Below are 72,089 nucleotides of genomic sequence, written 5' to 3'. Positions count from 1 at the left end.
GCCAGGGGCGATGGGTAGGGAGAGTTGTGGGAAATCAATTTAATAAATATGTTGTGGCCCACCAGTGGAGCTGGTGGCAGACTCGGACGGTGAGGAGGTTGGGGAGGAACACGGGCCAGTCCTGGAGTCTGGGGAAGGCTCTGATGAGGGATGGGGTCAGGGCTGTCTGGCAGTTATCAGCTGCCTTCGGAGTCGGAGATCAGTGGGGCAGAAGAACAGCTGGAGCCTGTTCCCAGTGTGTGCATGCGCAGAGCTGCCAGGAGAAGGGAACAGCTAAGGAACAAGGGTCAACTTGGGAGTAAAGCCACAGGTGGCTCCTCCCATAGGGAATAAAGAGGAGTGAAGGCGGAGGGGAGTTTGCAGGAGAGAATTAGTTCAATTCATTAGGGTGAACATCTGTTCCTTATTTCTTGCCAAGTAATTGCTGCTACAGCATGGCGTTTGGAAGATATCGGCCTGGCAACTCTCCAAGCCTGATAAAGGTCCGTAGTTGTGAAATCTCAGGAAAGACTGTTTGCCGGGACTTTGCCTAAATAAAAGAGGTTTTATCGGGATGAGGAGTCTGCTTCATGATCTTGGAAGGCCTTACGGTCAGAACAAAATAAATAAAGTAATTTCCGGGTGCGCATTAGCTCTTGAGTCATTTCTATTTCCCATTTATGTATTCTGATGTGCGATTTAATGATTAGCAAACCAGAAGTTTCAGAACATTCGGTTTCAGCATATTTTGCTCAGTGCAGGAGTAAAAGACCAAATGTTCTCACCAGGGTCTATCAGGAGAGCCAAGAGGACTGTAGGCCGTGACGGAGATCCCTTTGGACTGACAGTACTCAATCAGTTTTTCCTGAGTAAGGTACGGGTGGCATTCAACCTACAACACATACAAAAATGGATGTCGGCTTATGTTTATTACCCTGAAACAGACTGAAATTCAAAATGTTTCCCATTATTATTATTATTATTTAAAAAATACGATTTGCACTTGGGTCAAATTCAACTGTGGACACAGCCAGCTAGTTTCTTTTCACTGTGGGAGAGAAAAGCCAGGTCCTGTTTCAAACAGCTTCAAAAAACATGATTGCCTTTTTTAAAAGCTACATTCCCATCCATGTTAAATTTCAGCTTCCCTATATAATTGCATCACACTGAAGCCCTTACATAAGGGTTAGCAGGATTTTAATGATGAATTTCCTTACTGCTGCTTAAGAAAAATTAACAAGTAAGCCCAATGTTTTCTCTTTAAAAAAACCCCCAACTTTATTTGTTGGCTTGTTATACTATGTAATTTGTTTGATTTATAACTAAGCAGGTTGTGTGACATCAACTATGTCTTGTTTAATCAATAAATCATGATTAAATGTCAGGTTAATGTGATGCTTAAATGAAGTTGAAATGAGAACCTGGATTGTTGTTGGGGGCAATATGCTGACTCTGTAAACCGCTTAGAGAGGGCTGAAAGCCCTATGAAGCGGTATATAAGTCTAACTACTACTAAGTTACACTCTAGCCAAGAGAAATTACACAATCATACTACCGTATTTTTCAGAGTATAAGACACCTTTTCCCTCAAAAAAGAGGCTGAAAATATGGGTGCATCTTATGCACTGAATACAGCATTTTTTGCCTCTTTCACCAAAATGGCCATGCATAGCCTTTAGGAGGCTTCCAGAGTACTCCTGGGAGCTGGGGAGGGCAGAAATGACCGAAAAATGGGCTGTTTTTTGCTCAATTCCCCCCCCCCACACACAGGAGCACTCTATAAGCCTCTTGGGAGGTCTCCAGGTTGCAATTTTATTTTTTAATTTGCCTCTTCAAAATCATGGTGTGTCTTATACTCTGGTGCATCCTATACTTCAAAAAATACGGTAAGATAGCAAGTAGAGAGAGGATTTTTGTGTCACAAAGGAAAAAATAAATTTGGGAATCCTAACACGAAAGACAAAAGAATACGTAACTTAACTGATAAAGTTATGCCATTCATGCGCTTACACCAAGACTCTGAAAAAAGCAATTGTTCTTGCAGTTTTCATGTGTTGAGTTCTTCACTTGCTTGCAAGCATACAACAGGGCTACTGTTACTGTAGTGTATAGGGTTACATAAGAATTTATTTCTATTTCTGGCTGAAATGCTCATTAAAGAGACACCGTTAAAACTTCCCAAAAATTCCTTGTATGAATTCTGATTATTAATCAGGAGGTGCTGACTGGATGGAGTTTGCAAGATTCCTTATTTCAGAAACGTCTAGAAATTCAAATTTTATTTGCAAAAAAGATACAGGAGAAGACGGTGCACAAGCAGAATCCGACCGAACAGGCAAACTATATTTAGAATGCCATTTTACTCTAAACGTCCTTCTCTGTCATCCAATACCTCCTTTCAGAATATATCATAGACTGCAGAAATGCAAGAAGACAACTGTTACAGTTTCTAATCAATTTGAATTAGCGACTGCATATTTGTAGAGAATTTTGATATTTCAATAGATGTGGATGATGTGCCTTCAAGTCTGTTTGATTCCTAATGTTCTCAAATATATTTTTAAAGCAGATATCATAAGAATCTTGAGCTCCTCCAGAGATTCTCTTGTTCCAATGATTTTAATTTATCGAGCTGTAAACATATTTTTAGGTTACTGTAAAATATCTAATTCCAGTGTCTGTAAGATAGTATCTTTTCCTAATGCCGTACAAACTGGTAGATTCCATTTTTTACAAGTTCAATGATGATAAACCAATAATAAAAAATAAATAATAAACTAACTTGCACTTAGTGTATATATCATGTTAAATTTCAGTTTACGATTTCAATCGACAAGCTTGCTCTGAAATTCAAATTGGAATGTAAAATCACTTTAAAATGTTGAGATCAGCTGTCAGAATGGTGGATTAAAGGTGTGTGTGTGTGTGTGACAATTGTACATTCAGAAATTTCCTCAAATTCCTGGTATCTATCCAATGAACATTGCTTTATAGGGTCTTGGAACCCTCTGAACTTGGTGGTTTTCTTGCAGACATTTTATTTCCAAACTAGCCGATAACCCGGTGTTGCCCGGGTATTTATTTACAGGGGGGAAATGTCCCAAACAAAAGTAATTTCTAATATTGGATTTTCCCCCTTACCAGAGGGAACCCCCTTGTGTGGAGTTCTGTGAAGCCCTTACCATGGCAACTCCACAATGCTGCAAAGTGGAAGCCATTTTACGGCAGTACAGTAGAAGCCATTTTAGGACACAACAGGCTGTATCTTAACAGAACACACAACCCCGAAGAATTTTAGGGATGTAGTACCCTCACAATATTTTTCTTCAGAGAGCAAGTCATCTGTGTACCAGTTCGGTTGCAATTGCTCAAAGTGTTCCAGAGTTATGCTGACTGACACACACACACATAGCCATTTTATATATATATAGACTAGGTAACATCATCTGATAATGATGATGTTACCTAGTTTGGTAATGAAATGTCTGCAAGGAAATCATCAAGCTTAGAGAGCACCAAGGACCCCAGAGCTCAACTCTGAGTTAAAAAAATTCTATCGGTACATTATTTTTACCTTTATCCTTCTTCATAATTCTTTATAATCCCCAGTCCACTTCCTATGAATTTACCTGGTTATTTGCAGGTTTGTACTTCAATTTGGGCTTCTTCAAGATTCTCTCCAACTGTTCATGGTTGAAGTTGGAAACACCAATTGCCTTCACCAATCCAACATCTACTAGTTCCTCCATTGCCTAAGGACATATCAAAGACCAAATAGGAGATAAAGCAGTTGCATATTATCAACACAAAAATCTGCTTGATGTTAAGTCTTTTTAGGACTTCACAAGACCAGCAAGAGATGAACCATTATAAAGAGGTTCGTGTGCAGAAACATCACTTAGTGCAACCTTCCTGGAATTCTACCACTTCACAACATGCAAACTTCTTAACACATCAGGCTGTGAAAGGCAGTCAATGATTATTTTCATTCTTTTTGTATAATAATAATAATGAACTGATTATTACGGCATGTACTGAGAGAGTTGATATTTTCCAAGGCCCTCTCTTAAAGTGTCTGGGTCACAATTGCTATAAAGCACATTTTGTCATAAATGTCCCAATCACAGGGATTGGCTACAAGAGATTCAGAGGAAGAGATGAGGAAGATAAGCAGTTCAATTTCTGAAGTTATAAGATTGGGTTATAACTCTGCCAGCAGTTAAGAGTATAAATAAATACCCACTAGGTGAATAGGTCAGCCAATTCCAGTTATGACATCCTATAGGTAGTCCTTAACTTATGACCAAAATTGAGTACAAAATCTATGTTAAGTGAGAAATATGTTAAGTGAGCTTCGCCCCATTTTACAACTTTTCTTGCCACATTTGTTAAGTGAATCACTCTAGTTGTTAACTTAGTATAACAGATTTTAAGTGAATCTGGCTTCCCCACTTTTTTGTTTGTCAGGTCGCAAAAGGAGATCACATGATCCCAGGACACTGCAACTGTCATAAAAATTAACCAGTTGCCAAACATCTGAATGTTGCTTGGGAATGCTACAATGGTCATAAGTGTGAAAAATAGTCGTAAGTTTTCAAAATACATTTTAAAAACTTTTTAAAATATAACAGTGGCATAATCAAAAATTAGAAAGGGGAACAATGGAAGATTATAATTCAATATAAATCAGTGTATTACTATTAGTATCATAACAAATATTGGTATTTTATATGTAGTAAAAAGAGTGATATCAAGAATATGGAGATTTGCAAAAAAGCAATATTTTTGAAATGAATAATTAAGGAAAGATTATAATTCAACAAAATATGTGTATTACTACTAAAAGTCTATAAGATTATTAATTGTGTTGAATAGGAAGGGTATTGTTTTATTTGTACTAAAATGTAATTCTGGTTCCACACTCTTCACATAACGATGTGTTTGTAGAAGAATAAAAAAAATAGTCATAAGTCACTATTTTCAGTGCCATTGTAACTTTACCCAGTCAGTAAACGTAAGTCAAGGACTATCTGCATGCTATTTAGATATTAAAACTATGCTAGATCAGAAGGTGTGCAGCTAAAACAAATTGAATTGTACATATGTGACTTTTCGGGATGCTTTCTCTCTCTCAAAAAAGGAATAAACTAATTGTAAGATGCACCTTTATTGATTTCTATTTTACATATTCATATGCTTAATGCATTTCATATTGAAATAAGTTGAAGATTAGATTATGTTAATATCAAACATTCCTGGCAAAGACATTATTAAGCAAAGTCTGTCTAATATAAATATACATATAAAATTCCAGCTCTTTTGTTTTCTATGGGTTCTTTTGCTTATCCTAAATAGGAGGGAGAACAGTAAGATTTAAATATCTTAATCTCTTCCTCTTGAGAATTTGCAATAGCCAAGGAAATCTTAGTCTGCATTTCTAATCAAGCATATTTTTCATTTTGGTAAATATCCTCAAAAAAATCAAGAGGGACCCATAATTAAGCAAGTGTTGTATTAAAATAAACCACAAATAGAAAAATCTCGAGGACATAAAATTTATGTCATAATTTCAACAAATGCCAAGTTATAATATTTGCAATATAAAAGTGCAAGGTATAAAATATTCAACCCACTGCATATAGGGAAGAAACATCTTTAATTGAAACTGAACATACCTCCCATGTGTCTAAAATACTTGTGTTACTGGATATCATCATGCCTTTATCATCCGTAGGAAACAGATCATCTCCTGCCTGTCAATAAATAACAAGAGTCCAAGTCAGTTTACTTCTAAACTACCAGTAGACAATATTGAAAGGGTTACATGTCAGGTGCAAAGGATCAGGACCATACATTAAGTTGCAATGCAAAAGGATTTATTGCTCAGCCTATAGATAAGAATCTAATCAACTAACAGTTAATTCTAAATTGGTGCTACATAAGAATTTACAGAATTCAAGGGGGGGGGGGCTGGACTTGGACCATTTGTGATAATGTAAAGACTCTAGACTAATTTACTCACTTAACTCTATCCCCTAGCTCTGCTTCTTATATTTCCTACATCGTGTCCCTGATCAGCTGAAGGACCATGCACATCATCAGCCAAAAGAGTGGTGATAATAAAAGGCATGTATAAATCATATGAAATAATGGTAATGAAAGGTAATATTTAGGAATAATAAGACTATGTTTATGTGTACTGAAATGTATGTTACCCAGTTACCACACCATTCATGCATTGATATGTGTTGTGGCCCAGCAGGTGCCGTTGGAGCTGCCACCAGACTCCGACAGCGAGGGGCCCTCTGAGTCGGCTCTGGAGGACCCTGGACAGGGTTCCGACTCCGAGCAAGGCGCAGAGAGGCTGGTTGGCCACCAGGAGGCACCTGAGCCTTGGACCAGCGAGGAGGAGACAAGGGAGAGTGAGCCGGAGGCCAGTAGTGAGTTGTTCCTGGATGCACGCCATCGAAGAGCTACTAGGCGTCAGGAACAATTACATAATTACAGGAGGTAATTGCGCTCAGCTGGTGGTCATTAGGTTCCTCTCCAGACTATAAAAAGCTACTTGTGCACATGCCCCTCTTTGCAGAAGTCAACACAGAATCGAATGTCGGAGAACTTTGTATGAGCTTGGCAGGCTGGATTGCTGCCAAGCGTTATCTGTGTTGATTGCTGCCCAAGCTTGTCTGTGCTGGGTTGCTGCCAAGGACCTGTTTGTCTGTTAATTAAATGCCGTAATTTATGTCTGGCTTGGAGTGTGCTTTGGTGTGGAACAAGGGAGGTCAGAACAGATATGTATAAAGAATTTTAAAAAATTGATTGGAAAAAAAAGAGGGGTGACATCAGAGTGAACATCATTTCATTTTTTTTGAAGGTCATGGCCAAACTGCTTCCATTTATACAATAGCAATAGTAGTTAGACTTATATACCGTTTCATAGGGCTTTCAGCCCTCTCTAAGCGGTTTACAGAGTCAGCATATTGCCCCCACAGTCTGGGTCCTCGGAAGGATGGAAGGCTGAGTCAACCTTGAGCCGGTGAGATTAGAACCGCTGAACTGCAGATAACAGTCAGCTGAAGTGGCCTGCAGTACTGCACCCCAACCACTGCGCCACCTCGGCTCAATGAACTCAACGATTCAAAAATCTTTCACCCTTCTCAGAAATGGTCTCAAACTGCCCCACTGCGTCTCAGCAATGAAATAGCTGAATTTAGGGTCCTTTACGAGATCTAGGTGAGTCCTATCCCCCAGAGGTTTCCTGCTCCTATTTCAACACTTTTAGGAAAAGTCAGAAAAAAGCCATTTCTAGGGACTCATCTCAGGGTATCAAGGAACTATAGGTGGTCCACAAACTGCTCAACTTGTCCTTGTTTAATGACTGCAATTGGATCTGGCAAATGGAAAGGATAAGCTTACCTCATTATTTCCCATTTGGTTGTTAAGCAAGACATCACATGACTGTGACTTGCAATTTTACCTCCACATCTCTAAAACTCTTCTTGTCAGTAGCAAGTTGGGAAGCACAAAGAGTGATGGTGTAACTCAGTGTTGATCATAAATGTGTGCCTGCTATAACTGCCCAAATAGTGATTTGTGTGATTGTGGGACGCTGCAATGGCTGTAAATGTGGATTGGCTACTTTATTTTTTCATTTTTATAACTTTGAGTGATTGCTAAATGAGGTGGTAGGTAAGCAAGGGTTTCCTGCAATAGGATGTGCTTGGATGTGTTCTGAATTTGGGAAGATGCTTTTAAAAAAAATCAAAGCAGTATCCAGTTAATTAAATAATTATTTTCTAAATTCTTGGCAGTAATTTTTCATAGCTTTACCTTGAGATACTGTAGGCTAAACACGGAATGTACCGATTGTAAAACAGATACTATAATCTATGTTCCCCAAATAACAGCACATTGTTGTACATTCCTTTCACAAACTAAAAACAGCACTTTCTTGCATTCATAAGAAACTATTCAGCCACTTACTTAAATGAAGCTAAAAATGAACTTGAAAATATAAAAAGTCCTGGGGGGACATCAGAAACAGGTTTTAGAAGGCAGATTCCATGGTTCAGCCTCTTGAGATGCTACCGGCACCCCAAAATGAAAACATATTATAGTTACCACCACCACACCTTACTAGCTTTTGAATATTTCACCCTGAAATTCTCAAAAGAGCCATTTTAATTTTTTCAAATAATTAAAAAAATAATTTGTGGCTGTGCAGATGCCATCTATGTTGTGGTCCGCCAGTGGCCAGCAGAGCTGGCAGCAGATTTGGATAGTGAGGAGGTTGGGGAGGAACATGGGCCAGTCCTGGAGTCTGGGGAAGGCTCTGCATCAGAGACAGAGATGGGGCCAAGGCCGCCTGACAGTTATCAGCTGCCTTCAGAGGTAGACATCAGTGAGGCAGACAAACAGCTGGAGCCTGTTCCCAGTGTGTGCATGTGCAGAGTTGCCAGACGAAGGGAACATCAAAAGAACAGGGGTCACTTGTGAGTAAGGCCACAGGTGGACGATGAATGGCCCCTCCCATGGGGAATAAAAGAGGAGCTAAAGGGGAGTGGATTTTGCAGGAGACTATTAGTTCCCGTAATTGCATCGTGACTCTCCAAGACTCCTTGCCAAGTTTTGCAGGTATCGGCCTGTCAACTCTCCAAGCCAGATAAGGTCTGTGGACTGTAAATCCTCCCTTGAAATACTTTGCTGATGTGAATGAGCAGAATTCACAGTAAATTTAAAAAAGGGTTTTTTTGTTGGGACCTGGAGTTTGCTTCATGCTCTTGGGAAGCCTAGGTCAGAACAATCTAGATGTTTCATAGGTTTTACCTTGCTAACCCCAGGTTTATACCACCGTCCTTTCAGGACTGCAGGGTTAACTGTGTTGTAGTTTCCATTAAAAGTACCTTGATAGGATCCTTACGAGCTTGGTGTTCTAAATACTGAGTGCCAAATTTATGGCCAGAATTAAATCACAGGAATAAAAAACCTGTTCAAGCACAGATTCACCCGAACTACAGAAAAATCCACCCCGCAAAAAGTCTTTGATTAGAGCTTCTTGTGGAGCTGGGTTTTCTCCCCCCTGGCTATATTCTGTACATGCCTTTCCTTATTACACTCTTACATACTCAGCCTTCTTCACATCCACTCGTCTGAACGCGTGGGAATGGAGGATCTTAGGGTTGGCTTTTCATTGCATGTTCCCCCTTCAGCTTTCTGATGCCAATCAGATAGCAATGGGAAAAGTGTGGGATGGAACGTCAATGATCTTCCTGTGGGCCTCGTGTTCCCAACTGATTGACTAGGAGAAAATCTGGACATCTGAGAGCTGTAATCTAAACATACTGAAAGGATGGGGGAAGCCTACAGTACCTTTGCGTCAGTTTTCCTCCCACCAAAAGAAAGGAGAAGCAATATGGAGTACCTTGCATCCTATCGGCCAGTGGATAATGTAGAGGTCAAGGTAGTTCAACTTCAAGGCCTTCAGGGTTGCCTGACAGGCACCCTTGACCAAAGACTTCTCATGGAACGTGCACCAAAGCTGTAAGAAAAACACCATATGGAGACTTCCCTGAATTAAACACATGGAGGCCAACGTGGCCATAACAACTCCCCTGGATTATAAGGAATTGTTTAAAAATCAGACTATAAATCAGACTTACATAAGAAAAATGAAAAATCTGGAGGGTGGAAACTTTCAAGAAAAAGACCTTAAATTTCCTTAAATTACCAGTCCATTTTTCAACTCAAGAACAGACTGGATAGGGGCACTAAATCTAAGATCAATCCCATCAGGAAACTGCCTAGCTGCAGTTGCTGCCACAATCCACATTACAAAAAACTGGCCTTGAAAGGAGTTCAAAAACTGTGACCAGTAGGGAAACCCCCCCCCACAAGGTTATTAATTGGGTGGATGGAAAATTTATCAAGTGTGATTTATATAACCATTTGTAATTTTTATTTTATTTATGTATTTGTATCATGCCTTTATTGTTTTTACAAATAACTCAAGGGGACAAACATAGCCGACACATCTTCCTCCTCCTATTCCCCCCACAACTATAACCCTGTGAGGTGAGTTGGGTTGAGAGAGAATGATTGGCCCAAAGTCATCCAGTTGGCTTTCACGAATAAGCCAGAACTAGAACTCAGTCTTCCACTTTCTAGCACTGTGATGGCGAACCTATGGCACACGTGCCAGAGGTGGCATGCAGTGCCCTCTCCAATGGCATGTGAGCCGTCATCCCACTTCAGCTCCGATGTGCATGTGCGTGTGCCTCCCGCAGCCCAGCTGGCCTTCGAATCTCTGCTGCACATGCACGGGGGCAACGAACATGTGCAAGGGGGTTGTGTGTGCATGCTCAGGGTGTGTGCAAGGGGGGGGCTGCACGTGCATGTGGCCGGGGCACAAGTGTGGGGTGCATGCATATGTATGGGAGCAGGGTGTATGCGTGGGGGCGTGCATTCCATTTGGGGGGTTCGGGCGTGCACACCTGCATTTGTTCGTGCACACCCGCGCTTTGGGCACTCAGTCCTGAAAATATTAGCCAACACTGTTCTAGCAGGACATTCCAGTTTTAATCTTGCATTCTTTATGTAACTTCATCTCTGGAACTAATAAGCATGATCTGAAATAGGTAATTTTTAATGTCTACCACATTTATTTTATTTATTTGTTTGTCTAATTTGTATGCTGCTGAATCTTCCTAAGCTCTAGGGAGATTACAAATATCCAGGCTATTTAAAAACATTGAGAATGAAAGGGTTCCCCCCCCCCCCTTTAAGATGTACCGTATTTTCACCCATATAACCCGCGGGTTATATGCGGTTTTTACATGCACAGCGCCCCCCTGCGGGTTATATGCGTGGGCGGGGTATACGGAAAATATTTTGCACGACGGAGGCTTGCACAGGCTTCTTTCTCCGTTTCTTCCCCCACCCCGATCTCAGCTGTTTCCTTCTCCTCCGTTCCTTTCCTCTTCCCCAGCTTGCGCAGGCTTCTTTCTCCGTTTCTTCCCCCCCCCCGATCTCAGCTGTTTCCTTCTCCGTTCCTTTCCTCTTCCCCAGCTTGCGCAGGCTTCTTTCTCCGTTTCTTCCCCCCCCCCCATCTCAGCTGTTTCCCTTCTCTCTTACTCGTCGCGGGTTATATGCGTGGGCGGGGTATACGGAAAATATTTTACACGATCCCGAAAACCCGCGGGTTATTCGCGTGGGCGGGTTATTTGCGTGGGCGGGTTATATGGGTGAAAATACGGTAAATATATATACCTTGCTGACAATAAAAAGGTCCTCACGCTTTACAATCCCAGCCTGGATTGCATCCTGAATACCGTTGCCAACTTCTTCTTCATTCTGGTACACGTAGGCACAGTCTATATGGCGATAGCCTACATCAATGGCCTTCTTCACCGCATCTTTTACTTTTCCTGGTGGAGACTGGACAACAGAAGAATCCTAGTCAAGAACCTGATTTGGCTAATTTGTCACATAGCAAGCAACCTACCTATGAAAAGTAAGATGATGTTAGTTTAATATTTAACCACAGATGGTTGTCTTGGGCAAGGTCCAAAAATGATATAATATACAAGTTGGCAACCTTTGGTCTGTACCTAAAGCGAAGCCATAAAGAAAATCATTTTACAGTATACTATAGGATGATATGTGATTCCACCTAATGCATTCCAGATTATCTATCATGCTAACAAAGATAATGCAAAAACACACATCAACCATGCCTGTTGTCAATTTGGAAACAAAAGTTTATTAAGAATAAAAAGTACTTTATACTTAACCATGGCTAACGAAGACCAAAATACAAAATACAAAGTAGGGTTTCCTAATCTTTCTAACCATGGCTTCCCATCTTGATTTGCAGCCAACATTTAATCACAATTTTTACAGTGAAGTCTCTAGGCATATCTCTAGGCAGGGAAAATGAAAACTGCCACATAGGCCAACTTTGCAAGCTTCATTGAGAAACTATATTATAAACATGAGTGCCAATAAACAAGTTCACGGCAGATATCTTAAGGAGGGGTGCTAGTTTTTTCAAAGAAATAGAGTGAAAAGTCAGGGTGCTGCATTTTAGCTCTTGATTGCTTATACTATCTTGGATGGGAGAGTTGTTAACACTTAACCTCTCCTTTGGTAAACTGGGAATGACTGTCATTGCTAAGTCCCACTTATGACATAATTTATTTGAAATTTTTGATGGAAATACTGGTACAATTCAATACTCTGCAATAGCAAACTTGGGAAGAGAGCAGAAAAAAAGCTAAGCATCAAGGTTTATGGAACTCCTTATGTTAGCCTTGTTGTATGGGGATAATGGGACATGTAATTCAATATATTTATTAGTTTTTAATTGTTTTAGTCCCACCTTTATTTTTATAAATAACTCAAGGTGATGAACATACCTAACACTCCTTCCTCTCCCTATTTCCCCCACAACAACCCTGTGAGGTGAATTGGGCCACTAAGCTGATTTTCATGTCTAAGGCGAGACTAGAACTCAGTTTCTAATTTCTAGACTGGTGTCTTTACCATTAGACTAAACTTTTATTTTTATATACATTTATTAGTTTATTTATTTATTTTTACATACATTTTTATTTATTTGTACATATTTTTTACATACATTTATTAGTTATTATCGGTAGCTAAAACAGTATTTCTCAACCCTGGCAACTTCCTGATATGTGGATTCAAGGCTATTTCTTGACAGGATGAAAGATTTTTGATTGTACAAATGGGAACAATTTGTCTCCCAACTCCTATTCTGACCTTCTAAAAAAAACAACCCTGAAATACTGCTAACTTTGATGTCACTACCCTTTTGCTTATGATGTGCATGGTCCTTCAGTTGATCAGTTCTTTGCGAATGTACTGTTCTGGCTGGGCTACTGTGATATCAGTCCAATGCACCTGGGTTGATTCTGTGTTGCTCATTACTGATATAGACATTCGTGGTAGTGGGAGGTACAAAAGGTTCAAAAACATGCAGCTTGTTCCCAATTAATTAGGATACCAGAAATTAATTACTTCTCTGTGCAAATCAGGCCACTGATGAAACATAGTGTGCCATAATACCTTCAATGTTTCTCCACTGTGGCAACTTTCAGAAGTATTCAGCATGTAGAAGTTGTAACCCAAAACACCTTAGTTAAAGCAGAAATTGTTTAGGATATTATTTACACTAAGGATTTATTTATTTCACATGGGAAGATGCTGATGTATTCACCCCAAACCAAAAATACTGGAGGATCCCTTGCTGCCTGATATGTTACATAGAATGGGAGGTTCTAATGCTATTTATTTGTTTATTTATAAGTAGAAATTTAATAGCCTGGGTAAACCAGTATGCAGCTGATGTTCCAGAATCCTGATTCCCATTCTGTATATGTGCAGCTGGCACTTCCAATGAAAGCTGAAATCAAAACATATAGTTATCTTAATTAGGTCTTCATGTACCATAAGCATTTTTCAAGTGATGCACTGGTAGTTCTCTTGTAAAGACAACAAAATGTCAAGGACATTAAAGAAAGCAAATTATCCGAGGCATCCTGGAACAAATTCTTCTGCGCCTAGGGGCAAACAGTGCATAGTTGATTTAGGTTTCAAAGATAAAGCTACAGGCTGCTGTTTTATTAGAAAATAGAATTAACAGAAGAAAACCTTGTTTGGAACAGATGATTTTTATAGCAAAAGCTCCTGCTGAAATGACTCTGTCACTGCTAATTATTGAAAGTATTTGACCAATGCTATTAACTCTCTTTGCATGGTGTTTTGAGATTACAGATAATCCTCAACTTAAGTCTACAATTGGGATTGGAACCTCAGTCACTAAGCGATGCAGTTGTTAAAATGCCTGATTTTATGACTTTTGCCATAGTCATTAAAATGAATCCTGCTCCTCTGCTGACTTTGTCAGAATCCCTCTGTGGAAGTCAAAAATTGCAATTATGTCATCTTGGGACACTGCAACTCTCACATGCCAGTTGCCAAGCACTCAAATTTTGATCACATGACAGTGGGATGTTGTCATGGTCGTAAGTGCAAGGACCAGTTGCAAGTCACCTGTTTCAGCACTATTGTAACTTCAAACAGTTGTTAAACAAATAGTCATAAAGTGTATGAAAGGCCAGCCAAGAAAAATGAAAGACCCATTTTCTTCAAGGCATTCACCTGACAGAACACCTGTAGTGCCTAGATCAGTGATGGGCAACCTTTTTGGCGTGGTGTGTCAAAAATCGGCAAAAAATCGAGCATAACTCGCGTTGTGTGTCACTTCGCCAAAACCTAATTTTGCGCAATTTATAGTTGCTGCTAATGGCGCTCACAGTTCCCGTTGGCACTCCGCTGTTCCCTGCTGTGGTGCGGTCGTAACCGACAGTCTCAGGAGTAGACTCTCTGTGCCGGCCTGACTGGAGAGAGGCGCGCACTGTTCCCGCGCTCCTCTCCTGCGGGTCCTCCCTCGCCGCGCTGATGACGTGTGTGCGCACGGCACGCACGCCTTACCAGCAGCCCCTGCGCTCAGAAAGGGGCGGCGGCGATACAGTAAGTGAGTGTGGGTGGGGGAGATCACACGTCCCGCCCCCCCCGTTCCTCCAGCACAGATTCTTTCATCCTCGGCGGCCGTGCAGGAGCCGAGGATGAATCGCATGAAATCCTGTGCGTGTCACCCCAAATGGCTACGCGTGTCAGCACTGACACGCGTGTCATAGGTTCGCCATCACTGGCCTAGATGATGATGATGATTTGGTTTTGTATGCCGCCCACTCTCAGAAGACTCCGGGCGGCTTACAGTAAAAAGGGAAGGGAGATATAAAAATAAAAACAACAATTTAAAATTACAACAACATTCATAACTTAGAATGGGGCTGGATAATTCAACAGCCCCAGGCCTGCCGGAACAGCCAGGTCTTGGTCACTTTACGGAAGGCCGGAAGGGTAGTAAGGGTCCGGATCTCGACGGGGAGATCGTTCCAGAGGGCCGGAGCAGCTACAGAGAAGGCCCTCCCCCGGGGGGTCACCAGCTGACATTGACCGGCAGATGGAATGGGGGGGGGAGGCCTAATCTGTGCGATCTAATAGGTCTCTGGGAGGTAATTGGCAGGAGGCGGTCTCTCAGATGAGGTCAGAAACCTGCTGCAAACATAGAATAAACAGCACAAATTATTTAGAGCATTTTTATTCAATCTTGGTAACTTTTCAGATGGGTGGATTGCAACTCCCAGAATTCTCTAGCCAGGTGCCATCATTTTGGGTATATAGAGAAAGGGCACTTGAATGGAAACTTCTAATGTGAAAAATGCATTTTTTTAAAAAAAAGAACGGGGATATTCCATTAAATATTTTAACTACAGTAAAAAGAACCTCTAAATCCTGTAATGGTTGAAAATAGTCATAGAAACACAGCTCATGGGATTTTAAAAAGACAATATAACAAAGTCAATTAAGGAACTGGCTTGACAAGTAATTATTTTCACAAAAGGAAACCAAATCACGTTAACCAGATTAATTTATGAATACATTATGCAGCAGGAAAATATAAAGGGCCCCCTATTGCAACAAAAATATACACATCAGAAAATCACAATGTTCACTTCTCTTCATATCAGTTTAAAGTGTGCAAAGATGGAAGCAGGGAGAAATATATTCTTACTCTTTATTTTAGCCACTTGACCATGGTGGCCTTTATCCAGCTCAAAAGAACTTACTACCAACAGAGTAAGAATATTTCCCAAGACAGAAGAAGCCTCAAATTCTGGACTTTAAGACTGTGAAAAATTAGAATTTGAATAATAGAGTTGGACGGGACCTTGGAGGTCTTCTAGTCCAACCCCCTGCTCAGACAGGAAACCCTATACCATTTCAAACAAATTGTTGTCTGAACATCTTAAATGCTTCCAATGCTTTCATAGCTTCTGGAGGCAAGTTGTTCCACTGATTAATTGTTCTGTCAGGAAATTTCTTCTTAGTTCTAGGTTGCATCTCTCCTTGATTAGTTTTCATCCATTGCTTCTTGTCCTGCCCTCAGGTGCCTTGGAAAATAGCTTGACTCCCTCTTCTTTGTGGCAACCCCTGAGATATTGGAACACTGCTATCATGTCATCCCTATTCCTTCTTTTCATCAGGCTAGGCATACCCAGTTCCTACAACCGTTCTTCATATGTTTTAGTCTCCAGTCCCCTAATCATCTTTGTTGCACTTCTCTGTACTCTAGAGTCTCCACATCTTTTTTACATCGTGGGGACGAAAATTGTATGCAGTATTCCAAGTGTGGTTTTACCAAAGCATTACAAAGTGATATTAAATGCTAGTGGTAAGACAAGAATACTGGCTCCCAACAGTGATACCCAAGGAAGCATCTATATATAATGCAGGAGTGAGCAACCAAGCCTTCACAGGATACCAAACTACAATTCCCAGCATCCTTAGCCACAAGCAGCCACGTTTAGCTCAGACTCCTGGGAGAGATTTCAGCATCGAAAAAGGGGGGAAAAAAAGAAAAAGCCCGAGCAACTTCAATCCATTCTATTTAATTCCCGTCTGGGGTCAGAGTGTCTCCGGAGTCTGACGTTTTATTTCAACATCGGGGAATGAAAAGAGAGGCCTCCTTCCAGATGCAGAAACTGATATATTAGCTAACCGCCGCTTGCCATTTGGAAGAGCCAGGAACCTCTTCCTCCCCCACAAAAGCTTTCTGTGCAAAACGTAGGCGGGAAACACACTCACACACGTACAAAAAAAACCCCGCCTCACGTTTTTTTTACGAGAAAGAAACGGGAAAGCGAGCAAGGCCAGCAATTCAGTTGCAAGCCTGCAAGACACGTGTCTCGTTTTGCACGCTTGCAACGTGTTTGCAAGGCTTGTGCAAAAATCAAAAGGAAAGCAACCTCCCCCAAATCCTCCGCTTTGGGTACCCTTGGAGCAAAAGCCCGCGGGGTGGAGCGGGGGTGGGGGAACACGGGAAGGAACAATGGAAGAAGACGCGGCAACCGATGGGTAAAAACAAGCGCCTCCGGGCTGCGGCCGCTTACCTTCCACGTGCCCAGTCCCAAAATGGGCATCTTCGCTTTGGTGTACAGCTCCACATACTTGGCCATGGCAGACGTCCCGCGAAGCCCAAACCCGAGGCGCGGAGAAAGGCACAGGCAGGCACGGCCGGGGAAAAGCAGCTTTTTATACGCGCCAGACCCGCCTCGCCAGGGGCGTGAAAAGGAGGCGTTTTTCTCCCCCCTCAAAGCGGGATCTTTTAATGCCTCCTGGCCGGGACGGTTACCCGCTGCCAGATTTTTATCTAGCGGGGAGAGTCAGCGCAAGCAGGAAATGATGGGCTGTGGTTCCCCGCCGAGATTTATGTGAGTTGACAGAAATGGCACTTAATGGGTATTTATAATGTGCCTCCCTTTTGAAAGACTTCGGTACTGATGCACTGATGGCTCCTGGCTTGGTAACGAAACTTCTGCAAGGAAACCACCACCTTCAGAGAGCATCAAGGAACCCCCCCACCCAATTTCGTTACAGAGTTAGGGGCGACGATGCTGTAAACCCCAAAGGGAGCCAGTCCTCTCTTCCCCCCCCTTTTTTTTAGTTTAGCGCCAGGGATGTGCCAAATGGTGCGACCGTTGAGAAAAGTGGATAAATTTCGCAATGCTCAGCACTCCGCTTCGCAAGTTTTCAGTTGCTATTGGAGCAAACACCACAGGAAGTTTTTTTTTCCCCTTTTAAACTTTGTTTTCTTTATTCGTTTGATTTAATCACCCATGTCGTGTAAGGGATTCTGGGCTATTCACAAAAATCAAGCCGTTTCAGATTAGAAACCGAGATATTTTAGGGACGGACAGGGCTGGGCTCCGGAGTTGTACAGGCCAACCCAACAATTTATTATTACAGCCTTAGACCAGCAACCAGAACAAATAAAAGCACTCAGTATATATACACTTAAAACTTCCAGTATAAAATAATAAATAACAACTCAAGTCTATAATAAAATCCAGTGTCAATTATACATGGTCTGACTAGAAGACAGTTGCAATCCCTAAACTGTGTGGCCAACTGTAGGTTCAATTCTAAAAGGGGAGCGGCTAAGTGGTGCAAAGGGTTTTACCACAATTGTTATATAACATCGCTATGGTGGAGAAGACACGAGTTTGCGATGAATCCCCAGTACTGCTGTGCAAGATCTGGCCACCTGTGCTGAAGTTACAGACTGTTCATCCTTAAGCAACCACTGGAGATAGGTAGTGTCGGAACGGCCAGGCCGCCAGGAGTACTTGTGACCACAATTGAGCTCAAAATTTCGGTTGCTAAGCGAGGCGTTTGTTACAAGCTGCATCACATTTTGTGACTGAATCTTGAGCACAGGACCCCAAGGATGCTGGCAATGGTCATGTAGGAAGTTATCACCCAGCCCTCTCCCAGAAAAATAAAATATCCTAGGAAATATTGAAAAGGCAGAATATTTCTCTGGATGTGAAAAGGAAGAAACGTGTTTTAAAAGACAGAATAGTTCCCTGTAGCTTCCTGCCCATCCCCACTTTGTCAATGGGCCGTTAAGAAGGCCAAGCTAGTCTACTTTACATAATAAAGAGTTCCCCCCTTCAGCTCCAGGGGGGGATGGGATTAAGGCATGATAATATTGGCCCTTTACCCAACTCGCCACATGGCACCTGAGAACTCAACCAAACCTGGATTCAAAACGCAGCCTAGAGAGTTGCTCCTGCATGGGCCCATGGGAGTCTGACAACCAATCAGAATACAAGATCAAGATCAAAGGCCAGAGGGGGATAAAACCAGGGTCTCAGCATCTCAGTCCGCCCTTCTCTTCTTCTCCACCAACATTGAAGCATGTGATCACCTTTTCTGTTCAGGAGCTCAAGCCATGTGATCCTGTCCACCAATAAACCATCTTTCCAAGCAGCCTCCATGTCTCCAGTGTCTTTTTCCCCACTTGGAGCCGAACCCAGAAGGACATTTCTTTCAACAGTCATAATTGTGAAACCTAATCATAAATCACGTTTTTTTCAGTGCTGTTGTAACTTTGAACAGTCACTACATGAATGCCTGAGGATTACCAGTACTGTAGCTAAAATTGTGGTTGGATAGTGGGGTGATTTGCAGTGTCATCTGAACTCTGCATACAACTGTGTTGATCCATGGTTTTACATACATGGGATTTAAAAGCATAGCTAGGAAGTCCATAGATAGTCCTCTATTTACAACCATTCACCTTGTTGGGCTGACAAACAGTGACTGGCCCAAAGTCTCCCAGGCAGCATTCATGCATAAGGCAGGATTAGAACTCAAGAGTCTCCTGGTTTCTAGGCCAGCACCTTAACTGCTAAACCAAGTTCACAAATACATTTTTGTATTTGAATAGCATCATAGGTAATCTCAAAGTCTTTCCCAGTTACACTCCCATAATATGATACTGATGTACTATGGAGAGCCTATGAATTAAAAAGGGATCTGAGATCACACACACACACACACACCCTTGCAGAATTCCCTACCCAACTTCTTAGAGCTGTTGAGAAATACTGATTTAAAGGATCACGACTGAAGCAGACTTTCTTCTGAGATTAATTCTCTCCCACTCCTTTCTTTCACGAATGAAATATAGCCCTCATTTATTCACAAATAATCCCTAAGGTTGACTTGCCATTTAGCCAAGGCAGTTAATAGAGCAGCGATCTCAGAGCTCTTAACCGCAATTCTGTCTCGGGGAGGAAAATCACATTTTTTTTCTCGTGCTCCATGGAGGATATTCTCTTTCATTTTATCTTAGAAATTCAAAACTAAATCAACTGGATCTGACGTATGATTTGGACAGACAGTACAAGTAGTCCTCAACTTACAGTCATATATTTAGTGACTGTTGAAACTACAACAGTACTGAAAAAGTGACTTTCAACCAGTACTCTCACTTACAACGTATTGATGAAAGAAATGTCCTTCTGGGTTCAGCTCCAACTGGGGAAAAAGACACTGGAGACATGGAGGCTGCTTGGAAAGATGGTTTATTGGTGGACAGGACCAGATGGCTTGAGCCCTGAACAGAAAAGGTGATCACATGCTTCAATGTTGGTGAAGAAGAAGAGAAGGGCTGAGGGAGGGGCTTGCTAGGCTTTTTATAACCTGTTCAGTCCCACCTCTCTGTTTCCTGTTCCTGTGTAAGAAATGTATTCTGATTGGTTGTCAGACTCCCATAGGGCCATGCAGGGGCAACTCTCTGGGCTGTGTTTTGAATCCAGGTTTGGTTGAGTTCTCAGATGCCATGTGGTCAGTTGGGGTCAATATTATCATGCTTTCCTGTAGCTGAAGTGGAGAAGTCTTTATTATGTAAAGTGGACTAGCTTGGCCTTCTTAATGACCCATTAACAAAGTGGGGATGGGCAGGAAACTACAGGCAGCTATTCTGTTTTTAAAACATGTTTCTTTCTTCTCACATCCAGAGAAATATTCTGCCTTTTCAATATTTCCTAGGATATTTCATTTTTCTGGGAGAGGGCTGGGTGATAACTTCCTAGAGTATCACAGTATCCCTACGGTCACAAAAGTTTAGGTGCTTGGCGATAAGGATGTATTTACAATGATTGCAGCGTCCCAGGGTCACTGATCACTATTCACGGCTTTCCCAGTCAGCTTCTGACAAGCAAAATCGATGGGGGAAGCCAGATTTGTTTAATGACTGCATGATTGACTTAAGTGATTCGCTTAACAACTGTGCCAAAAAAAAAAAGATTACAAAATTGGGCAAGAATCACTTAACCACCACTTCCCTTACCAAAGGGAATTCTGATCCCATTTATGGTCACAAATGGAGGATTACTGGCATGACATATTGACTATATTTCTTTTCAGTCTACAGTACCATTTTCAAAATATACAGTACAAGCTGAAAAAGCTAAATTTGGAGAACTTTGTTGCCCTGGTGAACTTTCACGGCTGAAAACGTAACTGTTCAATTAGCAAAAGCAGTGTTGTTCTGCGCCCACCCTCAACCCCCTTCGCTACCACTTGTAGGAAATGGAATACTATAGCCATAGAGTTGGAAAGGCTCTTAGAGATCATCTAGTTTAACCCCTTTCTGGGTATAAGATCTATTACAGCATCTCTTTTTAGAGTAATTTTATTAAATGTTACAATTAAAATGATAAAAACTAATGCAAAGGAAAAAAACAGCAGAAAAGGAAAAAGAAAAAAAATTAAGAGTAAAGAAAAAGAAATAAAGAAATAACTTCTTCTTTCATCAACTCTATACTTCAAAAATATCAACAATTTTAGTAAATTACGTTTTCTTAAAATTATCTCTTCTTCCCATACCCCATCTCTTATCTATAAAAAAAAATCCTTAAAACCTCATCATTTCAATCCTGATTGGCAAAAGTTCATTAAGGATTGGAAGATATAGCAATGTATCTACATTATTTTAATCTTGATAAATAAAGCAACTTTTATTTCTAACGATCCTGGTCTTTAATGTCTTAGATTAGATCTTAGTTTTTCATTTGTTCTTTGTCCGTTTTCACAATTTTTTTCAAACCTTTAACCAGTCTTTTTTGTAAATGCAATATAGGAAAGTTATCCCGATGACTCTTTAAATCTGTCACTTGTATATCCCTTCTAATTCTTAAGACATCAACTGGTTTCACTTGTATATTTTTTTATTTAATTTAAGATTATTTATTAAATTTGTTTGCTGCCCACTTCACCCTGGACTATATTCAGTGCTGCATCTTTTTCTGTATCATTCTTGAACCTTCTCGTTTTAAAATCCTCTTTCACGCAAGACCTCTTTCTCACTCTTAATGTGAGAACTGCCATCTTCCACCTGCGCTTTGCATTTGCTTAATGCCAACCTGCCATGAACTTTGGGGGTGGTGGTAGCTGAATGGGAGTGGGGAAAGTTCACCACTCATCCTACCTTCTGGAGCCACAAAACTTCAAGGTCAGACAGCTGAGAATGGCATGCAGCTGCATACCAGCCAGCCCACAGTTGAAGAGACTGTTCCCAAAACATTTCATTAGAATAAGATTGGACAATGGGAGACCAACAGTGAGAGGTGACTAGTGGGAGAAAGGACGGTATTTAAACTTAGGGGTTTTGGTGCGTGAATTTCAGTTCTGTCTTTGTTTTATTGTATTTTGCTTGACCTTTAGTAAACTATACCTTTCTCACCAAATAGAGTCAAGGATTGTTCTTACTTAAAGGCTCAAGTTGAGGCAGGACTGACACTTATCCAGGTTCTCTCCTATAACATCTTTTAAACACTATCTATAAAGGCAGATACTCTTACATTTATCTTCTGGGTTCACTGTATACAAATATTTTTCAATATATCCAATGTTAAAATGTTTTGCTCCATTTTCTATTAGCAAGTCAAATTTAAATGTTATTTTCCTTTAATTGTAATTATTCCCTCTGGCTTCCAACCTTTTCCATCTGTATTATCTGCATTCCATTGTCCACTATACTTTCAAAGGGTTGGGCAACATATATATTTAATAAATAAAAATAAAAAATGGGCCATAATAGGCTATGATTCCCTTTGTAATTAAGCAGCATGACACACACACACACACACACACACACAGAGAGAGAGAGAGAGAGAGAGAGAGAGAGAGGAGAGAGAGAGAGAGAGAGAGAGGGAACATGAAGGCAGAGCTCTTATGAGATACTGGTAGTCCTCAATTTACTGCCATCATTGAGTCTGGAATTATGGTTGTGCATTATGGGATCATTAGCTAAGCAAACATTTGTTAAGTCGAGGACAATTTGTTCAGTGAACACATGCAGACTCGATCAGTGAAGCAAGCGAACTTCAAAACTGACAATATCAGTGCAGTGTTGCATCTTTTCTTTCTAAAATAATCATCAGAATAACCCTCAAAGCATAAAACAAAATCATAAGATGATTTATATAGGCTTTGCGAGCATAGGCTGTGTTTTACGTTCCCAGCTGGCACAAGATATTTTGACATTGGAATCCAAAATCCACGGAAGGCGTCTGGCTGAAAAAAAGATGCCTCATAAAAATATATAATTCAGATAGATTATGGAAATGATTTCCAGCACCAAAGTTCAAAAGCATCAGTACTCTTTTTATTTGTTTCTTCAAAGTTCAGAATTCAGATTAAATCTGAGATGATTGTCTCCTTTTACTTCAGAATGATCAGATCCTGACCTCTAGTGGCTGAAGAGGCCTAGCAGTTCCATTAAATATCTTTGTTCAGCAAATATTTGGCATACATACGTTTTATATAAATGCGAATATTTGTACTCATGGTTGAAATGAGCGGCCCTTGGTGCTCTCCGAGCTTGGTTGTTTTGTGGCAGACTTTTCATTACCCAAACTAGGTAATATAAGTGCAGTGATGGTGTTATCTAGTTTGGAAAATGAAATGTCTACAAGAAAACAACCAAACTAGGAGAACACTAAGGACCTCTCACAAATAAAGTCCTTAAAAATATTATCCACTTTTTTCTAATATGTGACTTCAAGCAAATTTTTTATTTTATTTGACCTAATGTGGTTTGGAAAATGTATTCCTATTTTTAAATGGGTATTTAAAAAACAGAAACGGTACAAAAGGAGCAAAAATGACTAACAATGTAAGCGTACATTTTTACAAATTACATGGGGAATTATTTTGTGCGTTCAAAATAATTCAGTAGAGTTAAAATAGAATTGCCAAAACAATCTAAAACAGAATAGAGTTGTTGATACAAACTATTATTAGTTGTTGATACAAATTATTATTATTGAGAGCCGAGGTGGCAGAGTGGGTAGAGTGCAGTATTGCAGGCCACTTCAGCTGACTGCTATCTGCAGTTCAGCGGTTCAAATCTCACCGGCTCAGGGTTGACTCAGCCTGCCATCCTTCCGAGGTGGGTAAAATGAGGACCCAGATTGTGGGGGCGATATGCTGACTCTGTAAACCGCTTAGAGAGGGCTGAAAGCCCTATGAAGCGGTATATAAGTCTAACTGCTATTGCTATTAGGAGTATAATCTAACGGTTGGGTTGGCAATATATAAATCATGTAATAATGTTGTACCTGTTTCTTTAAATCATATTGTAAAATGTGATTGGTTGCTGTTTTCCTCAATTGGCCATAAGAGGGAGCCAGAATGACTGTTAGCTCTCTGTTTGTTAGATGCTGGGCTGGGCTGATCTGAGTGCCGTGAGCTATTGTACGTTTTGCAACTGTTAGCAAACTTTGTGTACCAAACTGATTATATGATACTGGACTATGATATTTGGATTATCCCTTAACTGAAAGACATTGATGACTGACTTGTCTTATCCGTGTATGACTTTGACTGTTTGATGGACTCTGATACCTCTATTTCCACGAAAGTAAAAGCCTATTTAAACTGCAGTGTCTCTGTATGCTGGTTTGTGTGTTCTCCAACACAACTCTCACAACGCTTCTCTGAACATACTCACTCTCCCAATGGGGAGCTTACCTAACACAAACAGTCCAGTAAATTACAGGTAGTCCTCGACTTACAAGAGTTCATTTAGTGACCATTCAAAGTTACAAGAACAGCACTGAAAAAAGTGGACGTATGACCATTTTTCACACTTACAACCTTTGTAGTAGCCCCACGATCATGTGATCAAAATTCAGATGCTTGGCAATTGATTCATACTTATGACCGTTGCTGTGTCCCAAGGTCATGTAATTACCTTTTGCAACCTTTTGACAAGCAGAATCAATGGGGAAGCCAGATTCACTTTAACAACCGTGTTACTAACCTATCAACTGCAATGATTCACTTAACAACCGTGGCAAGAAAGGTGGAGAAATGGGACAAAATTCACTTAACAAATGTCTTACTTAAAAAAGAAATAGAATAGAATAGCAGAGTTGGAAGGGACTTTGTAGGTATTCTAGTCCCCCCTGCCTAGGTAGGAAATCATACACCATTTCAGACAAATGGTTATCCAACATCTTCTTAAAAACGTCCAGTGTTGGAGCATTCACAACTTCTGGAGGCAAGTTGTTGCACTGATTAATTGTTCTGACTGTCAGGAAATTTCTCCTTAGTTCCAATGTTGGGCTCAAATGTGCTCCAGGGGTGGGTTTCAACCGGTTCGCGGCGGTCTCCGCGAACTGGTTGGTCGGCGAACCCGGAAGTAAGTAACTTCCGGGAACGGCGAAGGGCCCACCTGCCCGCCCGCGCTCCTTACCCGGTTTTGACGAGTTCTGCGGTTCCACGCATGCGCAGGACGCATACAGCGCCTGCACGATCCTCCAGGAGCAGCTGGAGCATCGCACAGACGCTAGTACGCATGCGTGCACTGCGCGCGTGCACAAGGACGCCGCCGGCCCCGTTCCAACCGAACCGGTTGGAACGGGGCGAGAAACCCACCCCTGATGTGCTCATATGTCAAAGACTACCGCATTTGTAATTTTTATGTCTGTTTATCGAACCCAGATACCAGGCATGAGAATACAATGAGCAGGAAAAATATTGTATGAGTGTATATATTTTTCTATTGGAAATGAAAATAAAAACAAAAAGAGACAAAATAAGGCACTGAATCATTTAACTTTTTGGCACGTCCATGAATTAATCAACTGCCAAGTGAGATCAGCTGTGATTTGTGTTGCAGAAAACATGTTTGTATGAACTGCAAGGTCAAAACTCTTAAAGTGATATAAGATGCTTAAATCAAAAGTAGATACCGATTAATTTAATCTCTTGCAGGTAAAATTATTGAGTGGTAGAATCTATTGATTTCTTTTTTACCATAATAAGATACCCAGTACACCAAATTGTCTGCTACAACATATTGTCAACAACTTCTTCAGCTTCAACCATACGGGCAAACAATCGATACAAACACAAGGTAAACCATTCCAAATTTGAAAATTGCAGAAAATACGGCTTCAGCAACAGAGTGGTCAATGCCTGGAATGCTCTACCTGACTCTGTTGTTACATCCTCAAAACCCTCCCAGCTTCAACCTTAAACTGTCTACTGTGGACTTCAGCCCATTTCTAAGAGGTCCATAAAAGGGGCATGCATAAGCGCACCAGCACGCCTTCCGTCCCTGTCCTACTGTCCCCATTTATTTGTATTCATTTCTTTCGTTCATGTCCATGTCTATACTTATACCTGCCATCTTGTACATGTTTGACAAACCAATAAATACAAATAAGATGGTCTTATCATTGTCACTTCCTTTTTCTAGAGTTCTTCTTCTTGAGAATTGTTTGCTTGGATAGCCTTATGGCTTGCATTTTCTCATACTGAAGCTCTGAAGATCTATAAATTGGAGGTATTCCACCAGTCTCCTTTCAATTTATTATTTGAAAGTTAAGACTCTTCCTCAGTTCTAAGCTTTTCATCCAGCGTTGACATTAAGAAGTTCCATCCATCTCCAAAGAAGGCCTCAAATCTGTAAGCCAAATCTGTCCTCTGAAGTCAGCTCTAGTTGGCATGTCACCTGGTTCTGTAGACCAATGTCTACTTCAGGAAGAAATTCCTTTAGAGATTCCAATCCAATGTTCCTCCTATTTCTTTATGGACTTGTACGTGGGCGTATTTCCATCTTAATATTGCAGAAGAACTACTTGTTATTCAAGTTGGGTCAGACTATTTGATTTAGAATGACGATCTTTGAATAGTAGTGGAATGTCTCATGACTAACTAAACTCTGTGTAGTTAAAAACATGGCCATTGGCAATTTTACAATTCTGTGTAAAAGCTGTTATTTCTATATCTAGATGAGCAAAGTAAGCTTTAGTGTGCATGTGTATATGTATATGTACATATTTATCAGCAAAAAAATGTAATACAAAAATGGTTTTGGCCTGGAAGGCTCCTAGAGTGGAGCTGAAAGGCAAAAGGGAAGCAGTATGCTCCCTCCCATATTTGGGTATAGCAGGTGCCTTGACAAAACATCTAATCATTCCCCTGGCTCAGCTGATAAGGGAGGAGAGCTTGTGGCTTAGAGGTTATTATAACTGCCTAACATGTAAAATAGGCCATGTTCAAATCCCAGTAAGGGTATGGCTAGCTAATGAGAGCTAAGTAGCTTGAAATAGACCTATACTACTCTCCATTTGTTTATCAACAAAAAAAAATGTAATATGTATCAGGGGTGGTATTCACTTATTTTCCCTACCAGTTTGCAAATGTGAGCTCGGCCTTCTGTGCATGTGCTTTGGATTGAAAACATGCCTAAATAGGATGGCACAGAACCAGGGTGGGAGGGGGAGGCCAGGCCCACCCGCAATTTCCACTACTGGTTCAGGTGAAACTGTTCAACCCAGCTGAATACCACCTCTGGTGTGTGTGTGTGTGTGTGTGTGTGTGTGTGTGTGTGTGTGTGAGAGAGAGAGAGAGAGAGAGAGAGAGAGAGAGAGAGAGAGAGAGAGAAAATGTATATGTCTGTCTATATACGTGCACACACACATATAGTATATAAACTCTGATTAGTACCATATACTGGTTTAAAGGCCAAACCAGCAGATAATTTGGAAGGTTGTTTTTTAGAAATAAGTTATAGAGCTTTATAATAATGTGGAGTAGAGGAACATTTCTATGATATCTACATTTGCAATGTTTTCTATAACCCCCCGTTTCATCTTTGTCTCAAAACCATTGCTGAGCAGTGAGGAATCTCTGGCCTCCCTTTCATCTCTGCTACAAATGATTTTGTTCAACTTCCTTAGGCAAACATATTTAGTCCTTGATTTACAACCATTTGATTAGTGGAGTGATCCAAGTTATGGCAGTGAAAGAAGTGATTTTGACTGGCCCTAATCTCCACTGTCGCCTGATACAAGCCCAGGTGCTTGGCAACTTAAGAGATGGATTCCAGTGTCTCTGGATCACATGATTCCCCACCAGCTTTTGACAAGCAAAGCCAATGGAAGCAGGAATCGCTTAACAACTGTGTGATTCACCTAAGAACTGCAGCAATTCACTTAACAACCTGTTCTGACCCCCCCTTGCATGGCTCGTTAACAAACGCAGGCAGACAAATTTAAAAGGACTTCTGTCTTTATCAGTTTTCAGTTCAAACTGGCTTCGAGCCCAGAAAATAACATAAACACAAAAACTCTGATAAGAATTCAAAACAAAACTCTTACAAGCAATATGCACTTCTTCCGAAGTCTTCACGGATCAGTTTACAAGAAACACCAAAGCACTTGTCCAAGTGTAACAGGCATAAATCACGATTAGTAATCAAACAATCTTTTACCAAACACGGAACACACGAAGGAACGTTGACTCCAGCAACTGGGGCGTGGCAGCATCCCTCCTTTTATCTCCCAACTTGCTTCTAACCACTCCCAGCTGCCTAATGAATCTTGATCCCGAAAAGACTCTCAGCAGAACTGCTAAGTCACAACACTGAATTTTGTATCCCGAAAAAGCTCTCAGCAGAACTGCTGAGTCACATAGCAAAAAAAAAAGGTTGTAACATTGGGCGTGACTCATTTAACAATCTCCTTGCTTAGCAACAGGAATTCTGGTCTTAATTATGGTCATAGGTTGAGGTCTAGCTGTACATTCAAGGGGTAAACAGACGGAGTTGATTTTTTACGAAGCTTTCTGTGGTTTGGTAAGTTACAACCTTTTGAAACATTTGTGAGGAACATCTGGATTGTGATTGTTGTTCACATAAAAGAGAGCAAAAGGCAAAAAAGGTTTGTAATAGATAAAACACTGAGGAACTCCATGTCCAATAATTAGCTTGATTACACGGCTAAATGGGTTAATCTGCTTCTGTGAAAAGGCCCATCTCTGAAGTAGTAGGTAATCTCAGCCTAATATAGAATTGGATACCATTTCAGTGTTTCCTCCATCTGGTTATAGAGGAACTGGAATTTTTGCTACTGGTAGATGATATGTTTCTCTATCAATGTTGGAAGACCTGAAAGACCAGGTTAGGAACAGATTATTCTGCAGTAAATCTATCCATTTTGTCACCGAGAGTAAACATCAACTTGGGGGCATGTAAGGCTAATTTTTAAAAGGTCAACGTTTCTCTGCATAGTACATAGTTTTATGTTTTAATTGGCTTTCAAGAAAATCTCTCTTCAGAATGATATCTTCTATTACTGCTGACCCACTGCTTTTCCCTGATGCTCTGATACCAGTTTTAAATATTCATATAAACTCTAGATCTATGATGACGAACTTATGGTATGTATGCTGAAAGTGGCACACAGAGCCATCTCTCCAGGCATGCGAGCTGGTGCCTGTTGCTCTTCTGGGTTCTGGTGCGCTGGCCAGCTGGTCTTCACATGCGCGGGAGAGCTGGAAATCAGAAGAGTTGCTGCCCAGTGGGCTTGTGTGCGCCTGGAAGATAATCTTCTGGTTTTTGGTGCGCATGGCACTGGCCACACTGGCCACCTGGTCTTCTGGTTTCTGGCACGCATGTGCTCGCGAAGACGAGCTGGCCGGTGCGTATGCTAGAAACCGGAAGACCCCGCGTGTGCATGAACGCCAGGTGGCTGCTCTTCCAGTTTCCAGCACGTGCGTGTGCATACACACACTCCCATTTCGGTGCCGAAAAGGTTCGCCAACACTGGTCTAGAACATTGCATAATCCAATATAGAGTTTTCAGCCTAATTTTCCTACCCATACAAATTCTAACTATACTTTTTATATACTTTTTATAATTTAATAAATTAACAGCCTAGAGCAGCGATGGCGAACTTTTTTGGCTCGCGTGCCATAAGGGGGGAGCGGTGTGTGTGTGTGTGCGTGTGCATGCCACATCCATAATGTAAAACGCAACCCCCCCCAGTGCACATGCGCGCATGAGAGGCACTCCTCCCCCATTTTTTGCATGCTTTTTTGCCCTCCCTAGGCTTCCATTTATCCACTACAGCAGGGGTGTCAAACTCTCATTGTCACGTGACATATTGGGACCCCCCCTTTGCTAAACCGGCGTGGGGGTAGCCAGCGCGTGATGTATCTGGCCCGTGGGCCGGGAGTTGCCAAACCTGCACAACAGTATTTTATAATCCCATCCTATTGCTCATTTTGCAACAACTTGATCAGATACCAAATGAAGTCGTTTAAAAAGCTTCTTTTCTCAGCACATTAAGGAAATTGCTTACACTGCTTTCCGCAGGCAACTTTTTGTTTATTTTGAACTCTGAAGTCTATTGTCCTGAACCAAAGAAGACAAACATAGATTTCAGCGGATAATTAGAACTGCAGAAAAATCAATTGCTACCAACCTGCCTTCCATTGAGGATCTGTATACTGCATGACTCAAAAAGAGGGCTGTGAAAATAACTATATTTCATTTCATTTTCATTTATTAAATTTATAGGCCGCCCAATCCCGGAGGACTCCGGGCGGCTTACAATGAAAGAAGAAAAAAAGAAAACAAAATAAGTGGGGGAAAAAAGACCTTTCACACCCTGGACATAATTTATCTCAACTTCTATCCTCAAAACGAAGCTATAGGGCACTGCACACCAGAACAACTAGACATAAGGACATTTTCCCCCTGAATGCAATCACTCTGCTAAACCACTAATTCCCACAACACTATCAAATAATTTACTAAGACTGTATTACTATCATTCTTCTCTTCCTTACTAGTATCTATCTCTTCCAACTTATTATTATAACCATGTTGCTTGTATCTTTTAATTTATATTGTTTTTGTTTCCTAATACAATTTGATAGCTTATTAGTAACCTTGACTATCACTAAGTCAGGGGTGGGTTCCTGCCAGTTCTAACCTCTTCTATAGAAGAGGTTCTACAAATCTACGGTACTGTTTAGAACCGGTTCCAGCTCCCTCTCCCTACCTGTCCACACATCATCCAGATGAAGAGCGAGAGTAGGGATTCTGGGAGTTGAAGTCCATAAGTCTTAAAGCTGTCAAGTTTGAACATCCCTGGGTTTTTTTTCTAAAGGGTTAGGGGTGTAATGGTCTTATAACTTGGCAGCTTTAAGACTTGCGTGCTTCAAATGCCAGAGTTCCTCAGCCAACATTTTGGTTGTTAAGCAAGAGCGTTGTTAAGTGAGTTTCACCACATTTTACAAGTTGGCCACGCCCACCCAGTCACATGACTGCCAAGCCACTCCAACTCAGTCACAAGGCTGGCAAGCCATTCCCACAAAGCAGGCCACACCTACAGAACAGATTCTAAAAAAAAGTTTGAAACCCACCACTGCACTTTGTTGTATCTTTTTATTCTTGATGAATGTATTTTATTATCCTTATGTACACTGAGATCATATGCACCAAAGACAAATTCCTTGTGTGTCCAATCACACTTGGCCAATAAAGAATTCTCTTCTCTTCTCTTCTCTTTATTTCAATGTGGTCTCCCATCCAAGGACCAATTGCACCTTATCTTGCTTGGTGGGAGTCTACTAAGTGTTTTTAACCCTACTTCCAGCTCCTCAAATTTTGAAACGTTGGAGAAAACATTCATCAAATAAGCCTTTGGGAATCCCTTTAACCACCAAGCTTAAAATCCCTTGTCCTGGAGTGATCCATTTGCTGGCTTCACCGCATGGCGCTGCTGCAGCTGAGGTCCTCCTCCACCAATCAGCACCGACCTTCCAACAGAGCGTGCCGGAGAGCGTTTGATTTGGTAGGTCATCAGTTCCCGCCCCTTTATCCGTGCAAGGCGCTTCTCCATAAGAGGGTAGGGACGCGGTGTCCCATGAGTGGCAGCTCGGCGCTTCAATCAGAAGGCGAATCCGGGAGGCGTTACTAACTCTTCCCCTTCTTTAGCACTCTGCTTGAAGCTGCTAGGAACTATCAGCCGCAGCCTTTGCAGTTGGAAGGGGCTGCATTTCTGGTGCTTGCTGGATTTTGCAGACCGAGCTGTGCGGTGTAAAGGTGAATGCTTATTTTTTTCCTTCCTTAAAAAATATTTCTTTTTCCACGCGTGTTTTAATTAAGCCGCAGTAGGGAGAGATAGAATAGCGTCGATCGCTTCTCTTTGAAGTGCATCTTTATTTTCAGTCCAGTGGTTTCTGCTGTTCCTTTTGCTATTTTTGAGGGGGAGGGGGGGAAATCCCCGGAATTAGATCTCCGAGAATTGCATGCAAAATAGTAGGATAGGAATCCCTTTACCCAGTAGGTGTCCCTGGAGTTAGCGAAGAGGAAGCTGAACCTGGCTGCCCTGGGGGGAATTTGGTGTGGATGTCATTCTAATTTTGGTTCTGCTATTTTAAAAAGTCACAAACGAAGGGGTTTCCCCCCCCCCCCAATCCCACGCTGTGCCTTGGAATGGGGAGAAGCCTTTAAAAAAAGCAAATCAGAGCGGTAAGATCTTACTATGCCCATGGTTGAGAATTCTTGGACGTGGGTTCTACCATATTAGAGATACCTGTGTTATTTCTGTAACCTTCAAGCTACCAACTATGTATTTATTTTATTTGATTTGTCAATTGTTTACAAGATAATAGGTATCAAAATAAACATGAGTATGAATGAAATAGGTATGAATAAATGGGGAGAGTAGGATAGGAACGGTATTTATTTATACCTTATATATAAGTTTTAAAAGCAGGAGCAAGGGAGATATCTACATCTATCTATCTATCTATCTATCTATCTATCTATCTATCTATCTATCTATATCTATCTATCATCTATCTATATCATCTATATCTCTATCTGTCTATGTCTGTCTCTATCTATCTCTCTATCTATATCTATCTATCTATCTATCTCTATCTATCTATCATATCTATCTATCTATCTATCTATCTATCTATCTATCTATATCTATCTATCTATCTATCTATCTATCTATCTATCTATCTATCTATCTATCTATCTATCTACCTATCTTCCTTCCTTCCTTCCTTCCTTCCTTCCTTCCTTCCTTCCTTCCTTCCTTCCTTCCTTCCTTCCTCCTGCTTTTAAATCAGTCATTTTTTGCCTTCATCCCAAGCTGGGTATTAATTTTGTTTTATATATTGTTGAGCACTACGTAGGCTCATGGCAAATTCCCTTTTTTTTTTTTTTTTCTGGTGGCCCCCATCTAGTGACCATCCCCATCCCATCCTGTTTAGCTTTCGAATTGGCCAGGTGTTTGCACCTGTTCAGTGTGAAATGAATAATTGTATTAGTGTTTGCTAGTCTTGATTGTGCTGATCAAATGTAACATACCATATAACATACCAATTAAAAGTATTTTCTGTAGCGTGTGAATATGTCTTATATTTGTTTGCTTCTCAGATGCAGGAGTTTTCTGTTAAAAGAAAGGAACGCATACTGGTTAGAATATATCAAAAGTCCAGATTTATATGCCACCTTTTCCCAATTTCCTCTCCACTGATGCATTCTCTAATTCTGGAGGATGCTAAAAATACAATATATTTGGAGAATGCCAGGTTGGGAATGCTTTTGAACCCATGATATTATATATTTAATTCTGATTTAATATTGTGCAAAGTCAGTCCATGTAATTTATGGTTTAGTGGCCTGTATAAATCATGACTTACTTGCTTAGCCCATGAGTAAGTATACTAGCAATTACAGTAGCATAATGAAACAACAGTTAGGACTGGACATGGAACCACTGAGTGGTTCAAAATTGGGAAAGGAGTTCGGCAAGGCTGTATACTATCGCCCTGCCTATTTAACTTACATGCAGAGCGCATCATGAGAAAGGCAGGGCTAGATGAATCACAACTTGGAATTAAGATTGCTGGGAGAAATATCAACAACTTCAGATACCACTCTAATGGCAGAAAGTGAAGAGGAACTAAAGAGCCTCTTGATGCGGGTGAAGAAGGAGAGGACAAAAGTTGGCTTGAAACTCAACATTATGAAAATTAAGATCGTGGCATCCAGCCCTCCCAATTCCTGGCAAATAGATGGGGAAGAAATGGAGGTAGTGACAAATTTTATTTTCCCGGGCTCCAAGATCACCACAGATGGGTATTGCAGCCAAGAAATTAAAAGACGCTTGCTCCTGGGGAGGAAAGTGATGGCAAATCTAGACAGAATATTAAATAGCAGAGAGCTCATCCTGCCAACTGAAGTGCGTATAGTCAAGGCTATGGTTTCCCCAATTGCAATGTATGGCTGTAAAAGTTGGACCCTAAGAAAGGCTGAGTGCCAAAGAATGGAGGCTTTTGAACTATGGTGCTGGAGAAGACTCCTGGGAGTCCCTTGGACTGCAAGGCAATCCAACCGGTCAGTCCTAGAGGAGATCAACCCTGACTGCTCTTTAGATGTCCAGATCCTGAAGATAAAACTCAAATACTTTGGCCACCTAATGAGAAGGAAGGACTTACTGGAGAAGAGCCTCCTGCTGGGAATGATTGAGGCCAAAAGAAGAAGGGGACGACAGAGAAGGAGGTGGCTGGATGGAAACATGGAAGCAGTAGGCGTGATCTTAAATGGACTCCAGAGGATAGTAGAAGACAGGAAGGCCTAGAGGAACATTGTTGTCCATGGGGTGGTGATAGGTCGGACACGACTTTGCAACTAACAACAGAAATGAATAAATATTATTACTGAATTCCATGGGATGTTCTACAAATAGATATATTTATTCAAAATTCAAAGCACAGGATGAATGCATATCTGCAAAGAAGAATGTTGAGGTAGTATTGGTTTTTAAATCCATCTTGTGGATTTTGTGCAATACAGGTGTAGTCAACTTAAGACCATTTGTTTAGTGAATCTTCAAAGTTACTGTGGCACTGAAAAATGTGACTTACAACCAGCACTCCCACTTACGACCATTATAGCATTATAGCCCATGGTCAGATAGTCAAAATTTGGGCACTTGGCAATCAGCATATATTTACATTAGTTGCAGTGTCCTTGAGTCACGTGATCACTCTTTATAACTATCCCAACAGGCTTCCAACAAACAAAGTCTATTGAGAGGAAGCCGGATTCGCTTAATGAGGACATGATTCACTTAACAGTCACAGTGATTTGCTTAAAAACCATGAGAAAAAGAGTTATAAAATCAGGCGCAGCACACTTCACCTTAAGCTTATTAGTAGAAATTCTATCCCCAATAGTGGTTGTAAGTCAAGGACAAGTTGTATAAAGTACAAATACTCTGTATTTTTCGGTAATCCAGATTTGACAAGCTTTAAATGGTGTCCGGCTTTAAGTGTCTGGTTAGGGCGAAGATGAAAATATACACCTCAAAAGTAAGATAAGTCAGGAATGTCTCTTAGTCTCACCCCAAATATGCATGTAGTTGGGAAAAACCTAACCATGTTCTCCACAGGAAAGTTACAATTGCTTTGTTAGCAATGTCAGAATGGGTAAAAACCTTTGGCTGTCCTTCCTGTATCTTGCAGAAATAAATGTTTAGGTAGGAATAGCAGCTATTCTTGCCTTCATCACAAAGGGAACATAGAATCATAAGAGTGGAAGGGACCTTGAAGTTTGTCTACTCAAAGCTCCTACTCAAAGCAGACTTTATACCAGTGATGGCAAACCTTTGAAAACACCAAATGTATGCGCGCATGCGCAAACTGAAAAGTGTACAACCGCATGCATGTGAGGACATGCGCATGCGCTGATGTGCATGCATGTGCAGCAGAGACCCAAAGACCAGCTGGCTGGAGGGAGGTGAGGCATCCCAACGCTGGCAGCGCGGCAAGAGGTCATATCTTTTTCTTTTGTGAGCTTCTGTTTCGTCGTTTGCAGGGAAACAGAAGCTCACGAAAGAGACGCCACAGAGATCAGACCTGGGGTGATGGCACGCATGCCAGCAGAGAGGGCTCTGCATGCCACAGGTTCTCATTACGGCTTTATGCCACCTGGTCAAATGGTTGGAAACAGTGATGGGATTCAAATAATTTAACAACCGGTTCTCTGCCTTAATGATTTCTTCCAACAACCAGTTTACCAAACTGCTCCGAAAGTTAACAACTGGTTCTCCCGGAGTGGTGCGAACTGGCTGAATCCCACCACTGGTTGGAAATGACTTTTTAAAAAACCCAATTAAAAGTGTGAGTTTCGAAAAAAGGTGGCATTCAACAGGTTCTGACCAGTTCTGGAGAACCGGCAGCGGAAATTTTGAGTAGTTCGGAGAATACCGCCTCTGACTGGCCCCACCCCCATCTATTCCCTGCCTCTTGAGTCCCAGCTGATCAGGAGGAAATGGAGATTTTGCAGTAACCTTTCCCTTGAGTGGGGAGGGAATGGGGATTTTACAGTATCCTTCCCCTGCCATGCCCACCAAGCCACACCCCACCAATCCATGCCATGCCCACCAAGCAGTGCCCACAGAACCGGTAGTAAAATGTTTTGAATCCCACCACTGGTTTGGAAGCTATAATGCAATGCAGGCTTCAAATTTCCTTAGTGTCCCTAATTATTGGCAACTCTGACTGTGGCAAATGGGAATTGTAGTTTAAAACATTTTGAAAAAAACCCTGGTTGGCATAGCATCTTAGAGTTCAGGAATTAGGATGGAGAGAGAGAGAGTGGCAAATCCTATTTAAGCCATGGAGTTTGACTTTGCACTAGGCGCCATTTTACTACCCTGGGTGTTTCCTTAATTGTGATTTATGTCAAGCAATCATGGTTGGCAAACTCAAAATGGCTGATTAAGTCAAATCATATGATATATAACTTTGTTTTTCACAATTGTATCTTGTAGAGATTGGAGTTTTTAATCCCGTTCAAAGCAAGAACTTTTGTGAAATAAAGCAAGTCTGTCAATAGCATCGTACTGAAAATAACTTTAAGAGGAAAAAGGTTGTGTATATTTGATCAAAGGAAAGTCAGCTAAGGTGATATTTCAGTATAAAATATCTTTCCAGTGGGTATCATTGATACCATGACAACAATTCTAGGCCTTTATTGATAGGAGATATGAGTCACTGTCACCAGATCTCTCTGGCTTACACTAAGTCTCCTCTATATCAGCTTTTTGAGGCAAAGTTATTCCAATATTTATACTTTTCCAGTGCATAATCTGTAGAACCATCATTGGAAGAATACCAAAAGTATTTATTACAGCTAAAACTAAAGTGATATTTATTTTATTAGATATTTCAGACAGAAAAAAAGCTCCCACTCTTTAAATTCACAAGGCAATCACATATTCACAAATGCTTTGGGCTTATATACACACAAACATACATACAGTCAGAACACACAGTATTTTTTGACTGAGGTTTTTATAATCTTGAACTATTTTTTGCCTGATTATGCTATGAGCATATGTTTGCAAAAACCTATTTTTCCCATGATCGTGTTGTAGCTATGGTCCTCACAATCGTGAGATAGTTTGACTACATGAAAGATTTGTAGATAGGGGCTAAATTTACATCCTCATACTTTTCAAAACATCACTTGGGCTTTAAATGCAAAGCACTACATAGCTGTAATAATTACTGAGCAATTGTGCTAATCCATTGGTCTCACATTTCCTTTCATCCATTTTTCACTTGCTTTAGATCCCCCTCTGTATTCACTTAGGATTTCCTTTAAATTTCGGATCTGTTTTAATAATGAATTTTACTCTTCATCCCTCAACTACAGGTAGTCCCCGACTTACAACAATTCATTTAGTGACCATTTGAAGTTACAACGGCACTGAAAAAAGTGACTTGGGCTTATTTTTCACACTTATGACTGTTGCGATATGATCCCCATGGTCACGTGAACAAAACTTGGATGTTTGACAACTGACTCATGTTTATGACAGTTGTAGTGTCCTGGGGGTCATGTGATCATCTTTGCAACCTTCTGACAAGGAAAGACAACGGGAAACCAGATTTACTTAACAACAGTATTACTAAGTTAACAACTGCAGTGATTCACCTAACTATGGCAAAAAAAGTTTGTAAAACGGGGCAAAAGACACTTAATAAATGTCTCAGCAACAGAAATTTTGGGCTCAATTGTCGTAAATTGAGGACTACCTGTATGTAATTTTTCTAGTCGTTTTCAGCAACTTTTGCTTCTCGTTTTTTTTAAATATTCCAGCATTATTGAAACATCTTGGTCCAGACATTATCGTACACTTGTGGTAGCTAGTGACAATCGCGGGTTTAAGTCTAGTGATTAACAGTTCTGCTTCATATGATACCGGTACTTATTGCAAAGGTTAATGTGTCTGCTTTAAAACAAGCCACCCATGATTGAGAGTAGAAAAACCATTCTGCCTTTTTTCTGTGTGATTGTTGTGGTCTTTTGAGAAGATATTGAAGGAGTCCAGGCTGGGTTGCCTTAGCCGAGGTGGCGCAGTGGTTAGAGTGCAGTACTGCAGCCCACTTCATCTGACTGTTATCTGCAGTTTGGCGGTTCAAATCTCACCGGCTCAGGGTTGACTCAGCCTTCCATCCTTCCGAGGTGGGTAAAATGAGGACCCAGACTGTGGGGGCAATTTGCTGACTCTGTAAACCGCTTAGAGAGGGCTGAAAGCCCTATGAAGCGGTATATAAGTCTAACTGCTATTGCTATTGCTAGATCAGTGATGGCAAACCCATTTAGACACTGTGCCCAAACTAAAAGGTATGTGCGAACAGATGCGCATCAGAGATCCGAAGACCAGCTGGCCGGCGGGAAGCGGGGCATCCCAACACCAGCAGCGTGGCAAGAGGTTAGATATTTTTCTTTCGTGAGCTTCTGTTTCATCGTTTGCAGGGAAACAAGCTCACGAAAGAAAATGCCACGGAGATCTCACCTGGGGAGCGACGGTGTGCGTACCAACAAAGAGGGCTTTGCATGCCCTGATCGCCATTACAGCCTTCGATAATCAGTTCCCAACAGAAATCCATTTGTAACTAGGTAGGCCTTTGGCACTGGTGAAGATCTCTACTTTGTGGTGTGATTTTTGGCTCTAACAAGGGATTGTGTTTCAAAGCACACATTTTGAGGCTGATTGACAGGAACACTCCTGACGTAATTTATGTAATCTTCCAAGTGCCCAGAGTTTTGCTTACCAGATTGCCATGGCTCTGTTTCATTCTGAAAATGGTGTTAGGTCTCCCTAACCCCAATGGATTATTTTGGAACCTTTATGTTTAAAGGCTTCCTTACTGTGCAATTTTAATTTTATTTTTCCCTTTATTGCGTTGTAATGTGCCTTAAAATACCTTGCATTGTTTCAATACGATTATATTTCTACAGTATAATTAAGGTTATTAAGGTTCTATTAGTTGGATAAAAAGGAAAAGAGAGTTTGTCAGTGTTAATTACAGCGTAGGATGTTACTGAAGCATAAAATGTATTTGACTTTTTCATGCAAGATAGACTATATTAAGAAAAAAAATATCTATAGCTTACATTATAGTAATTGTACAATAGATATTTAACTCCCAAGCTGTTACTCGGCGTTGAAGTTTGTTATTCATTTACTGTATGTATGTATGTATGTATGTATGTATGTATGTATGTATGTATCTATCTATCTATCTATCTATCTATCTATCTATCTATCTATCTATCTATCTATCTATCTATCATCTATCATCTATCATCTATCATCTATCTATCTATCTATCTATCTATCTATCTATCTATCTATCTATCTATCTATCTATCTATCTATCTATCTCTTTCTTTCTCCCCTCCCCCCCCAAAAAAAACTCCTCCCACTTATGGCTATAACCTTGTTGCTTATATCTTTACATTTTATATTGTTTTATTTAGATTTCTACTATGATTTGATTGCTTATTTAAAATCCTATGACTATCACTAAGTGTTGTATCTTATAATTCTTGATGAATGTATGTTTTATGTACACTGAGAGCATATGCACCAAACACAAATTCCTTGTGTGTCCAATCACACTTGGTCAATAAATAATTCTATTCTATATAACACAGACACACACAGATACACACACATGATGATCAGAACAAATTTATTGAGAGTTAAATACTAAAAAATAATTAAACCACAGTTTTAAAGGTGATCTCCAGTTTTCCTGAAAAGACTTCACACACTTCCCGGAGCTGAATCTCCTTATCTGACTGATAGTTGCAGTTCTGGAGGTGTGTTAAAATCTTGTACTACCGGAAGAAATATTTGTATTTCAGGGTTCACTTGGTGTTCTCTGAGCGTGGCAATTTGTTTGCAGTCGTTTCATTACCCAATTAGGTAACATCATCAGTTAAAACAGTGTGTCAACTATTTCCTACTTGCTTTAATGTCTGACATGCAAAATTTGCCTCTCCTGTTTTAGGAAGTGAAATGTAGGTAATCCTGAACTTACAACCTTGTAGCTTAGCAACTGCTTGCAGTTACAATGGATTCCCCAAAAGGTACTTACAGTCTGGTTCCAAAGTTCCCATGGCCTTGCACTCTCTCATTTCTGTGGCCATGGGACAACATTTTTGGATGTGCAACATCCGGTCTGCATTTATGATTGTTTGCAACGACCTGCAGTCATGTGGCTGTGATTGATGACATTTTTGCAAAAAATCCCCAACCTTCCAGTTTTTGGCAAAAATGTCCCATAGTGAACAGCAGGTTTGCTGTTAACAGCTAGTATAAAATGGTCAGAAAATTGGGTCTGCCATGTGGGTGACCCGATTTACACGTGGCACGACAAAACCGCGGTCCACTAAAGCACGCCCGATTAAAGCACGTACCTGACGTCATCAGCAGCGTGACAAATACCACCACGGAGAAAAATGGGTGCTTTAAAAAGCGCTTTTAAAGCAAGCCGATTCACGAAAAGGTAAGGGTTAGGTTTAGGGTTAGGGTTAGTGGCACGACAAAACTGCGGTCCACTAAAGCGCGCCCGATTAAAGCGCGTACCTGACGTTATCAGCAGCGTGACAAACACCACCGCGGAGAAAAAGGGTGCTTTAAAAAGCGCTTTTAAAGCAAGCCAATTCACGAAAAGGTAAGGGTTAGGGTTAGGGTTAGGGTTAGGTTAAGGGTTAGGTTTAGGTTTAGGGTTACGTTAAGCGTTAGGGTTAGGTTAAGGGTTAGCGTTAGGTTTAGCGTTAGGTTAAGGGTTAGGTTTAGGGTTAGGTTTAGGGTTATGTTTAGGGTTAGGTTTGGGGGGGTTAGGGTAAGGTTTTCGCGTTAATTTTAACTTTACCGCTCACAGCGTGATGTTTTCGTCGCGCTGTGATGATGTCAGGTACGCGCTTTCGTCGAGCGCGCTTTAGTCTACCGCGGTTTTGTGGTGGAACTGATTTACAACCGGCACATGACTTGTGACTATAACAGGGAGGTACCCTTATGTTCATAAGTCAAGGACTAGTTGTCTTTGGAACTTGCTGCTCTCTTAGTATGTTTCTGCAAAAACATAGAGAGAGGGGGTGCATTGATGAGTGACTTGTTTAGCCACATATCCTGATTTCTTATCCTGTCCATTGGAGTCACCTTGAGTTGGCAAGAGGCACTGGCCTTGAAAATGAAGAGAGAGCCAGCTTGGTCTAGTGATAAGGAACCAGGCTAGAAAGCAAGAGATTGTGAGTTCAAATCCCGCCTTAGCCATGAAAGCCAGCTGAGTTGACCTTGGGCCAGCCACTCACTCTCAGCCCAATTCACTCCATAGGCCTGTGATGGCGAACCTATGGCACTCATGCCGCAGGTGGCACACGGAACCATATTTGCTGGCACACCAACTGTCAGCTCTGGCGTGCATGCGCATGCCGGCCAGCTGATTTTTTGTCCTTCCGGAGGGCCAGGCAAAGTTGTTTTACGCCCTCCCCAGGCTTCAGGAAAGTCTCCGGAGGCTGGGGAGGGTGAAAAATGGCCCCAATGGGCGAACTGGAAGTTTGTTTCGCCCTCCCCAGTCTCGGGAGGCTTCCCTGAAGCCTGGGCAGGGCGTAAAACGGCCCCAACGGGCCAACCGGAAGTTCAGAAATGATCTGTTCCCGGCTTCCAGAGAGCCTCTGGGGGGCGGGGGGATGCCTGGGGAGGAGTTGTATGCGCAGGTGGGCAGGGAGGATTTAATTGGTGCGGGCACGGGCGCGATAGTGCGCGCGTGTGCAATTTTGGCACGCCGTAAGAAAAAGGTTCACCATCACTGTCATAGGCTGTTGTGGGGAAAATAGAAAGAGGAAGGTGTTTGCCGCCTTGACTTATTTGTAACAATAATTAGGGCAGGAGATGATAAATAAATAAATAAATAAAAAGTCAGCCAGCCGAGTTTCGATCATGTGAACTGTGGAGATGCTGTAAGAGTCTTAAGTACAAAGACCGGTTGCAAGTATTTTTTTCCAATGCTGTTGTAACTTTGAATGTTTGCTAAATGAATGGTTGTAAGTTGTCCAGTGTTACTTTAAGTGGTATTTAGAATTCCAGTACCTCAAGGTAGCAGGAGTAACAAGAAATAGCATCCAATAATCAAATTACTTAAAATGTCAAGAAGGTTGAGACAGAAAGTCCAAAATAGTGCAAGACAACTATTTTTTGAAGCCTTGTGAGAAAGGTGTGAGCCTTATTTGAATTATTTAAATCGGGATCCACAGCGTTTTCTTGTGGAAGAGTTGAGTGAGTTTGATCAGAGTGCCCTCAATGTACTCTTCTTAACTGATGGGGCATCAAGATAAAATTACAGGGTGTGGTTAATAAACGGGAATTAAAAGATCAAGTGGTTTGGTTTTCATCAATACGTGGGAAGAAATTGGAAAGTAGTACATGGGATAGGAATTACTGAGTTTAATTTGCCATATTGTACCATGTGTCATCTTTAAAAATATTTTTCATTTGTTTATTAAACTTCTATGCTGCCCATTTTGCCAAATAGGCTTTTATTAGATATTTTAAGAAAAAAAGTAATCCAAAGAAAAGGATTGAAAATAGAGTATAATGTGGATAAACAGGGACTTTGCAACTATCTGCAAAATTAAAGTGAGTGAGTGACTTTATCTTATTTTATAAAAAGAGCAAACTGCTGTTGTGTTTTCCCCAAAATAAGACAGGGTCTTATTTTCTTTTGACCGCCAAAATAAGCACTTGGCCTTATTTTTGGGAAGGTCTTATTATTTTTAAGGCGTAGGAGGCGGCAAGTGTGGTCACCTCATGGCTGCTGCTGTGTCGCAATATTTGGGGGGAGGGCTTATTTTAGCGTGTGTGCTCAAAATTGGGCTTATTATCCGGGGAGGTCTTATTTTTAGGAAAACAGGGTACTACTGTAAGCTCTAAACCTAATGAATTCTGGAATATCCTAGTTAATTGTAAGTGATCTGTATTTGGAACCCCCTGCTAGTTGATTTCAGTTGGGTCCTCCATCTAGTATGAGTGGCCAACAAACCCCAAAATGAATGCTGAGGGGTCCTGAACTGATTTGGCTCTTAGTCTCAAGGATAATTCTTAATTGATCCATCCTAGCTTCTTTGGGCACATCCAATCTTGAAAATCTATTAGAAGGACATTCTAAGCCAGAAGTGTCCAACCTTGGCAATTTTGTGGACTTCAACTCCCAGAATTCATGGCTGGCTGGGAAATTCTGGGAGTTGAAGTCAGGGATGAAATCAACTTGCCTCCGCTACTGGTTCGCAAATGTGAGCCTCTGTGCATGTGCAGGACCTTCTGCGCATGTGCAGAATGTCAGAAACGGGATGTGATGCCATCCTGGTGGGTGGGCGAATCCTGCTACTGAGTGGGTCACATCTGATTGTCGGAAATACCAGTTCACCTAAACCAGTAGTATTTTTTTACTACTGGTTCGAGCGAACTGGTCCGAGCCGGTAGCATTTCACTCCTGGTTGAAGTCCACAGGTCTTGACTTTGCCAAGGTTGGACAACTGTCTTCTGAGCTTTCAGGTTTTTTTTTTTGATGAACTTTGTTAGCAGGAATGGTTCAGGAGAAGCAACTGAGCTCCCTTGTTCCTGTAAATGTGATTTCTCCAGAGTTTTGGTTGCTTTTGCCCGCCAGTGCAGCCATTCAAGAAACTTTATTGGAATCATCAGCTGCCCCAAAGCAAATAACTAGGTCTGGAGGTACTTGTTCTTATCTCTGCTACTTCCACTCCTCCTTCACCATGCTATTGCCACATAGTGAGAGCGATGAGTATCGATTAGTGAATTGCAAGCATGATGTTTGTACATGTGTGGAAGGACAAGTCCAGTGCACACCAACAGTGCAATGTTAAGATATTAACAAACAAAATATCCATAAAAAACCAATCAACCCATTAAGATACCTAAAACTGACAGAAGAGGTAGAGTATGGTTTGAGCATAATTAAACTTCACTGAAAAGAGAAACTTCTTCCCTAAACCAGAGGGCTCAGGATTTCTGGGAATTGAAGTCCATAAGTCATAAAAAGACCATAGTTCCCCACTAGTGGTCTTCAAACTTGGCAAATTTAAGACTTGTAGACTTCAACTCCCAGAATTCCTCAGCTTAGGCTGAGTCTTAAAGTTGCCAAGTTTGGAGACCCCTGCTCTAAACAGAAGAGGGAAAAATAAGCTGAAGGAAAAAAGCAAACACTGAACGTTTCCTGAGAAGAATCTTCAAAGTCTTGGTGCTCTTGTGGAGAAGATCCTATTCAATTAACCCTTTTCCTTTGTTTCATTGTAAAGGAGAACCATAGTTTACAAAAATAAGACCGCCTCAGTTCCTTATCCTTTTCCTTGCCTTTCCCTATGAAGCTGCAAAAAAGAAATTGAATTTTTTTCTCCAGATTTCTATGGATCACCATTAAAATTATAGTTTGAGCCCAGGCAGACTGTAGTTCTTAACTATGGTTTTCTGAAATGAGTCCAATTCAAGCCACTATTATTGAGATGATTTGTCCATTAAGATTGATAAAGATTTTGTTTATATTTTGTTTTGAATATGAATAAGGGTACATCTATGGAATTTGTATGGGATGCAAGCAAAGCGTATATGAGAGGAGTTTTGATGAATATAAATAAAACACATAGAAATAAGCAAGGGCTAAAACGAACAGAACTGGAAGAGGAAATTAAGAGAAAAGAGCTGGAGTTAACAAGGAAACCAGACGATACAAAGGTTAAGGAAGCTATTAACATATTAAAATCTCAATTTGACATGTTGATCTCTGACCAGGTAGCTACTAATTTATTATATGCAAAACACAATACTTTTTGTAATGCAAACAAACCTGGCAGATGGTTAGCTTATCAGATTAGGAAAAAAAGGAAAACTCGAAATATATCTAAACTGATTTACAGAGGGAAGGAGGTGTTCCAACAGGAAGAGATTCAAAAGGCTTTCTGGGAATTTTTTACAGAACTGTATAAAGGGGATAAAATTAATGGTTTAGACATAGACAAATATTTAGACAAGGAGAAAATACCTTCAGTTAGAGAAGAACACAGGCAAAAATTGAATCAACCAATAACCTCGGGGGAAATCCTGCAGGTAATTAAGCAATTAAAGCCAGGGAAAGCACCAGGTACAGATGGCTTGACAGCGGTTTACTACAAAAACTTACAGTTAGAAATGGTAGAACCTCTTAGAGAATTATTTAATATGATTCAAACGGAAGGTAAAGTCCCTCCATCTTGGAAGACAGCGTTTATATCTTTGATACCCAAAGAAGATCAAGATACTACTCAACCCAAAAATTATAGACCCATTTCATTACTGAATGTAGATTATAAAATTTTTACTAAAATATTAGCAAATAGGTTAATGTTGGTCATTCAACAATTGATACATACGGACCAAACAGGTTTTATACAAGGGAGACAGATGAAAAGTAATGTCAGATTAATTATTAATGCATTAGAATATTTGGGAAAGAACAACCAGATCCCTGCTGCGTTTATATTTTTGGATGCTGAGAAGGCCTTTGATCGAGTTAACTGGCAATTTCTGCTGAAGATATTGCAAAAAATGCAGATAGGAGATAATTTTTTACAGTCAATTAAAGCAATATACCAACAGCAAACAGCACAAATCATAGTCAATGGAAGTTTAACAGACTCTTTTCAAATTGGAAAAGGTACAAGACAGGGTTGTCCTTTGTCCCCATTATTGTTTATTATAACTTTGGAAGTATTGTTGAATAAAATACGGGGCTTGGATGGTTTAAAAGGGATCAAGATTAGGCAGCAAGAATATAGAGTCCGCGCTTTTGCGGATGATTTGGTCATAATATTGGAACAACCGCAGGAATCCAGTATGGTTTTAATGAATACGATTAATCAATATGGTCAAGTGTCTGGCTTTAAAATAAACTTAGGAAAAACCAAAATATTAGCTATAAATATGAATATTAAACAAAAGGAAGAATTAGGAGTGATGCTAGGATGTGAGGTAGTTAAAAAAGTCAAATATCTTGGAGTTAACATTTTAACTTCAAATGGGAAATTATATAAGCATAATTATGAACCACTTTGGCATAGCATACAGACAGAGATGAAAAAATGGGAGAAATTGCACTTATCTTTGCTGGGCAGGATAGCGGCAGTGAAAATGAACATTTTACCAAAATTTTTATTTCTTTTCCAAATGTTACCTATACTTAAAAAAGATGCGAACCTTTTAGAATGGCAGAAGGGTATCAACAAATTTGTGTGGGCAGGAAAGAAGCCGAGGGTAAAGATGAAAATAATGCAAGATGTACGTGAGAGAGGAGGATTGAAACTACCTAATTTAAAACTATATTATGATGCAGTGGCATTATCTGTAATTAGTGATTGGATTCATTTAACCAATGATAGAATATTGAACATTGAGGGACACGATCTGGTATTTGGTTGGCATGCTTACCTGTTATTCAACAAAAAATTGGATAAGAACTTTAAAAGTCATATTTTGAGAAATGCTTTATTGCGGGTTTGGAAGAAATACCAATATAAATTAAATGACAAGATACCCATGTGGGCAATTCCTAGACATGCAATTGAAAATATGAATACAGCACAAAAACAGGATAGATTTACTTACAGACAGCTTCTTACCTCGGAAAGGGGGGTATTACAATTAAAATCTTTAGAGGTATTAAAAGAGGAGAAGGTAGTTCAAACATGGTTCCAGTATGGGCAATTACAGGCTAGGTGGAAAATAGATCAAAAAATTGGCTTTATTCAAGTTGAGGATAATCTGTTTAAACAAATAAGAGATCAAAGCTTAATGCATATAAAGAGGATATATAATGTATTAATACAGATGGATTCGGAAACAGAATTAGTTAAAGATTGTATGATAAAATGGGCTCAAAATATTGAGGAACCAATAATGTTGGATACATGGGAAAGAATTTGGGTAAGAAATGTGAAATTTACACAAGCTCAAAATCTGAGAGAAAATTTTTACAAGATGTTTTATAGATGGCATTTAGATCCTAAAAAGTTGGCTTCTATGTATCCGAATGTACAGCCTAAATGTTGGAGGTGTGGTTCTCTCGATGCTACATATTATCATATATGGTGGACCTGCCAAAAGGTTAAGGCATTTTGGATAAAAATATGGTGGGTCATGCAAAATGTTTTTAAAAAAAGGATAAAGTTTATTCCTCAGTTATTTTTACTAGGTATATGTACTGATTTTACAGTGGTAGAGACCAATTTGATTCTGCACCTGATAACTGCAGCAAGACTGTTGGTGGCGCAATATTGGAAGAAGGAAGACTTGCCTACAATCCAAGAATGGACATTGAAAGTAACAAACTTAGCTGAAATGGCTAAAATATCGGCATATCTCAAAGATCATTCAAATGAGAGATATAAACGAGACTGGAAAAAATGGATTGACTATATACAAAATAAATACGGGACTAAGAAATTCCAGTTAGCCTATGCTTAAGATCAGAAATGATTTAAACTGTTAAAAGTTAGTTCAGTAAGAAGAAGCTAAGTTCAATCTAGAATGTCATTAATTTCTTTATTTCTTTTTTCTCAATAGATTTTAGACTGTGTTAGTTAAAAATCCATACCGTGTACGGGTTCTGGGAAGTCGGGGGGGGAAGGAGGAGGGGGGATGGGGGGGTGGAGGGAGGGAGGGGTACACACAACAAAAAAAATTGTATTTCAATGTCTTAATGATTGACAAATGATGACATATTTGTGTTTGTTTTTTTTTTAAAGAAAAATAAAAAAGTTCTCTTAAAAAAAAAAAAAAAAGATTGATAAAGATGGACCATAGGTTGGGTGCTTAGAACTGGAAGCAAAATTGTCCTCTAAATCAGGGGTCGCCAATTTTTTGGACCTCAGGGACAACTAAATTCATAATTTTAAATCTCGTGGACCACTAATATGATCTTCCTAAGGGCCAGCTGGGTGGGTGTGGCTAGGGGGGTGTCATGTGACTGGGCGGGTGTGACCAACTCGGTCACTCACATTGAGGGGCGCGTCAACGGCCTCTACTCACCCCCTCCCCTCCCAGCCACTCCTCGCCTCCCCACCCCGGGTTGCTTAGGGCCCCAACAGGAAGCAGTTTTTGGAGCTAAGCAGCCACCACGAGAAAGAGTTGGTAAAACAGCTCAGTTCAAATTGGATCTGACCAAGAAGAAGGCTCAGCAGAAGCACCTCACTGAGGACTACAGGCACAGGCTTTCCAAGCAGAGGGAAGACCTGCGGGAGTGCAAAGCCAGGTACTGGTGGCTGGAGGCTCAGCGGGCTGAGATGGTCAGCCAGTTCCAGGCCATGATGCAGTCCCACTGGATCGAGACCCTCTGGCTTTCTGTCACCAGCGGCACTTCCTTCCAGCCTTCGCCCAAAACCCCGCAGCAGGAGGCTGAAGCAGTGCCCAAGTCAGAATTTCTGCCCCCCTCCAACCCGCACAAAAAGACCCCAAAGGGGGAGAGACTCTCGAGGTTCAAGGTTCGAGGTTCATTTTATTTATATGCCGCCCTATTCCCAGCGGGACTCAGGGCGGCGCACAAACCCAAAGGAGGGGAAGGGAAACACAAAAACTACAACAAAAAGTACAAGGGAATTTAAAACAACCAACAGCCACACGATTCGAGAGGGGAAGGGAACTCATCAACCCCAGGCCTGCCGATACAGCCAGGTTTTAACGGCTTTTCGGAAGGCCTGGAGAGAGGTGAGGGTCTGAATCTCTGCGGGGAGTTCGTTCCAAAGGGCCGGAGCCACCACAGAGAAGGCCCTCCCCCTGGTAGTGGCCAGATGACATTGGCTAGTAGATGGAACCCGGAGGAGGCCTAATCTGTGTGATCTAATGGGTCTTTGGGAGGTAATTGGCAGCAGCCCAAAGGTTCATGGCACATATCTGGGCCAGGGGCCGTAGTTTGAGGACCCCTGATTTAGTGCAAAAAATGCAAATAATTTTTCTACGGACCACCAACATTTTCTTGCGGACCACCAGTGGTCAATGGACGACCAGTTGGTGACCGCTGCTCTAAACCACATGTGCTATGGTAAGAAGAGTAAAAGCTGCTGTCATTTCATTCAGGCTGAGCCCTGAGTTTCTTTCTGGGAGCCAAATCTTGGAGCAATGTATTAAAATAGCATGTTTTTAGAGCAGTATGTTGTGCCTAGTGATTTTTCCATGACTTCAATTAATACTTTCCAAGACTTCTATTGTCCAAGAGTTCTTACTCAACTTGACAATGAGTAGTTGCTGTACATCTGCCAAAGGAACTGGCCCAAGATTCTGGATGGTACGCTTATTCCCATCCAGGTCACACGTGACATTGGCTAACCTGGTGTTAGGTCTTGCTGTTACTTTGGTGGGACTGTAAATGAGCTCCAGAGCACAAGTGTGATCCTCTCCTAGAAGAAGTTTTGTGATTGCAGGGGAAGATCAGTCACAAGTAACAGTTTACCTTGGGCTACTCGTGATGGCCTCAAATTCTAGACAAGAGTTTATGATGTTTATTGTTGGTGATCCAAAGCACTTGATTAACTGATTCCTTTTATTTCCATGTAGATGTCTTCTCAGTAGCTCCCGCAGATTCAAGAGCGCTCCAATCAAGATGGCCAAGTACAGACTCATCCTGCTGAGACATGGCGAAGGGGCTTGGAACAAGGAGAATCGATTCTGTAGCTGGGTTGACCAGAAACTGAGCGCCGACGGGGTGAAGGAAGCTCAGACCTGTGGGAGGCACCTCAAAATGCTGGGTTTCGAATTCGACCTGGTGTTCACCTCCATTCTTAGCCGCTCTATTCAGACTGCGTGGCTGGTACTCGAGGAGATGGGGCAGGAGTGGGTCCCCACTGAATCTTCCTGGAGGCTGAACGAACGACATTATGGGGCGCTGATTGGCCTCAACAGGACAGAGATGGCTTTGAACCATGGCGAGGAGCAAGTGAAGAGATGGAGAAGGAGCTACGCCATCAGCCCACCTCCCATCACCGAGGTCCACCCTTACTATCACGAAATATATAACGATCGCAGGTATAAGTACTGTGACGTACCATTGGGGAAGCTCCCGAAGTCCGAGAGCTTAAAAGAAGTGTTGGATAGACTCCTCCCATACTGGAATGAAAGGATAGCCCCAGAAGTCAAGAAAGGCAAGACGGTGTTAATTTCTGCCCATGGAAACAGCACGAGGGCCCTTCTGAAGCATCTGGAAGGTACCTTCACATTTTGGGTGTAGTGTTGCTACTGCTGAGGTGTTCCTTTCCCCCAGAACTGTTAAAAATAATTGGTTTAAAAATGTATACTTTAGAACGGGGATGGCGATGGTGACACACAGAGCCGTCACCCCAGGAGGGCTCCACTATGCATGCGCACGTGTGCCTCCTGCCGGCCAGCTAATTTTCAGGTCTGCTGTGCATGTGCGGGGGTGGGTGGGGCGCATGCGGGAGATGCAGGGGGGAGCGCAGGAGGGTGTGGCGCCAGCCCCCCACGGCCTCTTTTTGGTCCCAGGAGACTGCAGGGGAGGCCTACTAGGCCCAAAATGGGGCACGGGGCGAGGGGGAGCACAGGGTTATGCAGATATTATGCATTGCAATATGGGTGCGGTCACGCTGTCGCGTGCTCACTTTCAGCACACGAGAACAAAAAGGTTAGCCATCCTTGCTGTGGAATGTTTTGTAGCCAAGGTTGAGTGTATATACTTTCCGTCAGTTTTCTGGGCTTATGGAGATTCGTATTGGAGTAGATTTCATATTATTTGCAGGCTTCGTGACTCAGGCTTTAGTGAGGCCTCTTCAATACAGCAGTTTGGAAGCCTTACTGGAACATGATGCCATTTCGTCATTTATGACTCGCTCTTAATGCCAGAAAACCTTGCTAAAAGTATATACAGGTGCTGTTGTTGCTATATTTGCTTAATTATGATGGTTTCTCCTCCCCAAATTTTTTGGGCATTTTTAGAGGTGAGAATTGGGAATCGACTTTCAATTTACCTTTGGCACTTTCAAGAGTGTTGTTTATGGCACAGTTGCACCTTCAGATACCAATATATAGATACCTAGCAATATAGTTTGCAGTTTTTGCCTTGGTGGCAATTGGGGGCCTGGTTTATGTATAAATTAAGAGCTGAACCTGTGGTTTACAAACTGTTAATGGCATTTGGATTAGCATTGTGAAAAGCCAAGGTGGCGCAGTGGTTAAATGTAGCACTGCAGGCTACTTCAGCTGACTGCAGTTCTGCAGTTCGTCTGTTCAAATCTCACTGGCTCAGGGTTGACTCAACCTTCCATCCTTCCGAGGTGGGTAAAATGAGGACCCGGATTGTTGTTGGGGACAATATGCTGACTCTGTAAACTGCTTAGAGAGGGCTGAAAGCCCTATGAAGCGGTATATAAGTCTAACTGCTATTGCTATCCGTATGCTAATCCAAAAGCAAACAACTCACCTGAATCTAAACTCTGCTTATAGCCTCCTTCAGCTAAATATAATCTTTGTTTTTCTCTCTCTACCAGGCTACTCTAACCTTGGATATAATTATTGTAAAGTATTCCTTACAGAAAATAAATCAAGTGCCAACTGTAAGAAACCCTACCTGATCAATCTGTTGGCCAAAGTTGGTGAAATTGTAGGTAAAACTAGTTAGAGGAGACCAGCTTGTCTATTCCTGTTGTATGTCATTTCAGGTGGGGATAGCAAAGAATGATGCCAGGGTAACATTGGTAATATATACTTACGGCACACCCAGAAAGGAACAAAAGATCTGATGGGCAAGACCTGTCAAAATTCTTTGAAAAGCTGGTATCACCAACCTTCCACTTTTACTGGTTTTCATCTTAGTAGCCCTGGAGCAATTCCTTAAGTAGTGGTTCTTTAAACTATTTGCCCCAATTACTCCTTTTCATGCTCTTGAATAATGTCTTTACCCCAACAAAAGAACAAAAAGACCATTGAGTCTTATAGAAGCATCTCTGCAGTTGAAGTCCCAAACTGGATCCTTAACTCACAAACTGTTCTGACTGAGGCTTCCTGAGATCATGAAGCAAACGCCTTGTCCCGACAAAAACCCCTTTTATTAATTTACTGTGAATTCTGCTCATTCACATCCAACAAAGTCTTTCAAGGGAATATTTACAGTCACAGACCTTATCTGACTTGGAGAGCTAACAGGCCGCTATCTGCAAATTTGATAAGGAGTCTCGGAGAGTCACGAACCAATTAAGCAAACTAATTGTCTCCTGCAAACTCCACTCCCCATTCGCTCCTCTTTTATTTCCTCTGGGAGGGGCCATTCATTGTCCACCTGTGGCCTTACTCCCAAATCGACCCCTGTTCTTATCCCTTGGTCTGGCAACTCTGCGTATGCGCACACTGGGAACAGGCTCCAGCCTGTTTGTCTGCCTCACTGATGTCTGAGTCTGAAGGCAGCTGATAACTGGCATACGGCTCTGGCCCCCTCTCTGCCTCTGACACAGAGCCCTCATCAGAGCCTTCCCCAGACTCCAGGACTGGTCCATGTTCCTCTCCAACCTCCTCACTGTCCGAATCTGCTGCCAGCTCTGCTGGCGGGCCACAACATAAACAAGCAATTTACAAATAGCTCCATTACTACCTGGATATGCCCAAATTACCCCCAGATTAAGAACCACAGATGTAAAGTATAAGGGGTTTCATTCTTGTTGCCTACTTAAAACCTGACTTTAGAGGTGTGTAGTATTCAGATCCAAAGCCTCTGGCACCCTTTGGCTCCTTTGGGCTGGGGGAAAAGTACACATTTAGGTGTGTTTATTACCATTCTTTCACTTAAATTTACACTCTTGCCCTTCACGAAGAATAAAACCCACAAAGGAGTCACAAGGAGTCTCATTAGTTAGGTTGATCACCAAGAAGGTACAGGTTGTAGTCCTTGACTTACCACCATAATTGAGTACAAAATTATGGTAGTAAGTCATGCCAGTCGTTAAGCACGTCATTGCCTCATTGACCCGATTTTATGACATTTTTTGCAGCACTTGTTAAGCAAATGCCACATTTATTAAGTGAATCTATTTGGTTTTTTTGCTGAAAACTGGAAGTAAAATGCCGGATTCTGGCCAAAAAATAAATTGTAAAGGGAGGTCATGTGACCATGGGATGCTGCAAACAGCTCTAAATGCACCCAGAATTCAATCCATGTGAATGTTCAGATGGGCGACTGTTGGAACTTTGGTTCCGTGTTATAAGTATTTTTTAAAAATATTCCATTGTAACTTCAAACAGTTGCTAAGGGAGGACTACCTGCAGTTCCCAACCTTTGGGGCACCAGGGATGGGTTCCATGGAAAACAATATTTCCACAGACAGGGATTGGTGGTTTCACACATTACCTAGATCCTGTGCAGATAAAGCTTCATTCACTTGCGTGAACTGGTTCCCAATGGGCCACAGAGTGGTATCAGCCAACTGCCCAGGGGTTAGAGACTCCTGCTATAAGGAATTTCTATTCGAAGTCTTGGAAATTGAGTAAGACAGACTCTAGCATTCATTTACTAGAAAATAAATGCTAGTTTTGTCTCCAAACCTTGCATGCTTTTATTTGATTTGGTCATCCCTGGAACTAGCTTTCGTTCAGCATTGTTCCCCCCGAGCATCTTTTATTTCAGAGTAGCCAATAACCCAACATTGCCCGGGTATTTATTTATAGGGGGAAAATATCCAGACCAAACATAATTTCTAATGTTGGATTTTGCCCCTTACCAGATGGAGCCTCCTTGTGGAGTACTGTGAAGCCATTACCATGACAACTCTACTACGCTGTACAGTAGAAGCCATTTTAAGGCACAACAGGCTGTATCATAACGGAACACGCACCTGAGGATGTTAGGTTAGATACCCCCACAGTATTTGTTTCCAGAGAGAAAGTCATCTGTGTACTAAGTTTGGTTGAAATTGCTCAAAATGTTCCAAAGTTATGCTGGAACATACACACACTGCCATTTTTATATGTACAGATGAGGTTTTTTCCTCCTGAGAAGTAAAATGATAGTTTTCTTGTTGTAATGTTAATTTTAAAATGATTTCTTCGGTGAAGCTTATTCAAACAAATGATTTCTTCAGTGAGGCTTACTCAAACGTGCAGTTCCCCAATATTGGATCAACCTGTCAAATTCTAATTATATAAGCATGCTTTAATCCTCCAAAACATATGCAGGTCTTTGGAATGCTGTAAAGGTGAGGATTGATTTAGAATTAACATGGGGCCCTTGCCACATTTAGGTCATGTCTTTTGCTCTTAAAAGTCCTGCATAAATCCATAATCCCTCCCTCCATAAGGTGTCTCAACCCTGGATTATGGTATTCTTGTGGCTGATGGGTTGTTTAGATAGAAGCAAAAGAACAGAAACAAGTTGCTTAGAAACAGGTTGCTTGCACATTGTCTGTCTGCCAATTCTTGTTCTGTTCCTTCAAATGAAGCGTGGGTTTTAGGAACTAAAATTAGGAATGAACTCAGAAGAAATACCTTAAAACATTGTGCTGAAGAATTGCTGAGAATCTAGATCTGGTTGTTTTCTAGCAATTACTACTGTATAGGTCAGTGATGGCTAACCTTTTTCTCCTCACATGCCGAAATTGCGTGTGTGTGGCCACACCCATAATGCAATGCACCCCGTGCATGCACGCATGACCCCCACGCATGTCTGCTACCCCCCCTGCGCCCCGTTTTGAGCCTAGCAGGCCTCCTGAAACCACCTGGGACCAAAACTGGGCCGTGGGGGGGGGGAGCGTGCACCATACATCCCTGCAGCCTGTTTGAGGCCTAGGAGGCCTCCCTGAAGCCTCCTGGGACCAAAAATGCCCCCCCCCACGTGCATCTTCCTTATGCGCACCAGAGACCCACATATCAGTTGGCTGGTGGAAGGGGCACGTGCATGCGCAGTGGAGCTGAGTTGGGCAACGGCTTGCATGCCCGCAGAGGGCTTTGGTCATAGGTTCGCCGTCACAGATACAGATAGTCCTCAACTTACAACAGTTCATAAACGTTTAGTGACAGCACTGAAAAAAGTGACTTATGGCCATTTCCCCCCCCACTTATGACCATTGCAGCATCCCCATGGTCACGTGATCAGAATTAAGACGTTTGGCAACTGATTCGTATTTGTGACGGTTGCAATGGGATCCCCTTTTGCGAACTATTGGCAAGCAAAATCAACGGGGAAGCCAGATTCACTTAACAACAGTGTTACTAATTTAACAACCCCAATGATTCACTTTAACAACTGTGGCAAGAAAGGTCCTAAAATGGGGCAAAACTCAGCTAACAAATGTCTTGCTTAGCAACATAACATTTCGGGCCTGAATTGTGGTCGTAAGTTGAGGACTACCTGTGTTTGGTCAAGACTACCTGGATAAGGAAGAGCAGATGGGCTCGAACAGGACATAAGTACTGCTTGGTAACTTTGTTTTGGCCTGGAATTCCCTTTTCCCTCTCTTTTCCTGCCACTGTAGTTGCTTTGTATGGCTTCTGCAAAGGCTGACCCTGTTCTTCACTGTTAATTAATGTCTCTTGCCTTGGGTGACAGTGGTTTGAAAAGGGGAATAAAAGATCATCTGGTAATGCTGCCAGCCAAATTCTGCTGGAAGCAGATAAATTCCCACGGAAAACAGGGGCATTCTAGAGAAAAAAGAGGGTTTTTTAAAAAATTGCTTTAAAATAAACACTGCTCCTTGCTGATCTACAAGAATGGAATGGAATAGGAATAGGGGTAGGAAGGAATAGGAATAAGAATAGAATACTTTATTGGCCAAGTGTGATTGGACAGACAAGGAATTTGTCTTTGGTGCCTATACTCTGTTTACATAAAGAAAAATAAAATAGAATACATTTATCAAGAATCATAAGATACAACACTTAGTGATAGTCATAGGTTACTAATAGGTTACTAATAAGCAATCAAATTATACTAGGAAACAACCAGGAATTGCGACTATCATAAAATGAGAGTTGCCAAGCAGCCGATCTTGTGCCCGTGGGGATGCTGCAATAACCATAAGGGTGAAAAATGGTCATAAGTCACTTTTTTCCAGTGCCGTTGTAACTCTGAACGGCCACTAAGTGAACTGTTGTAAGTCGAGGACTATCTGTATTCAGTTCCTACTTTGCTCAACCTTCATGCAATCCATCCCTTCTGTTTCACTGGATCTTGCTCTCAAATTGGACTAGCTTGAACAAATTACCGTATTTTTCAGAGTATAAGACGCACCAAGGTTTGAAGAGGCAAAAGTTTCTGCACTCTGCAAACCTCCCCCAAACGGCCCATTTTCCACGAAAACAGGCCAGGTTTTTTTTTTCTCCCCCAAAAAGGGCATGAATATCCCTTAGGAGAATTGTAGAGTGTTTTGGGGGGTTGTGAAAACGGGCCCATTTTTTGTCAAAAAAGGGCATTAGGAAGCTTATAGAGTGCTCCTTGGGGGCTGGGCAGGCAAAATTGAGCAAAAACTGGGCCGTTTTTTCGCTCATTTCTGGCCTCCCCAGCTCCCAGGAGCTCCCTGAAAGCCTCCTACAAGCTATGCACAGCCATTTTGGTGAAGGGGGCGGAGTTTCGGGAGGCAAAAAATGCTGTATTCAGTGTATAAGACACACCCAGATTTTCAGCCTCTTTTTTAAGGGAAAAAGGTGCGTCTTCTGCTCCGAAAAATACGGTAATGAAATCTTACCAGGCTTCCACACTCTCTCCTTCCACTCTCTCCTAATGCAAACTCATTTTCCAGGCATGCTTCTCTGAGAAATTTCCCCATCTACTCGGCTGCCAGCTGTTTTTCCTGCTGTTTTTCCTGTTTAGCGTATCCAATGAAGACGGATGTTTCTCAGCTGTTCTGAGTCTCCTAAACAACTGATAGCATTTGGGGGCAAAGTTTGTAGCTTTCAGCTGTAACGTGTATGTCACTTTTGTGGATAAAGGAGGATTAGCACAATTCCTCCCCACTCTCCTCCGTTTTCCTCTTTTCACAAAGCGTTGACTCTTATAGTAGCAGCATTGTTGAAAGTCATACTGCTTCATTGAATTGGTCCTGAAATGTTTGGGCAGAGAAATCTTCTTTAAAGAAAAAGTGGCAAGCATTAAGGATAAGAAGAATCGTAGGGATGCCAGACCAAATGCATTGTCTAGGATTGGAGAAGGGCCATGGGGTGTGTGTGTGCGATGTTGTTGAGTTTTCTGTAATTCAGAAAACTCAACAACATAGAGCACAATTTATTTTCTTTTAAGGAAAGGTGGTTTAATTTAGCAGAACAACAAAAGCTTACAAAACTTGGTGGCTTTGGTGTGTTTATGGAGATATTGCAGTTGCAATGTATGGCTGCATTGTATGGCTGTGAAAGTTGGATCATAAGGAAGGCTGAGCGCCAAAGAATGGAGGTCTTTGAACTGTGGTGCTGGAGAAGACTCCTGCAAGTCCCTTGGACTGCAAGGTGATCAAACCGGTCAGTCCTAGAGGGGATCAACCCTGGCTGCTCTTTAGAAGACCAGATCCTGAAGATGAAACTCAAATCCTTTTGGAGTCTACCTAATGAGATAGAAGGACTCACTGGAGAAGAGCCTCATGCTGGGAAAGATGGAGGGCAAAAGAAGAAAGGGACGGCAGAGAATGAGGTGACTGGATGGAGTCACTGAAGCAGAAGGCGTGAGCTTAAATGGACCTCAGGGGAAAGTAGAAGACAGGCAGGCCTGGAGGAATATTGTCCATGAGGTCGTGATGGGTCGGACATGACTTCGCAACTAACAACAACAATGGAGATATGCATATATACCCGCATATCTCTGTGTATTGGTGAATAGTTGGCGAATACTAAGACTGTTCCCTGCTTTGTGGGTCTCTTGAAAACTAGAACTTTGGGTGGTCCAGCATGAATCTTATGTCCAAGTAAGAAACACATTGGCTAGATCAGAGATTATCCAAGACGGTTTTGCAATTTTTTGTTTTCTTCCTATGTCAAAATGTCTGTTATATGGAGTTGGCGATCAGGAATTGTATATTGCATGGATCCTTCAAAGGATATGTAATATGTCAGAGATTTTTTTGGCAGCGTGACTATTATTATGAGATAAACCCAGGAGCAAAACACAGCACATAGCATACAGAGCCTTTATACAATTAACAGCGGTTTAATATACAAATATATACAGACATATACATGAAGATAAATCCCTTATCACACAGCTACGAACCCAGGGAGAGAAATGAATACACGATGAGAGAGAGAGAGAGAAACACCCTCTAATGGCCACATATTATAAACACCTCTTAAAAAGGTAAATGACTTGTGTGGACCCCATCAGAGTCTTAAATAGGCAATGCCTGTATTGCTGAATCATCCTCATTGCATCGGCTTACAAATGACAGTTTACAACCTTACATCAGCTGGCAGCTATTAAATCCTCATTACCTGACGATACCTGTCCTCACCAGTAGAGAACTGACACTTTGGCTCAGCTCAGTGTGAATCTATAATAAGCTGTGTCTTTTTTGGTTCAGAATGTTGCATTGAATTTTAGTCATTTGCAGGCCATGATTTTGAACCAAGTTTGATGATGTTTGATCTAATCTCATTTGTTTACAAGTGTTTGCCATTAACTTGAAGACATTTCACTTCTCATGCAAGAAGCTCCTGAACTTGTCAGACCTGAAGAAACTTCTTGGATAAGAAACAAAACATCTCCAATGAGGAAAAACAAAGTCCATTTGCCTTTGGAAAAAGCACCTTTGGGACAATCATGTCTTGGATGATTGAGAATCTCCATAGTCATCCATGTGGTTTAATTTAAAACATTTGAAAATGAAAAGTGCAATTTTTTTCTAGCAAATCCAAGACCTTCCTGACATATTCCATGATTGTTGTGGCCGACCAGCGGCCAGCAGAACTGGCAGCAGAGTTGGACAGTGAGGAGGTTGGGGAGGAGCATGGACCAGTCCTGGAGGCTGGGGAAGGCTCGGACGAGGGCTCTGCGTTGGAGGCAAAGACAGGGCCGAGGTTGTCTAGCAGTGATTGGGTGCCTACAGAACTAGACAGCAGTGAGGCAGAGGAACAGCTAGAGCCTGTTCCCAGTGTGCGCATGCGCAGAGCCGCCAGAAGAAAAGAACAACTCAGAAATCAGGGTAGACTTGGGAGTAAAGTCACAGGTGGAAGGTGATTGGCCCCTCCCATAGGAAATAAAAGAGCAAAGGGAGAGTGGGCTTTTGCCAGGAACAATTTGTTCGTTTCATTAGATTCGTTTAAGTTTAAGTTTTAAGTTTTATTTTATTTATATGCTGCCCTATTCCCTGAAGGGACTCAGGGCGGCGAACAACTCAAATGGGAAGGGGCACATACAAATACAAGACAGACATTTAAAACAACCAACAATCACACCTGTCGAGAGGGGAAGGGAGCTCAACCCCAGGCCTGCCGACACAGCCAGGTTTTAACGGCTTTTCGGAAAGCCGGGAGAGAGGTGAGGGTCCGAATCTCCACAGGGAGTTCGTTCCAAAGGGCCGGAGCTGCAACAGAGAAGGCCCTCCCCGAGGTCGTAGCCAGATGGCATTGGCTGGTGGATGGAACCTGGAGGAGGCCGACCCTGTGCGATCTAATGGGTCTTTGGGAAGTAATTGGCAGCAGGCGGTCTCTCAAGTACCCAGGTCCAATACCATGAAGGGCTTTATAAGTAATAACTAGCACCTTGAAGCGTATCCGTATGAAGCGTATCCGGAGACCGATTGGAAGCCAGTGCAGAGGATAGGTTTCAGGAGTATGAAGATCTGTCCGTGAATCTCAGAGACTCTGTGCCCAGTCTTCCCTGGCACAGCACCTCATTTGGAAAATATTTACATGGCAGCTTTCCAAGATAGATAAGGTCTGTAGTCATAAATATTCCTTTGAAAGGCTGTTTTCCAGGCCTTGTTGAATGTGAATGAGAGGAATTCACATTCGTTTAATAAAAGGGATTTTGTCGGGACCAGGACTGCCTCATGCTTTTTGGGGAAGCCCAGGTCAGAACAATGATAGCGCTAAAGCTTACCTACAACTGGCGTAAGGTAGTGATAGTAAATTTTTTCCTTTTTCTCTGCAGGCATCTCTGATGAGGCAATAGTCAACGTGACTCTTCCTACTGGCGTGCCGGTTCTCCTCGAACTTGATGAAAATCTGCAACCGCTTGGCCCCCACCAATTTCTGGGTGACCAAGAAGCCATACAAGCTGCCATCAAGAAAGTGGAAGATCAAGGGAAGGCCAAACCCATGGCTGAGAAATAAAGACCACTTTACATACGCTTTGCTCAATGATGTGCAGCAAAATTATGGCACTTTGTGAATTGTTTTATGCCCACTCGCTTAGCTTTCGGTTCTCACCAAGTGTTAGACAAGGGCTGTTAGATTTTAGCAGTTTATCTCTGGGGATTGGATTTCAGATCCTGGTATGAGAGACGCAATGGCAAGTGAATTGATTAGGCTTTAATTAGAAGGATAAAATGTGTCTCTGTATATTTCCCCCGATTTTTCATATGAGAGAAAACCCTGTGTTAATTAAGCACCAGATTTCTGCAAATTGGTGACAAGATACCATTGTGATGAATTTGGAGATAAAACAGGGCATGTCAGATCTGATTTAATAATCCACCCATAGGAGGATTATGAAGGACTGAAGCTCACAATCAATAAACCTTCCCAAAGATGTTCACTCACAGTCTTAACTCTGGAGTTTTATTTTTGTATCATTGGGCAGCTTCTTACATTGATTAACTTATTTGTTGGAGCCCACTTTTATTGGATAATTGATGTTCAACTAATTTTGAATAAAGCCCTTATTTTTATCCGCTTTGCCTGAATTTTAATAGCTTTTTTTTTTTCTTTTCATGTTGGAGAGGACCATGTAAAAGAGAAGGCTAGGTAGAAAATATCTAGAAAGCTTGGGAAAGGTTGACATTCTACTCTCAGATTCTCTTTCATTTTTAAAAAAAAGTACAGGTAGCCCTTGATTTACAATTATTTGTTTAGTGACTGTTTTAACATTTCAATGACCCTGAAAAATATGATTTATGACTGATCCACACACTTAAAGACTTACAGAATCCCCATGGTTATGATTTAGAGCAGGAGTCACCAACCTTTTGGCCCTCAGGGATGACTAAATTCATAATTTAAAATCCCACGACCACTATTATGATCTGCCTAAGGACTGGCTGGGTGGGTGTGGCAAGGTGGTCATGTGATTACGTAGGCGTGGCCAACTCGATGTCATTCACGTCAAGGGGCGCCTTGCCAGCTCTACTCGCCACTTCCAGCCACTCCTCACCTCCCAGCCCGGGTTATTCAGGGCGCCAACAGGAAGCAGTTGCTGTAGCAAAGCAGCCACCATGAGGAAGAGTTGCAAAATAGCTGGCTCAGTTCAAATTGGATCTGACCGAGAAGGAGGCTCAACAGAAGCACCTCACTGAGGACTATGAGCACAGGCTTTCCAAGCAAAGGGAAGACCTGCATGAGTGCAAGGCCAGGTATCGGCACCTGGAGGCTCAGGGGGTTGAGATGGTCAGCCAGTTCCAGGCCATGATACAGTCCCACTGGAACAAGGCCCTCTGGCTCTTTGCTACCAGTGGCACTTCCCTCCAGCCTTCACCCAAAGCCCGGCACCAGGAGGCCGAAGCAGACCCCCCAAGTTGGAATTTCTCCCCCCCCCCCTTCGACCTGCACAAAAAGACCCCAAAGGGGGAGACTGTTTGCAGCACAAATGTTCATTGCACGTATCCAGCCCAGGGGGCGTAGTTTGAGGACCCCTGATTTAGTGCAATCTAAAACAATACAAATAATTTTTCTGCGGATCACCAAAATTTTCTCGTGTACGACCAGTGGTCCACAGAGCATTAGTTGGTGACTGTTGCTTTAGAGAGTGTGCACTGGGCTAGGCCAAGTTTGAATATAATACAAGCATCACTGGGATTGTAACAAATTTATTTCAAGCATGCTGGTATCCCCCTCCCCTATTCTCTATTCCTGATTCTCTAAATAAAATGCAATCAGATGTTGCCTCTATAGCCAAGAGAGGGAAAAGGCTGAAGCAGTCCTACTTGAGTGCATGGTATGTATTGAATGAGCCGAGGTGGCGCAGTGGTTAGAGTGCAGTACTGCAGGCCACTTCAGCTGACTGTTAGCTGCAGTTCGGCGGTTCAAATCTCACCGGCTCAAGGTTGACTCAGCCTTCCATCCTTCCGAGGTGGGTGAAATGAGGACCCAGACTGTGGGGGTGATATGCTGACTGTAAACCGCTTAGAGAGGACTGAAAGCCCTATGAAGCGGTATATAAGTCGAACTGCTATTGCTATTGCTATTGAAGGGTCTTAATCCCCTCCCCCCCACCGAAAAGTGAATTCAATGTATTGCTGGTTATGAATGCCTGAGCTTATTTTACAAACAAGAACACTTGATTTCACAAGAATCATGCAGTAAGCAAGATAAATATTTAACTGAATGAAACGTGGATGTCACTTCTAAAGATTAAGCCCCCCTCTCCTCCGGGCTACAAAGCTAGAGATCATGAGTTCAAGCCCTGCCTTAAGTCATGAAAGCCAAGTGGGTAATATGGGCCAGTCACTCTCAACCTAACCCACCTCACAGGGTTGTGGTGAGGAAAATAGGAGGAGGAAGGTGTGTTACATATTTGCCTGCATGAGTACTTTGTAAAAAGTAATAAAGGAAGTATAGAATAAATAAAAACCAAAACTCAGAGAAGGACAAATAAAAAAGGCGGCAGGAGGAGAATGACTGGCAGGCTTCACGTGTTATACTAAGCCATAATGTAACGTGTTCAACTTAATGTGCTGTCTGAATCCACCCTTACAGCTGAATAATTAAGGAGATTGGAGTCATTGCTGGCTGTTTAGCAAACGGGGAGGGAGTGGCTATGATTCCACCTGAATGACAGGCGTGTGAGTGCAGTGACCGCACACAGCTCCATTTGTGTGAGCAGTGGGCTCATCCGCCATTTCCACAGCCCGGTTCTGAACAGCTCAAAAACCGAAGGTAGGCCATGACCCCTGGCTTAAGTCATGGGGTGGAATGACAAAAAACAACTTACATATATGTTCTGCCCCCCCCCCTCCGTCTGGTAATGAATGCAGACACAGGCTTAGCTGTTTGCCACTCTTTATTCACAGTAATTATAATCCTGTTGGCTGAAAGCCCAGACACGACTCACTGGCAAGAATTTGGCAACAACCCAGACTCCAACAGACACGGAAACACAAGGCAGACCAGACAAGGAATTCTCCAGATTAGTATGAATGGTTGTGTCCTGCAAAAGGACTCCTCCCAAAGTCTCTTCTTATATACTCTCTTGGGAGGGGCCAAGCCACAACCACCTGGGCTTGATTATCTCTTATGAGTTTGTCTCCATAACCGTTGCCTCTGTTTCTCTGCCCTCCGTTGCCTGGCGTCAGGGACAAACTCACTTTGATCTTCCCCACTGCTCCATGCCTCAGGCGCCTCCTGGTGGCCAACCAGCCTCTCTGGTCCCTGCTCTGCGTCTGAACCCTGCCCAGGGTCCTCCACATCTTCCATAGCAGACTCATAGGGTCCCTCGCTATCGGAGTCCATCAGCAGCTCCAACGGCTCCTGCTGGGCCACAACACATATATAACAGAAATATGCCGATTCAGTGTAAATCTTTCAAATCTTTGAATAAAGAGTGACCAACTGACTCAGTTACACAGCAGGGATATCCTTACATGTGTGTGTGATCTATATTGGGTGTCAAACTCGATTTCATTGAGGGCCACATCAGGGTTGTGTATGACCTCGGGGACTGGGGTGGGCATGGCCAACTTGATATCACTTATGTCAGGGGTGCCTATGGTAGGTTGAGCGCTCTGCCAGCCAGATCGGGCTCCCGAACTCCATTTTCGGCTGCAATGGCCTTCTGCAACCCTTTGTCAGCAAATTTGCCCCACAGGCCTTGAATTTGACACCCCTGATCCAGGGGTGAGATTCCAAATTTTTCCCTACTGGTTCTGTGGGCGTGGCTTGGTGGGTGTGGCAGGGGAAGGATACTGCAATTCCCTCCCCACTCTGGGGCCAGCCAGAGCTGGTATTTGCTGGTTCCCTGAACTACTCCAAATTTCCCCTACCGGTTCTCCGGAACCTGTCAGCACCTGCTGAATTTCACCCCTGCCCCGATTATACATATATATATATATATATATATATATATATATATATATATATATATATATATATATATATATATATATATATATATATATATATATACATACATACATACATACATACATATATACACATATATACATATATACATATATACACACACACACACACACACACACACACACACACACACACACACACATATATATATATATATATATATATATATATAGTGTCACAACCCTTGGTATGCCCAAATATGGGAGGAGGCATACTGCTTCCTTTCTCTGTGGCTCATCACAAGAGACCATCCAGACAGAACGCCAATATTTTTACTGTTGCCTTTGTTCAAATACAACACACACAGACACAGACACAGACACAGACACACAGACACAGACACAGACACAGACATTCTGGTCAATTGCATTATTTCAAAAATCGGCATCCTTTAGCAAATTTGAAGTTCACCCATCTTCAAACTGATAAGGTTGAGAAACATTAATCTAGATGAACAGCAGAGGGAGCCAAAGCACTAAGATTTTATTTGCAAGAAGCAACTCAGGTCTCCATCAACTTAGATATTTATTGATGAATAATGATTTATGCTCATCCAGATCTTGATATGAATACACAGAAGAAAGTATATCTGCTTTCCCCAATCAACTGTGATTGGGTGAAAAATAGAGTTTTTAGATGTTTGTGAAATACACATACATGTACAATACACTTATACATATGTGTACATGCATGGATGAGAATATATACACCATCCAGTTGTCAGTACAAAAATGTATAGGGCTTGAGAAATAAAGGACTGAATTAATTTTTTACCGAGCATCCCTTTGTAAAATCAATGGATGCCCTCATATGTATGTAGGCATAAAAACAACTCTCATGGTTTGATGGTACTCAATGAGTTCTAGCCTTGCCTTACACATAAAAGCCATTTGGGTGATTTGGGAACACTCCTTCTCTATTGGCCCAACCTATCCCGCTAGCATGTTGTGGGGAAAATAAGAAGAAGGAATATTATGTGCAGTTTGTTCACCTTGTTGAGTTACCTACAAATAAAGGTGGTTTAAAATCTAATAAATAAAACAAGAATTAAATGGTGCAGACATACAGATTAAATGCAACCTTAAAAATCTGGATTTAGTAATACATACTGATTCTGCAGAAGATCCCAAGGCTTTTTCTAGTGCTCTTACTCCTTGGTTTGCATAATATAAGTTTGCTACTTCGCTTGGGTACCAAGCTACTCTTTCTACTGATTTGAAAAATACTAATAAATTAGAATCATAGGGCTGGAAGGGACCTTGAAGGTCTTCTAGTCCAACCCACTGGTCCAAGGCAGGAGCCCTTATACCAGTGATGGCGAAACCTTTCGGCACCGAGTGCTGAAAAGGGAGTGCGCGCATGTGCGCTTCGTGTGCCCGTCGGGGCTGCAACTCGAAAGAGGAGCAGCCCAGGGACGTGTATGCTAGAAAATGAACTTCCGGTTTCCGGCATGCACATGCGGGCCGGCCAGCTGCTCTTCCGGTTACTGACCATCAGCTGACCAGCACGCATACTCATTCTGGAAAACGGAAGACCTGGAAAATGGAAGACCAGTTTCCGGCACTGCCACACAAAGGAAAGCCAACTGATTGTTGCGTGTGCATGCACGCCAGAAACCTGGAAGAGGAAGGGTCGATGCCGCACATGCCAAGTGACATGGACCACTTTGGGCATGTGTGCCATAGGTTCGCCATCACGGCCTTATACTATTCCAGACAAACAGATGTTCAAACTTTTCTTAAAAACATCCAGGGATGGAGCACCCAGCACAAGGGAGCAGTTCTTGCCCACTCTATAGCAATAGCAATAGCAGTTAGACTTATATACCGCTTCTTAGGGCTTTCAGCCCTCTCTAAACGGTTTACAGAGTCAGCATATCGCCCCCACAGTCTGGGTCCTCATTTCACCCACCTCGGAAGGATGGAAGGCTGAGTCAACCTTGAGCTGGTGAGATTAGAACCGCTGAATTGCAGATAACAGTCAGCTGAAGTGGCCTGCAGTACTGCACCCTAACCACTGCGCCACCTCGGCTCTACTTTGCATAGAGTGCCCGAATGCCGTAGAGATCTCATAGGGGTGTAATATAATTTTGTTCCAGATGTCTATTTGTGTCTTTCTGCAACCTGTCATGCCTTCTGTTTGTACAGCTGGCGTTGTAGTACATTTCCATTTGTCTGGCAGAGATAATGGGCTGGAGAGAAAAAAAAAAGAGATATCCTGTTGGCAGACTGCCACTTTATGGAAATGTAACAAAAAAAAAAAGGTACCAGCTATGATCATGTTTCTGAAGTTGACAGTAAGCAAAACACTTGATAAGGTTACTGGCGTTGTTTTTGAGAGCAGCGGGGAGACCCAGATCAAATATTGGGATGTCTCAGCTGTCCCTACATAGTTGGTGGTTCAGTTATAAAATTCACAGCCCTCAAATGTGGCAATGGTGACCATGTTTTATGGTTACCAAAAATGATGAGATGATAAAAAGCTCAATAGCTACCACTCTTAATGATGATATCCTGTTTCTTATCATTGGGCCTGTATTTTACTTAGTTCTCCAGACTGAATTCTGCAAATATTGTTTACAACAGACTTACAGTACATTTTGATACATAAACAAGATAGGTGGCAATCAAATCAAATCAAAAGTGTGTGTGTGTGTGTGTGTGTGTGTGTGTGTGTGTGTTTATGTATGTATGTGTATGTATATATATATATATATATATATATATATATATATATATATACACATACATACATACATACATACATACATACATACATACATACATACATACATATATATATATATATATATATATATATATATATATATATATAGTGTCACAACCCCTGGTAAGCCCCAATTATGGAAAGAAGCTAACAGCTTCCATTATCTGTCAATCGGCTCGTCACAAGAGTCCATCACGACAGAAACCCAATATTTTTACTGTTGCCTTTGTTACACATTTTGTATTATATTTGTGCTGATAAATAAATAAAGGGAGACTAGTATAGATCTATTTCAAGCTATTTAGCTCTCATCAGCTAGCCATACCCTTACTGGGATTCGAACCTGTGCTATATTACATCTTATATACCTTCTTCCCTGGCTTCAGCTGATAAGGAGGAGAACTTGTGGCTTAATAGCTAAGACGTTTGCCTAAGATGTAATATAGCACAGGTTATATATATATAATCAAATTTATTTGCCACCCATCTCATTTCAAAGTAACTTTTCAAATAAAATATATGACAAAGCCACCTTCTACAGTTTAGTATAGGTATATATCTGTTAAATTGGGATGCAGTGGCTCAGTGGCTAAGACACTGAGCTTGTCGATCAGAAGGTCGGCAGTTCAGCAGTTCGAATCCGTAGCGGAGTGAGCTCCCATTACTTGTCCCAGCTTCTGGCAATCTATCAGTTTGAAAGCACGTAAAAATGCAAGTAGAAAAATAGGGGCCACTTTGGTGGGAAGGTAACAGCGCTGCATGCACCTTTGGTGTTTAGTTATGCTGGCCACATGACCACAGAGACGACTTTGGACAGTGTTGGCTCTGCGGCTTAGAAATAGAGATGAGCACCACCTCTAGAGCTGGAAATGACTAGCACGCATTTGGGGGGGAACCTTTACCTTTATATACATTAAATTAGATGCATTGAGAAAAAAATTGTGGCCTGCAATGCATATTTGCCAGGTCATTGTATAGTTTTTATTCATTGTTTACATTTTCTGATACATATGTTTTAATCAAAGAAATGGATGCTTTGAAGCAACTGGCAGGTACATTTTGTTAGATGTCTTAATATTAATATGGTACTCATTTAAACTGGGTCTGTTGAATGGAAACACTCAGGACAGTTACACATTCAAATATACAAGAAATTAAAACAGGATGGTTACATTTTGGAATGATAGTCATGAGTAATCTTTCTGACTAGAGTCTAGGTTTTAGCTTCATCATTCAGCTGCAGCTAACCACCAAAATGTTTGTTCTTTTTCCTTTTATTCTGGACTTCATTTAGTTTTTTAAATAAATGAACAGCTGGAGGAAATGATTATCCTATGGTTTTATTAATGCATCTGTCACAATAAGTAGTTGTTTATTTGAAGATACTGAATAATAGTGCTGAAGATGCAGAATAACACTTCCTTTCCCTCCTCAAACGAAAACAGCTTTTCAAAATCTAGTACTTGAGAAAGAGAGCCTATCTGTGTGGATATGTGTACCCAGCAGTGATGGGATTCAATTTTTTTTTTTTACTACTGGTTCTTTGGGTGTGGCTTGGTGGGCGTGGTGTAGCTTGGTAGGTGTGGCTTGCTGGGCATGGCAGGGGAAAGATACTGTAAAATCTACATTCCTACCCCACTCCAGGGGTAGGTTACTGCAAAATCCCCATTTCTTCCCCACTCCAGAGGACGGTTACTGCAAAATCCCCATTTCCTCCTGATCAGCTGGGACTCAGGAGGCAGAGAATAGATGGAGGCAGGGCCAGTCAGAGGTGGTATTTACCGGTTCGCCAAACTACTCAAAATTTCTGCTACCGGTTCACCAGAACTGGTCAGAATCTGCTGAATGCCACCTCTGGTACCCAGACTTCCATCCATCCATCTGTCTGTACGTACGTCCATCCATCCATCCATCCACCCATCCATCCATCCATCCATCCATCCATCCATCCATCCATCCATCCATCCATCCATCCATCCTGGGGAATTCTGGCAATTGATGTCCATGTACTGTATCTTAAATTTGCCAAAGTGAAAAATTACCCACCATAGAGTGGGCACCACAATCTGGGGAAACAGTGGCTGGCCAAAGGACACACAAGAAAAGCTAACCTATTTTTGCCAAGACTGGTCATCCAAATCATTGCAGCCCCACTTTGGTAGCTGTTAACACCTCTAAGCTCATACAGTGATTATCACTGACATTTGAACACCATTTGTCAGCTGTGACCAGGGGGACCTTTGCCCAGGTTCGCCTGGTGCACCAATTGCGACCCTACCTGGATCGGGAGGCCCTTCAGACAGTCACTCACGCCCTTGTGACCTTCATGGCATCGGACCTGGGTACCTGAGAGACCGCCTCCTGCCGATCACCTCCCATAGACCGATTCGATCAAACAGGTTAGGTCTCCTCCGAATTCCATCTGCCAGCCAATGTCGGCTGGCGACTCCCTGGGGGAGAGCCTTCTCTGTTGCAGCGCCAGCCCTCTGGAACGATCTCCCCGTGGAGATCCGGACCCTTACTAACCTCCCGGCCTTCCGCAAAGCTGTTAAATCCTGGCTGCTCCAGCAGGCCGGGGGGCTCTCGTAATATTCAGCCCCCCGGAGATTGTGACTGTCGTATATTTTAATGTTGTTGTGTATTATTCCCCTCCCTTGTTTTATTGTAAGCCACCCGGAGTCCTTCGGGAGTGGGCGGCATACAAATCAATAAAACTATAACTAACTATAACTATAACGATAACGATAACGATAACGATAACGATAACGATAACTATAACTATAACTATAACTATAACTATAACTATAACTATAACTATAACTATAACTATAACTATAACTATAACTAACAACTATCAGTGTCATTTCATATGTAATTGGGCTCGGATCACCATTAGTACCAGCTGGCATGGCCAATAATCAGGTATGAGTATTAAACTCCAACATCTGAAGGGTGACATGTTTTCCAGAATGACAAGCTGTTACGATTTTAACAAATACATAACATGTAGATGGAACCTCCCCAGCTATAATCTCAGATTCCTCAATTGCAAAATCAAAACAACATGGGTGGATCTTTTGATCAGGACTTTCTGAGAGCAGATCATCAATCTATAAACAAAGATTGATCTGACCCAATCTGACTCCACCTTATCCCAGTTCTGTCTTGCATAAACATCTGTCTATAATCTATCACAATTGCGTCTGATACTTCAGCGTGGGGCTTATGTAGCTAGCCGCTTGTGCTTCTGATTACCACAATACCTTCCAGCGAAAATAATTGTAGGAACTATTTCTTTTGAGATATCTTTTAAAACGCTTTCTTAAAATTAAATTACATTAAATTAAAAACTCCTTGCAACAGTCTCTGACAGTGCAGGAGTTCTTCTGCAATGAACGTTTATAAAGATATCTTATTTTTGTTTACATTCAATAGATGGATTAGCCGTTATATGAAGAAAATTCAGGAGATTAAAAAAATAAAATAAAGCCAGACTGGTTTTGAATGTTTGAAGCATATTTTCCCTCCATCCTTTTCTCTTACTGTTCAGAAGCCAAAAATTCCTCCTTTAGCAAAGAAAGAAAACAATGGCACTAGATCACAACTCTTTAAATACAATTAATCTTCCTTGTGGCCTGTCGGAAGAGCAGGAGCTATTAAAACCCTGGGCTCTGCAAAGATATAACCTCGGGCCAAATCCACTCAAGAGAAAAGACACCTCTGTCAGGCTATTCAATCACATCTGAACCTAAATCCAAGAATATCAATATCTGCCCATGGACCATACTTGATTTATTTACTTCATTTTGGTTTTTCTACCTATGTCCTTAAAGTGATTTATAGCACATCATATAGTACCAATCTGAGGGTGGCTCACTGGCTAAGACGCTGAGCTTGTCGATCAGAAAGGTCGGCAGTTCGGCGGTTCGAATCCCTAGCACCACGTAACAGAGTGAGCTCCCGTTGCTTGTCCCAGCTTCTGCCAACCTAGCAGTTCGAAAGCACGTAAAAATGCAAGTAGAAAAATAGGGACCACCTTTGGTGGGAAGGTAACAGTGTTCCGTGCGCATTCGGCGTCTAGTCATGCCGTCCACATTGCCACGGAGACATCTTCAGACAGCATTGGCTCTTCAGCTTTGAAACCGAGATGTGCATCACCCCCTAGAGTTGGGAATGACTAGCACATATGTGTGAGGGGAACCTTTACCTTTACCTTTATAGTACAAATAAAGGAGAATATTTGTAGCTCAGGGTTGAAATGACGATCCTTGATGTTGTCTGAGCTTAGTTGTTTTTGTGCAGACATTTCTTTACCCAAACTAGGTAATGTCATCAGTGCTAGTAGGGAGTGGAGTTTGCTCCCAGTTTATATTTTAGTGGCTGAAGTGCAAGTCACTAGAATATAAACTGAGAGCAAAGCCCATTCTTTACTAGCAATTATGATGTTACCTAGTTTGGGTAATGAAGTGTCTGTATAAAAACAACCAAGCTCAGAGAGAATTAAAAACCCCTCATATCATGTGGTCCTGTCAGAAAAGGTGTGGAGCACTGTGGGTTGCTGCTGGCATTCCTGTCTGTCCGGTGCAGGCGCAATTTTACTTTTTAAAGCTGATCGTCAGAACTTTTTTAAAAACTTATTTTAGCTTTTTTTTTTTTTTTTTTTTACTACCGATTCAGGTGAACCAGTAGCATTTTTACTACCAGTTCAGGCGAACTGGCCGTAATTGGTAGCATTTCATCCCTGCCACTACATAACCTTTCCTATGACCCCATAGGAATCTCACAACAGTCAATAGAACTATTAAAGGACATGTCCTTGCGCAGGAACAGGAAGCTCAAATACAAAGCCCAAAGAAGGTATAAAAACCCACCCACTCTCAACTCCATTTTGTCAGCTGCACCAGAACCATAAACCCTGGTAGTTCTGTTCACCATTAAATCATCTTTCCAATTAGCCTCCATGTTTCCAGTGTCCATCTCCCAGCTTGGAACTGAACTGC

The 72,089-nt window shown here is 41.7% G+C and overlaps 2 protein-coding genes across 3 annotated transcripts in view; one reads left to right on the top strand and one right to left on the bottom strand.

Annotated features, from left to right (window-relative positions):
* Positions 1-17,171, bottom strand: part of LOC116511097 (aldo-keto reductase family 1 member B1-like) — a 22,972-nt gene extending 5,801 nt beyond the window's left edge. The window contains exons 1-6 of one of the 2 annotated variants that reach the window (XM_032220904.1): positions 17,019-17,171; positions 11,245-11,412; positions 9,401-9,517; positions 5,655-5,732; positions 3,609-3,731; positions 765-871 (exon numbers count right to left, since the gene is read on the bottom strand). In XM_032220904.1, coding sequence (XP_032076795.1) covers positions 765-871; positions 3,609-3,731; positions 5,655-5,732; positions 9,401-9,517; positions 11,245-11,412; positions 17,019-17,084 — 659 coding nt within the window. In that variant the 5' untranslated portion in view covers positions 17,085-17,171. The remainder of the gene's footprint in view (positions 1-764; positions 872-3,608; positions 3,732-5,654; positions 5,733-9,400; positions 9,518-11,244; positions 11,413-17,018) is intronic. The other variant, XM_032220905.1, reaches the window with a different exon arrangement.
* Positions 17,172-31,729: 14,558 nt separating this feature from the next.
* BPGM (bisphosphoglycerate mutase) lies at positions 31,730-60,961 on the top strand. Its single transcript, XM_032220907.1, has 3 exons — positions 31,730-31,829; positions 49,708-50,354; positions 60,218-60,961. The coding sequence occupies exons 2-3, from the start codon at positions 49,754-49,756 to the stop codon at positions 60,397-60,399; spliced, it is 783 nt and encodes a 260-aa protein (XP_032076798.1). The 5' UTR covers positions 31,730-31,829; positions 49,708-49,753; the 3' UTR covers positions 60,400-60,961.
* The last annotated feature ends 11,128 nt before the right edge of the window (positions 60,962-72,089 follow it).

The sequence above is a fragment of the Thamnophis elegans genome, chromosome 7 (genome assembly GCF_009769535.1).
Source record: "Thamnophis elegans isolate rThaEle1 chromosome 7, rThaEle1.pri, whole genome shotgun sequence".
NCBI lineage: Eukaryota > Metazoa > Chordata > Lepidosauria > Squamata > Colubridae > Thamnophis > Thamnophis elegans.
The sequence above is the reverse complement of the archived record's forward strand: the minus strand, read 5'-3'. Positions and strand labels throughout refer to the sequence as shown.

Excerpts from the sequence above, each read along its gene's own strand:
- BPGM (XM_032220907.1), top strand. The coding sequence starts at position 49,754 with ATGGCCAAGTACAGACTCATCCTGCTGAGACATGGCGAAGGGGCTTGG. Across the intron at positions 50,355-60,217 it reads CCTTCTGAAGCATCTGGAAG|GCATCTCTGATGAGGCAATA; the intron begins GTACCTTCACAT and ends TTTTCTCTGCAG.